The sequence below is a fragment of the Polypterus senegalus genome, chromosome 17 (genome assembly GCF_016835505.1).
Source record: "Polypterus senegalus isolate Bchr_013 chromosome 17, ASM1683550v1, whole genome shotgun sequence".
NCBI classification, from domain to species: domain Eukaryota; kingdom Metazoa; phylum Chordata; class Cladistia; order Polypteriformes; family Polypteridae; genus Polypterus; species Polypterus senegalus.
In genome coordinates, this window is record NC_053170.1 from 25636760 (window position 1) to 25708848 (window position 72089).

General features: G+C 39.5%; 1 long non-coding RNA gene across 1 annotated transcript; it reads right to left on the reverse strand.

Moving 5' to 3' along the window:
- Window positions 1-4370: 4370 nt before the first annotated feature.
- LOC120517669 lies at window positions 4371-59546 on the reverse strand. Its single transcript, XR_005631081.1, has 3 exons — window positions 59434-59546; window positions 17039-17177; window positions 4371-5474 (listed from the first exon to the last, which is right to left on the reverse strand). It is a non-coding gene; the product is annotated as an uncharacterized LOC120517669 (long non-coding RNA).
- Window positions 59547-72089: the final 12543 nt, after the last annotated feature.

Consider the following 72089-nt stretch of genomic DNA (forward strand, 5'->3'; position numbering starts at 1 on the left):
CACTTCTTCAGATTCAATAATATAGTAAAAATTCTAGGGAGTCTTCAGGTTGTTTTTTGTCCCGAACACTAGACACAGGTAGTATAACCATATGTAGTAGACATTTTTGATGTCAGTTTGCAGATTAAAATATAGAAAAACAAGAAACATATACTGTATACTTCCCATGGTATTTGAAATGTTTTTTGAATTATTATTGTAAGCACATTTAAAGGCCCAGCTCTAAAGTGTTAAATGTTATATTTCATACCTGGGGAATGTTCCATGGTTAATGGTTTACTGTAGGTGTATCTTCATTTTTTAGTCATCCATCCTGCTGGTTTGGAAATCTGCATCTGAGTGCCACAGCTATTGTTATTTCATTTGAAGAGTTGATTGAAGCAGAAACATTCCCATACCTATCAGCTATAAGCTTTACATAAAGGACCTCACATTCTAAAAGATCCATGGCAGCCTTGGTTCAATTATCTTAAATTACTCCTCTCAAACTGGGCAAATCAAATTGTTCTTTTTTATGCTTTTCACACAAACATGCCAAACACATTGTTAATATTTTTTCTTTTCTTTTTTACTTTTAATCTTTTTTGAATGCAAAATAGTAATAGTAACACAGGTTGATGCTTACTTTTATTCTTTGTGAAATTTTCCGTTATTCTCCCTCCTCCTTTCCCCACAATACAATACACCATATTAAGAAATGGACAACAGAAGCAATAAGTTGAATATCTAAGATTTTTTTTTTTTTTGCCATATACAATTTTTAGTATGAGGAATTTGTCATTTTTCGTATACCCCAACTTACTCTCCTCTAGAGAGTTTTGCGGTCAGAGTGCAGGTACAGCACCCCTGGAGCAATTGCAGGTTAAGGGCCTTTCTCAAGGACCCAACGGAGTAGTATTCCTACTGTGACTGCCAGGATTCAAAGCGGCAACCTTCGAGTTACCAGCCCAGATCCTTTAGCCAGAAAGCTGGCACTCTGCCCTAAGGGGTAAGAAAAGAAGAGCCAAGCTGTGTCTAAAACATGTGGGCTGTTTGAACTTCTCTGCTGTGTCTTTATAACAAGTAATTGTGTAGTTCAATATTGTAAGGTGTTTGAAAACTGCAGGCTTTTTCTAAGTTAAAGACACAGTAGCGAAGACTGATAGGGGAAAGTTAGAGCTAAGCTGGGTCTAAAACAGGCCGTCTCTTTTTGCTTAACTGTTGGGTTGATCTCAACTCCCAGTTTTCAGCAGTATAGTAAATTTTAGCTCAATCTCTGTTTGTTTGCAATTTCTGCAAGCCTGTGAATTGTAATCAGATACCCTGTATCACATATCTGCATCAGAGGGATACTTTCAGGGCTCATCCAAGGAATTCAGTACCCCTACAGCTAACAGACTCATCTTTTTTCTCTTCCACATCAGCGAAAAGACACCCCTTGAAGGCAATTAACCCTGCTCCTTCCATCCTGAGAGCTACAGAGCCCAATGTCCCCAAATGTCAGTGTGTCATTTAAACCCAGACAACTCTAAGGACAGAGTTACCCTTTCATAAGAGCTACTCTTGATAGTCCCAGAAAGAGCCATTTATGCTCTATTTCACATCTTCGAGTGCCTGTTTTGTTTATAACTTGCCACTAAAATTTAAAGGGGCAACCCAAGTGGCACCCCAACACTTCATACAGGCATCCTGTGTTCATACCACTCGTCCACACCTCATTTTTTCCTCCAACTTCCCAAAGACAAATATGCTCAACTAAATCCCAATTTGTACTCAATGTGCTCAGCTTGTGTGCAGACTGAGATGCAAAGTGTGCATGCTGTCAGTATCCGTGTTTGCATGTACAAGTAATCTTCTGGAGTTCTCCTTCGGCAAAACACTTCAGCGTCATTAAACTGTGCTAAAAAGAGTTAAACATCACCATCGGCCAATGTGAATCTGAACATAAGCACGATGACTGAGATCATTTTCTTGTGATTTATAAATATGTTTAGTCAAATGATACTTTGGTTTCTCTTACCAGATTGCTGCAGCAATCTTGGTTCTGCTTGGCTGCTTGACTGAGCCTTCCAAAGGACTGGCAAACCGGTTTGTGTGCTACTTGCCTTACACCCAGTGCCACTGACATAATAATAATGCAGACATTTTTACTTCATTGAGATATGCGTTAGGTTACTCAATACTTTAAAAAGTAATTGGACTATGCACCTCAATGTGTTACCCTATTGCTGCAGTGATTGTGTTTCTGAACTTAGCACTGTATGTTTAGCGCATCAACATTCTGAATTTATCATGACTTACAAACCTGAGCGCACATTAAGATCTCAAGATGCCGGTCTGCTTATGATTCCAAGGATTAATAAAATAACAGTAGGAGGTTGAGCTTTTAGTTACAGGGCACATAAACTGTGGAATGGTCTGCCTGCTACTATAAGAGATGCCCTTTCAGCCTCAGCTTTCAGATCCCAGCTGTAGACTCACTACTTCAGTTTAGCACACCCTGACTAGAGCTGCTGATTAACTGTACAGATTACATCTCTGTTGTTAGTCATTAGCACTAAAACATAAGTGATATAATGTTTATAATTTGTTACTAACCTTCACCTATTCTGTTTCTCTTCTCAGTACTCAAATGTGGCACTTGGTGCCAAGTTGTTTTGCCTGCCTAAGGTAAAGTCATCTCTGATGGAGGATCGCAGGAATCATCATGTAGAGGGGTCCTTTCATTGAATTGACTGGCCAAGCACTGCCTCAGTTGTGGAATGGCCAATAGGGGGAGGCAGCTTGATGGCTGAGGTCTTCAGGACTCTGAACAAATCCAAATCATATTATGTGATATCATCTACTGTTAAATTCTGCTCTATACTTGTAATATTTTTATTTTACTATTATTGAGGATTACTTGTGTTTTGTTCTGTGTATTGTATTGTATTTTCCCCCTTCTTTTTGACACCCACTGCACGCCCAACCTACCTGGAAAGGGGTCTCTCTTTGAACTGCCTTTCCCGAGGTTTCTTCCATTTTTCCCTACAAGGTTTTTTTGGGAGTTTTTCTTTGTCTTCTTAGAGAGTCAAGGCTGGGGTGCTATCAAAAGGCAGGGCCTATTAAAGCCCATTGCTGCACTTCTTGTGTGATTTTGGGCTATAGAAAAATAAATTGTATTGTATGTATTGTATCAACATAAATTTTGCGATTTCTGAAATATTGATAATTTCAGCCAGGACTGGGAATAATGTGATCATTCAGACATTTGCCTCAAGAAATGCATCTTACGGACCCTTCTACCTGTGGCTGCTGAAAGCGTGTGCGGAGCTAAGAAGGTGAACAGAGTGCAATGGAAATGCACAGACTAGTAAATCCTTAACTGTAACCTGGTTAAGGGTTTTCATGGCTACAGTGAGAAATCTACCAATGTTAACTATATTTTTCAGAAGCCAATAACCTGATTTGTCTGATTGGAATAAGTGTTTACAGTACAGTGCATATAAATGCACTGTGTCCAAAATGCATTTCTGTTTGTGGTCACCTGTTTCTTTAATTTTCTTGTAGTCTTTAAGTGGAAGTGTTTGGTCAATACCTAATAATTTTACAGCCGAGGAAGTTTATTGTTTATATGATTATTCAGTGAAATATGCATAGGCTCAATGAGACGGCTAATGGAAGACAGAGTTGTGCCTGTTGCTACTGGCTTTTAGAGATATTTTCCATGTTTTCTTACATGCTGCTAACTTCAATTTCATTCCATGAATTTGTTGTCAACTGAATATGTTTGTGGTCTTGGAATGAGGAATCATACACATGCTTATATCACCTCACTTCTGTCTCCGGCCTCTAATAAAATTTTAGATACTCAGCACATTCTGTTTGCATTATTTTGTAATCAGAAAAAAAGTTCAGTATGCAGCAAAAACCCGTTATGCCATTTTTGCCATGCAGTCCTCACAACCAGCACAGAGGCATCAACTATAAGTCAGACTTAACTCCGGACTGTCCTGGTGTGAGAGAACAAGGGTGTCTGTATGAGTGGGACCTATGATGGGCTGTTGTTCTACCCGGTGTTGATTCCTCATGTGCTTTCGAATGATCGTCATCTTCTCGGCAGTCTGCATCTGAAATGTCTGCTCTAAATGTAGCACTTGATGACCAAAGATTTACATCCAGTTGATCAACAACTCACCAATCAAAACACAGTATTCTCTAGAACCCACCCTCTCAACTTTGATGGGTGAAAATGACAGTTTTCATTTTAAGGCATTTTTCATTTTCTGTTTTTTGTTACTGAAATGTATTTGTGAAGAAATAATTAAATAACTATGCAGAGAAATAAGTAATAAAAATCATACATTTTGAGATACATTTATTTACTTATGTTCACATACTGTATACTGGCGCACTGTTCCAGGGATTGTTCCTTCCTTGCACCCTGTACTTGCCTGGGTAGGCTTCAACTTCTTCATGACCCTGCTCTAGATAAAAAACTTTAAAAAATGGATGGATGAATAGATGTTCACATGCAATTTTTTTATTATTATTTTTTTTTTTGCTGTCACATTTCACAATGTATTTATTTGCATGTTTATTTATCTGAAATATTCCTCCATACTGGAACACAGCGAGAATGTGAAAAGACCTGGAATTCAGCTACGATCACTGGACCTATGGGGCAGCAGCTTTAAGCTTTATAAATTGCTGCCCTAGTGGACAAAAAAATGAAAAGAAAAAGAAAATGTGCATCTGCAGTCAGTAATTGCTAGAAGATAAAAGTGATACTGGGGACATTTTCCAGAGGATAGTCGGCTTCCTAAGCTCCCAACTAAAGCACATATGCCCTTAGGCTTAATAGTGCTGAAAATGAGTCATCATGATCAAATCGTTTTGTACACCTAAGCCATAATCTTTTAAAATAACCATAAATGTTTGTGATACTGTAAATATGACTAAGGTTATTGAAAAGTGTATACTGAAGTTTTCGTCGACTATTATAAGTTGTGCCTCTAAAAGTGAATGCAATAGCTAATGCTCTGTATTTTATTCCTCCTGTCTTCCTAGACTTCCATGTTTTTTCAGATAATAACAACGTCTATTTGCCTGCCTAAACCAAACATTATCTATGAACTAAAAGTCATCGCTTCTTTCCAATTTTCTCTTTTGCTTGCCTCCATTGCATTATAAATCAAGTTTCATTTACTGCACGGTGTGGTCATCCAAATGAAGAAATGTCGACAACTCAGGAATATTTTGGGATGCCAACACGACCCTCCCCATTTACTAACAACACAACACTCAATGGCATAAGAAAACAACAAAAAAGGTAATTGCCATGTAGTGGGGTTGCCTCGGATTAATTTGGCTCTGGCGATGGTTTGTCAGGCTTGGAGCTCCTTTGGTCAGGTCGTCTCCGCAGTAAGTGAAACCTCCTTCTGGCCAGTCACACTTTAGAAGCTCTGGGACTGAAGGGGTGGAAACATTTGACCTCATTGGGCGGTTTCTCAAGACTGTGGAGGAAAATAAATAGACTGTTAGTGGCAGTGCCCCCTTTTATCCTGAGATGATATCACATAACTGGGAAGAACCTGAATGGTGATCCTCAGACAAGCATGCATGACAAAGAGATAATTATGGTGTTATACATTGTAGCGGTTACATGAATCAAAGTGCTCTGTATGCTGGTCAAAAGAGTAAGCAAACATCTACAGTTATAGCAAATATTAAAAGTGTTTGCTGCAAAGCTAAACTGTCTTTAGAAAACATTATGTAGCTGTTTTATATAGGCAATGTCCACACACTCCATCCATCCATTATCCAACCCACTATATCCTAACTACAGGGTCACGGGGGTCTGCTGGAGCCAACACAGGGTTCAAGGCAGGGAACAAACTCTCTGCAGGCCGCCAGCCCACCGCAGGGTGCGCACACATACCCACACAACAAGCACACACTAGGGACAATTTAGGATCATCAATGCACCTAACCTGCATGTCTTTGTACTGTGGGAGGAAACCGGAGGAAACCCACGCAGACACGGGTAGAACATGCAAACTCCATGAAGGAGACCCGGCAAGCAAACCCGGGTCTCCTTACTGTGAGGCTGCAGCGCTACCACTGCGCCATCGTGCCACTGTCCACACAGTTTTCATTTAAAAATAGTGTTTTAATGGCTCCCTATTAGCAATAAGATGCAAATGACAAAGGAGCCAGCAGTTCTCCATCTAACTTGTTTTCGTTTACACCTGTGTGGATTCATCCTGCACTATCTAGTTTAATAAAACACTTAAGAGAAAAATGTGACAGACTGAAAATGATCCGTTTTAAGCTTCAGATCATTTGGATGATTCCCTTCTAAAGGAAGAAAATCAATGATATAAGAACCTAACATTGCAGACTAACTAGTGCGATGGAAACCCGAGCAACAGCCAGCCCAAACTCCGACACGAACACACAAGCACAGTTCTGGGTGCAAAGAAACAAAGGTTTTTATTATAAATACCTCCAAAATGTTACACAAACACAAAAAGACTGTTTTTTCTCTCTCTACAATAATTCTCTCACCACTGTACTGCCCTACTCCAGTCAAGTGTTGCCTCTCTACCTCCCAGCTCCAACTCACCTGAGTAAGGGAGTGCAGTCCCTTTTATTACAGACCTGGGAGTACTTCCGGTGCCAGGGCGATCACCCGATCAAAGTACTTCCGGGTCACACAGAAGTCCATCAACACAGTAGGGAGCTTGTTTCCCTGCAACGCCCTCTTGTGGCACCCCGTGACCCCAACAGGGCTGCTCTGCCAGACTACATTTTCCAGCATGCCCTCTTTGCTTTCCACTGGATGTGGATAGCCGGGACTGCTGCCATCTAGCGTGCTGGGGGAATAAAAACTCCCCAGCGATATCTCTTCTTTTACAGGGGCTGTCCGTCATCTCTTCCTTCCGGGTCTTCTTCCTGAATGCCCATCCAGCCCATGTGACATCTACACCAGCCATAAAATTAAATAAGGTCTTAGATTGTCAAGGATTGGTTTCATATTAAGCAATTGGGTTGGAGCAAAAGCCTGCAGCCACTGCAGCCCTCCCGAACCGACCTTGCCCACCCTTGATCTGCACTGTTGTATCCTGAAAACCTACAATGTCTTGAAATGTTCTGCAGTATCACTATACACTACTACAAATGAGACTCCAGGAATTTCCAGAGATTCTACAATGTCAGACGACATTATTACATCACATATATAAATACCTTTGAAAGAGAAGAGATCTTCAAACCCTTTGCAACCTTTGTGTCTTTTCCAGCCCTCTACAATATCACTCTCCGTTATTATGTAACATAGCAGAGCTCTTCAAACACATGTAAAATGGTGATCTACATCATTGTTTCTTATAAACCTGTTTTGGGCAGAGTGGTGGCTGCGAGGCAAAGGATCTGTGCCTGGTATCTGGAAGGTTGTCAGTTCAAATCCTGTTACTGCCAGAGGGGATCCTACTCTGCTGGGACCTTGAGCAAAGTCCTTGACCTGAAAATTGCTCCAGAGGTGCTATACAGTGGCTGACCCTGTGCTTTTACCTCCAAAGGTCATGCAAAAAACAATTTTCTCTCAGGAATTAATAAAGTACATCCTATCTTCTATATCATATAGACATTACAGATCTTCAAGGTCTCTAATACATCAGTCTACACTATTACTTCTCATAAACCCATGAGACATTGGAATCCTATAAATAGCCCATAATAACCGACTATAGCATTAAATGCAGACCTTCTTGAGAAACTAAAACTACATGACATAATTCTCCACAAACACTCAACCAGCTCTCGTTTGCCATCGTGTCCCATCATTCCTCCCTTGAAATTCTGGCAGCAGCCTTACTTGACTTAGGTGATATCTGCTTCATTTTTCTTGTATTCCCTTTATCTTATGTACAATACATGCATTTCATTATTTTTATACCAAGGTTTTGAAAATGGATGGAGGTTTTCTGAAGCTCATAATGGAAACATATTTTATCATATAAATCTAAAAAGCAGTCAACATCCTACATCAAAAAATGTTTATTTTGTGTAAATCAGTTTTCTCCAGTGCGGCCTTGTTATTACACCCAGCAAGCACAATAAAATCAAATAGATCTTCCCACACAATGATGCATTACTGTGCTTTACCGTTTATCTGTTTTTGACAGCATTCATTGCGGTCCTTCAGTTTTTGGTGCTTTTTCTTTATCTTTTTTAGTTTCCTGTTCATTTGAGTAAAATGAAGGACGCCGGAGCAGCATCACCTCTGATTAATTTGAAGAAATCTAAATTAGCACACAGTTGATTTCTGCACAAACATCTCAGTGAAAAATATAGCTGGCACAGTTCCTGAAAATTGGGGTTCACTTCTGAACTTGGTGACTACCAGTATGTAGTTTGGGTTTACTCCCTGTAGTAGAATTTCTTCTATCTTGGAGGTTATGTTGTATGAATGTGGAAGTTATGTTGTGATGGACTAGCATCACTTTCAAGGTCTGTGCCTGACTCTTGCTCCATTATTTTAGGATATGCCACATCTGATTTCATTTCATTTATCCATTCAGTTGTTTCTGACAATTGCCGACTCTCTGGACCAGCTTTATCCACGCCTTGCTCTCTTGAACAGCATGCCTTAGCAACTGCAGACACATGCCTGTGTTACTTTTGATGGTATCTATCCAACATGTTTGTGGTCATCATGGTATTCTAATCCCACTGACTTTTCCAAGCAGGGTTCCTCTCTCTAAACTATTGGCATGCATCACATGTCCAAAATAAGTCAGTCTTAGCTTGGCGATCTTCTTTAATGGCATTTTAAGGTTTGTTACTGAGTTGTGTGGTTCCTTGTAGAACTATTGCTTAACATATGAAGTTGGTTCCTTATGCTTTGAAAAACTACCTAACATGTCATAAGAAAATTAAATCTTTAATGTATGGTACCTGCGGTGAGCTGGCGCCCTGCCCGAGGTTTGTTTCCTGCCTTGCGCCCTGTGTTGGCTGGGATTGGCTCCAGCAGACTCCTGTGACCCTGTAGTTAGGATATAGCGGGTTGGATAATGGATGGATGGATGGATGTATGGTAGACTACCTAGCAGGACACTAACAGATTTGATAAGTTATGCTTGATAACAGTCTTGATACGTTTCTGTCAAGTGTCATTGTGCTAAGTTGACTGAGATGCTTATTCTACAATCGCGCAAACATGTCAGGTCATATCGAACATCAAGGCTATAATTGTATTTTTCGCCATTAATTGATTTGTTAATAAAGAGTTTCCCTGTGAACAGAGGGTTCCTTTAGTCAGCAACGTTACACTGAACTGCTGAGGCATCTGCTGGAAAGCATCAGAAAAAAGAAGTGCTCAGTACAACTGCATTTTGCTCCATGGCAGCACACCTGCTCACACCGCATTATCAGTCAAAGAGTCTGTGACCAAACAATAATGTGATTGTTACCCTCACAATTCCTGTATTTGCCATATCTTACTCCCTGTGACCTTTTCTTTTTGTTCCTAGAAAGATAATTGAGGCTGAAGGGATGACAATTAGCTACCGTGTTAAAAATCCAGAAAAAATCTGCAGGAGGCTCTAGACACAGTAACAAAAGATAGACGAATGACAGAAATGATGCTGGAACGAGTGTATCGCATCTCAAGGGGACTGTTTTGACAGTAACCAAATGGAAATTGCTATAAGTTGTATAATAAAGGTTCTTTTAAAACAATTCCTGGAACTTTTCTGTCTCTTCTTGTAGTAAAACAGAAAAAATGGAAACTTTTCTGCTTTAACAAATAAGGAGGGGATTTGATACATTTGAACAGGGAACAGTATAGGAACATTACCCTGTTGTCAAACATTTTTTTAATGTTCTGCTTAATTTATAAGTTTTTCAACTGAATGTGCATTTTTCTATTCTTTTGACACTGACTTTCTCCAGTCCATTTCTGAACTAAATCAATTCTGAGGTTATATTTTGGTAGTGGAAAGTATAAACTGGTGAAAATCACCAAAGCATTTTTTTTCAGCTAATACGCTGTGTTCATTAGTGAAATTGTTCACCAAATATTTACCTGGAAATTAATCACAAATATACACAGAACTTTCATGCATGCATACTGTAAGCATACTCTACCTCACAGATGTGAAAGATACTATATAAATAAAATTTATTATTATTACTATTATTATCTTACATCACTGCCTGGTCTACTTTGTGCATGCATGATATCACTACCCGATCTGTACTCCAGCCACATTTGCACCCCACTGTGACGCCACCTACCCACCATGTGCAATGTGCAACAGATCAGGTTGCCGAACTGAAGATAAAACAGGGTCAGAGAAAGAGACACAGAGAAGGTGTTACTAGATTAAACAGCACATGGTGACATGAAAATAACCGTTCTCATCAAAAACAAGTAAGAATCACATTGGTAAATCCCATTCCAGCCCATTCTTGCATTTTTAAAAACCTCTACAGGCTCCTAAACTCATCCTGTCCCTTCCACGTCAGGCTAACCCTTTGTTGAAAGCAGATTGATGCAAAGCCTTCAACCACCAGCCTGTCAATAGCCTTTCATCTTAGCCCACCTGTATTCCCGAAGGCTAGCTGACCGATCAGTTACAACCAGATCAATGCACAGCCTTCAGACCCCCAGTCCTGCAGTTATCAAAGGTTCTTATCCAATCTTGTAGGGTCATAAGTGTGTCCAAGCAACAACTGGCATATCAGCTTTGCTGTGTTTTAAAATTAGATATCGTTAGATGGCCCAGGTTAAATATTTTAAAATTACAACAAAAACATATTCAGTAAGGATAATTGACCAAAATACTTATCATACTAGATATTATCAATATCTTTCATTCTACTATAGTGGGGTCTACACATTGTCCTGTGTTAGTGTAAGCTTTCCTTTGGGAAAGTGGGGATTTCCTCCCACATCCTGAACATGTAGTCATTGGGCTGTTTAATACCCTTAGGTTGATTAATATTTGTAAACGTATTAATGTAAGTGTGCCCAGTGGTTGACTGGCAGTTTTACTGGTTCGTGTGAGTGTGCCCTGAGGTGGACTGGAAATTACCATTAGGTTGGTTAACATGTATAAACTGGTTAATGTAAGTATACCCTGTGGCTAACTGGCAGTTACCTTTAGGTTAGTTAATATTCGTAAACTGGTTAATTTAAGCGTGCCTTTGAGGTGGACTGGCAGTTACCCTTAGCTTAGCTGACGTCTGTAAACTGATTAATGTGAGTGTGGACTGGCAGTTGGATTAGATTTTGGGTGGGGTTCTTTAACTGTTACTAATTAATGGCAGTTTTTACACTTTTTTTCCACTGCATCATTGGCAGGTGAAGTGAATTGCTTAGGGCCACACAAGCAGTCTGTAGTCAGGACTGCATTTGCAACAAGAACATCCATCCATCAATCCATTTTCCAAACTTTCTTATCCAGAGCAGGGCTGGGAGGAAGAAAACCCAGAACATTGAGGTCCTATCCCTTAGCCACTGCTTCTACAGTCAGAACATATTGCACATAAAAAGCACACTCCATAAATGTGCTGTAATCCAGGGTCAGTGGTGCAATGCATCAATAAACACTGACAATAACATTCTCCAAGTACAAATTAACAGATGTTTTTTGGGTCAATGCCATGGTCATTAGGTTTTCCTCTTGTTAGTCCTTAGCCCATGGACAGTGGAGTGGTAAAGTTCAGTCATCTATCTCAGGTTACGCAGTGCAGCACATCAGGCCATAATATATGACTCTGTCTTTGTTACCCTTAGGTTTCCTTCTGTTTCTAAACCTTAGGATGCAGAACAATTGCAACCTTTTTAGAAAATAAAAATGTCAGGTGATGGGGTGGTGGTAAAAGTAAGAAGTGCCTGAGAGTGTTAACATATTTCTGATTATATAAAAATGAAGAGCCCACTCTTTCATGGATTTCAGCGTATTACACGTACCTCTCCCACTTCACCTAATAGCTGCTGTGTGTGATTCTTCTCCATTAGAGAATGTATAAACTATTAAAGGCATAAATATTTAGGGATATTGAATAAATAAGCTGCATTGAGCAAGGGGCACTCTTTCTCCCCTGGGATGTATTTTTTGATGCAGAACAGACTAGAGCCAATGCCATCCCTTGTTTACTCATGGCGGAAAATAATTACAAGAGAGAAATATGGTACAAATAGAGATACTGTATATGTATTTAACTTGCTTTAAAAGATACTGTAACATTCATTCCCAGAATACAATGTATATTCATATAGACATACATATTCAAGCTGGAGAGAAGCCAAGGGACATCACAGCCAAGTGGGAGAATGCTGACAATGAGATGTCCCAACCAGCGGGGAATGTCGATGGCATAGTGAAACGCTTCTGACGGGGTGCTGGATCTTCATCATTATAAACACTCACATACTTAAATATTCATAAAATTCTTGTCAGACATGGGCAACTAGCAGACAAACAGTCTGGTTATTAATACCTTCACTTGTTCTCATCATGTATCACAGACTCTGGGTTTTTTAACTATATTGGTCAAGCAGACATCATCATTTTTTAAAATAACCTGCTTGTGTGTCCTTCACATATTTTCTGCCAATCTCTCTAACCTGACTGATGTGTACAGCTGTCATTTGTCCATCTCTCTGGCACTCGCTCTCTCAGCTGAATTGCTTGGCTTTTGAATAAAATTCACAGATTGTGACAAAATTACCTTCTTGCTACATAAACTGAACGGAGATCCATTTCTTTCATGCATTCATCCATCCATATTTTTGCAGGGGCTCATCGCCAAATCATGTAATTAAAGTTCAAATTGCAAACATAAGGGGGGAGAAAGGTTACTATGTAGGATAGCTGAATTCTGTAATAATTCAGTTTGCCTTTCCAAGGTGGTTCATGTTAAATACAAGACTTATGGAAAAAATGCCATTAAGCGTGTGAAAAAGAGTTAGTTGCAGAGTCCCGAAAATAGCTGGGGTGCCAGCCGGACCACCCCGTTTAATGGCAATGCAATTCAACAGAAGTAATCGAGCATCATGGAAATAATTGGGAGCCCTAGAACATAAAATATTGCCTATAGTGTTAAGTGAACTCACGGCTCCATCCTGGTACAAGTTTTGGTCACAAGTGAGATGTCTCCTTCCAAGTTAACAGCTATTTTTATTTGCTTTAGACTGGAAGCAGAGGGGGCTTTTGGGAATGATGGGTGCATAGTCAGTCAGTCTCCTAGGGAGTCCTCTCTAAGCTGAGGAGACATGACAGCTAGCGACAGCACCCTCTCCTGAATCAGGGTGGCACTGCATACCTGATGAGAGGCGGCAAGGTGATCCTCAGACGCACATGCATAACAAGTTAGAATGCTTTCAAAAATAAAGCCATCAATAGTTTTTCTTTATCAATATAGTAGAAAGTAAACATGAAAAAAATATATACATAAAAACACTATTTGGTCTGACCACTCTTGGCCTACAGTTAGACATTCAGACTTTGGTTGTCTTACTTGTAATCCCAGACCAGCTTGACTTCCTGCTCCTCTTTTATGTTTATGACTTTAAATGTGTGTTTGGGGTCATAGCCATGCTGCAAAATGAAGCTGGACTGGTTAGACACCTCCCTGATAATATTACATGATGGACAAGAATCTGCCTATACTTCTTTGCAGTAAGGAAGGCATACATTTTTATGAAATCGCCAACCCCATTTGTGGAGATGTGGCCCGAAATCTGCAGAGATCTTCCACCCAGCTTCACTGTTGCCTGCAGACATTCATCCATGTATCATTCTCCAACCCCTCTGCAGACAAACAGCCTTCTGTTAGACCCAAAAATTCAATTTTTGACTCATCAGTCCATAGCATATGCTGCCAATTTTCTTCAAACAAGTCCTTGAGTTTCCATATAATGGTGAATTGTTTGCCTTTTTTCCACAATAGAGGAATGACTTATTGGTTACAACTTTTCCCTGAAGATCACTTCTGATAATACTTCTCCATGCTGTAGGTGAGAGTACTAGTGGTTTCTTCCAGTTCTGACCTGATAATGGTACTAGACATCTTCTGATTTCAAAGGTTAATAAGCAGGATGTATGTTTAGTTAACTGCACTCAGTTTCCATGGCTGACCATTCCACTCCCGGTCCTTATGCTGCTGCTTGGACAGCAGAGCTTGGACAGCATATCTGGAAACACCTGTCTGTAACAAAACTGTCACTAAGTAGTGATCATGATTATCCAAGATAACCATCTAACTATGCTTACTTTTGCCATGGTGTAAGATTTACAGGTTAAACCACCACATCAACTACAACCTCACCTTTATACATGGGAAAATGTAGCTATTAGCTAAACAAATGGGCTTCATGGACTGAATGGTCTCCACTAATTTCTCACTTCCCTGGAGGAAGTGATGCTGCCAATCCAAACTTGTTGGTGTCTACCAGATAGGAAGTCCGGAATTCAGTTACAAAACCTGACACTAACGGCTAAGTCTTGCTAATCAGCCTTATTGGTTGTTGTTAAAGGCTATGCCATTTATAATGATGCTCCTGGTGATGTTGGTGTACATTTGCTTTCTCTGTTATGTAAAGTCTTTATTTACATGTCTCTATGTTGTCATCAGACTGCCTCATAAAGGACAAGTATTTAAAATCAATACCACAAAGGGGGAGTTCTTTCAGCTAGAATCTTAAACCCATGCCTGCTCATTTCTGTTCATAGCCCAGAGCTAGAGTGACAGCACAAGACCAGATTAAATTCCACCTTAGTCTAAAGAACTAGAGTAAGAAGACAAAGGAGGAAATGATGATGTGACCCATTATTTTGCTTATAATTATTTGCACCACAAAATCTGGTGTGGCAAGGTGTCACCTAGGAGATGTGACAGTAGGGGGCGCTGTCGCACCTTCAGACCCACAGACAATATGCCAAAACACCAGGTAAAAGTCCAGTAATATTATTTATTTCAATAATAATGTGCACAAGGCACCTACCTTCCACAATACTCAATAATAATAACAAACACTAATCAATAACAATATATAATCCTCCAGCTCAGTCACCCTTCCTCCCAACTCGGCCCACTCATCTGGGATTTCCCAGAGTCCTTTATAGTTCATGACCCGGAAGTGCTTCTGAGACCTCAGTCCACGTGATTATCCAGCACTTCTGGATCAGGTGAAAACTCTTCTTCTTCATCCTGGAAGTACGTCATTTCCTCTGTCGCTGTGCCTAAGACGTACCTCCGGGTTATAGGGAAAATAGCAGTCCCTGCTCCTCCCTACAGCGTCCCCTGGAGGTCCCCATGGTATCCAGCAGGGCTGTGATGAAAAACTCCACTGTCCATGATGCCCTGCTGGAATTCGGGGCACCTCTATGTTGCAAGAAGGGCTCCACCTGGCAGCCTGGGGGTATTGGCCGGGATGAACGGCCGGCCATATTCCACAGAGAGCATTGCTGACTCACAGCTCCGGAGCCGCATGTTTGAATTCTGAAGACAGAACAGCATGTGTGATATTTGCGTGTTCTTCCTGTGTCCACTTGCCACCTTCATTCCAAAGAAATGCACGTTTGGGACTTTAAATGGTCTTGGTCAGAGCATGGATGGGTGTTTGTTTGTGTGTGCACTGTGGCCCCATTCAGGGATAGTTCCAAATAATCCTACTGAGACAGACTCCTGTCTTCATGACCCTGAACTAGAAAAAGTGGGTTTGATAATGGTGAGATGGAGGAGTCACTGGTTGCAAGTATTAAATTGATTTTCATTGCTTGGCATGCTCTTTTGTATTCATGTGTGTTAATATGAAGACTCATGGTTCTGTCATTAGATTTTTTTTATGTGTGATTCCAATTAATGATACCATTCCTTGTATTGTGTGTTATCCTTTCACCCCACTTTGACTTTTCCCATGTCACCTATTAATGTTGCCAGTGCTGTTATTTTATAGGGCACCTTTCTTATTCTTCTCCTAGTTGTACTTTAGGGTCACCATGCCTATCAGACTGCGGGTTTGTATATACATTATTTTTTTAAATTTCTCTTCAGGGTGCTGGACCATGTTGTTTCAAGTAATATAAGACCCTGAGCTGATGTGCTAGTGTCAAACTGACTGATTGCATTGACTGATTTCAAGTAGACATTAGGGCCCACAACACAGCTCATGCAGTCTCGCAATTTCTTCCCAAAACTTGCAGTTTGCCTCCATTCTTTTTCCATAAGTCACTAAACCAAGGAAGTGTGGGATACGCTGGTTGGCAATGGGGTGTCAGAGATACTTCACCTCTGACTAGGTCACTAAGTACTTGCAAAATGTACTTTCAGAATAGGGCCAATCATGACTGCCAGTTGATTTGACCACAGTGAAGTGCACAAACCAATCATTTTGGGCATTGTGGCCAAATTGTTCATCAGAGCATTGACAATAACATCACAGCTCAATCATTATGAAAAGCCCTGGTCAAAGATGCAATGGCCTTGACAGCATAGCAGCAAATAACAACAAAAAAGGACGGGGCTGTGCGTTTTTGCAAGTCGCCTTTTCTTTCATATTCATTGTGTGAACCTCAGCCCAGTCACTGAAAAAGCCTGTGAAAGTGTCATCTACATGAGCCTGCCAAGCTTATTTGACAGTGGCATTAGGATGGAAAACCGGCCGGTAGCATTGCGGGGGTGAGCACAAAACTACCAAGCAACACTGAACCTCATCTCTTAGAAATTCAAAAACTGACAAATATTCTCATTTAATAGAAATTTAAATGCATACATTCCTTAAGTAATATAATGGACTCATCAGTCTGTTGTTTTACTATTGAAAAATAAATTCAACCAACTTATAAAAGAATTGAAGACTTGTAACGGGGATTAAGAATGCTTAGAAATTAGAATTTATGAGGAGTGAAATGCACTTGTTTTAATGCTCTTTTGCTGTTGTGTATTTATAATATTGCTATAACTATTGTGAAATGAATAGCCTTGACACACCCATATATTGTCCCTGGTTGCAAAAGGTTATTTCTCCAGAACTCATGTGCATTCTTTTGAGTTCTCCACTGACCTGACAGGTGGAGGAAAGATGGCGGCTTTATAAGCCGAAAGGCGGAAGTGATGTCATCTGGCTGGAACCATAAGTGATGTCAGTCTGGGGGCTGGGATCGGAAGTGTCGTTCAATCAGGCAGGTTTTCCCATTTTTGGCCTGTAGAGATAACAGAGGTAGGTTTAGTGCACCCCGCCACCCTCTGGCTTGGTGGGTAATTACCTCCACTTGGTCCACTCAGCTCACTCCTCGTCGCACGTGTGTGACACTATGTATTACGTAGCTTTAAGTTTGTGTTAAGCATATATACAGGAGGCATGATTTACTTTACTGAGAAGAACAGCTCTGCTTTGGTGTTTACCTAGCCTCCCCCTGGGACTTTTAAAGTATTTGTTGCGTGGGGTTAGGGGGTGTGAAGCTATCACTTTTGACATGGCGTGGAAGGGGAGGGCAGGATTAGTTTGCAAGAATGAGTTGTCATACGTGTGTGCATAGGGGACAGTTTAAGGGCTTGGATAATTATAATCCTCCCCTGGAAAGCCAAAGGGCGCTGTTGACTAATGCTTCTTCTCTTCCACTCTCTGCTGACCGACAACCATGACAGCTCTGATGTCACTTCTAGTTCCACCCATTTAGACCCGCCTCTTCCTGCTAAGATCCTTTTTTTACCAGAAACAACGCCATCTCAGCTAGTCTGCTTTGGAGTCTTTCGTCATTAGGACATTTCTTTTCTTTTTAAAATATAGAGTGAGCCTTCTAAGTGTCCCAAAGATCCCTGTTTCCTTTTGTATCCTTTTGTTACAGAGTATATATAGCTTCCCCCTTCAGGCAGAAAGCTTTCGGGAGTGTAATTTATGGCAGGGAGAGCTGTGAGCATGCATCAAACAGATTTGGCAAGTGTGATCTGTTCTAATATTACATGAGCCTATAAGCCCATCTCCCGAAGAAGAAAGCCTAGGCATGAAAAAGCAGTTTGTGCACCCATTGGTTGGAAGTATGGCTCTTTATCATTGGACTTGCATTGGAGGCTTTCCTGTATCACAACGCCCCATTGGTTCCTGATTTGTGATAGACAATATAAAAGCTGGTCACTCCACCTTTCCTTTGCTTTCTGGCCATGAAGAAAAGACCACCTCCCTCTCTTGCCATTCATCCATGAAGAGATGACAACTATGTCTCAGCCGCCATATTGAGACAGGGAGACTCTCTGGACATGTGCAGATGATGAGGTGTCCAGGAAGAATCCAATACAAGTGTAAGTTATTGGGCTACCTAAAACTACACATCTAGCATTATCAGGTTGTATGTTTATGGTTTGCAAAGGGTATATGGCATAAATAATACGTGATATGAAGATTGTATTGTTCAGACTCACAAGAATGTACTAAGCAGTTTATACTTCAAAACTGAATTTGTAGCTTAGATGGAATATCATGAAACTAATATTGATTAACCTGCCAGCAAGTTGGACACCTGAGTAAACAGCCAGCACTTAGAAAACCTGTACCTTCTGACTTTATTTAAACAGAGACTTCTTAAACTTTTACACTCTGGACTCTAAATCCCACTTTAAACACACACTGCGTATATTTTTAAATAACTGCAATAGATTGATTTGAAATGAGGTATCTTTACTGACTTGAACCTTGTATCTTTTACATCATTCTTTTAGAATCCTAAACAGATTGTTACAAATACTTTTTAAAATTTATTAGATCTGGGATAATTAGGATCCCAATAGACAAAAAGCCTGAGAAAGGCAAGCACTTGTTGACTATTCTTAGTGACGTGAACCCTTTAAGTTTGGGATGCGTGCTGAGAAGAGAAAGGCAGAGTGAAGCAGAAAAAAGAAGAGTGAGGAGAGAAGAGAAGGGGACAACAAAAGGAAGAAGAACCCAAAGAACCTGACAAGACGTCTGCGGACTGAACAGCTGTCCTCTCCCCAGACTTCTCATCCGTCAGCTGTATGTTCTACATTTTTAATAAGACCTTTTTTCAAATACATTTCCTAACCTATTAAGTCTCTTTTCAAATACATTTTCTACTTTTGCTACCATCAGCTTGACTGTGCTTTTATTAATTTTGCTTTATAATAATATTGATTTTATGCTATTTGACTGGTCAAGGTCTATTATTAAGAGCACCTGGTGTGGATGATTGCCATATTACTACAGCGGTCGGCAGATGAGAAGAGACGTCTTCAATATAAAGCCAAACAGTGAGCAGGCATCTGCTTTGGTGATTGGCATGGGTGTAACTTAACCATTTGGTCTGCTTATGCTGAGATAGTAAGTCACTTTGCTTGAGGCACCTGTCCATGTGCTGGTAAGGCTGTATATGTGGGGTACTGTAAAGAAGCTATATTAGGGAAAAAATCCACAACAATACACAAAGCCACATTCTGTTTGCTTGTATGGCGCTAGTTATAATAAAATTTATTTCCTACAATACATAGTTAAAAGTGTAGCTCTCTCTCCTGCATGTTCCTTTACTCTATCTAATTGCCTGAGGAAGGGAATGGAGGAGGAAGTGCTAAACGGTTGTACCTGACAAGAGTGGAAAGTGTTTGGGCTTTAAGACATTTTGTTAAGGTGTCTATAATAAAGAGTAAAAATGGTGAAAATAGGGTCACCTAGGACTCTGTACGACAAAACAGGAGTGTAAAGGCCAGACTCAGGAGCCATATAACAAGTGAGGTACCGAGGACCCAGTTCATCACAAAGTTAAATAAACAGCAATTTGGAAAAATGTGCTTTTCTTATTAAAAAAATAATATATATTTCGAAATTGAAAATATAATATCTCTCTCTCTCTCTTTATATATATATATATGCTCACATATATATATATCACAAAAAGTAAAATGAAGAGACAAAATTGTAGTTAAAAATGTGGTCACAAGTCAAAACCAAAAATGATTCTTCTAAGTAAAGATTTGTCATAAAGGCTTTTTAAATCCACAAACTCAGATTAGGAAGTGGCCCAAATGGTGACCTTTCAAGTTGTCACATCATTAGCGGTGGTTCACAGCTCTCAGGATATGCCCCTAACAACATGAGCACAGAGGTTGGTAGAGTAGCCAAAAATTGTACTCAAGTAAGAGTAGCGTTACTTCAAAATAATATGACTCAATTAGGAGTAAAAAGTAGTCATCCGAAAAATTACTCAAGTAAGAGTAAAAAAGTATTTGGTAAAAAGACTACTCAAGTATTGAGTACCTGTTTGATCATAATAAATGAATTACTTTTTAGAAATGTTGTAATAAGATAGACCAAAATATAAAATAATGTGCAGATTCTGCTATTTCCAAATAATAAAATAAAAAAATGGGTAAAAATAAATAACATGTTTACAAAATAAAGATGCACAAATAACACAAAGTTCCAAATCTCAATTTTTCACAACAAAGCTTTTGAAGTCAATACCTACCCTACAGTAATAACTACATGTATGTTTGAACAGTGCAGACTACTTACTGTGACAAGATATCCTATACACTGACAATATAATGCTGCATATTCATTTTGTAGTGTAGTGGTCCGCGGCTTTAAAAAAAAAATCCATAAAGCCGTGTCACTGTCCGTGGGCGCAATTGCACGACCGCGGGGAGTTAATGAGGTAGTTGGAGTGAGTCGCACCATCGTTCTTAATTGCTCCATTGGCTTCCTGCGGCGTGTGATTAAGGCCCACAGAGATGGGAGTGTATATATACGGGTCAACACAAAAAAAGAAGGGGGAATCAAAGAAAAGGAGAAAAGAGCCAAGATGGAGGTCGGCTGAAAGGAGCTTGTGGCTGCTGAGTCTCTGCTGGCTATGCGAGCAATGGGTGAGCCAGGAGGTGGGCTGAGATTAGGAGAAGTTAGTCTGCATTTTAACCTCAGAATTTTAACAGATTTTTTTATTGATTTTTTTTTTATCCTTTTCACAATGATTTTTATGGATTTATGTATATATTGTTTTTTAGAACACTGACTGGTTTTTAATAAAAGCATTTGAGCACTTTTTCCACCATCCTCTGGACTCATCAATGAATTATTCTCATATGTCAGCTCATCACGGTCATAACTATCAACGGTGTGGGTTCATCAGACACCCATATGGGAAGAGGGAGTCTGTAGGGGACCGGCGTCATCACACACTTGCCCTCCAAATAGCACAGCTGATAGAAAATAACATTAGAAGAAGGCAGCTTGTGCACGTAAGTCCCACTTTACCTTGACTGTCTATGTATGTTTGGTTAAAACGTGCTTGTTCTTCACTTAGCGCAGTGATGGTTAAGCTTCTCAAGGTTCTTGTAGTGAAGCTGTGACCGTTTAGCAGTGAACAGGAGCCCCCCATGACTAAAAAGTCTCTCGCAGGCTGCAGACGCAGGAAGTTTGTGTGTGGTCATGTGACTGCATGGCTACATCTGATTAGTGAAACGGAGTCATATGATTATTGTTGCTACATCTGATTGGTTAAACAGTCATGCAGTAGATCCACTGGCGACTTCTCTCTGGCAAAAATATAGTGTAATGTATAAAAAGTAACGAGTCGAGTGTTGCCCAATGTAGCAGAGTAAGAGTAGCGTTTCTTCTTCACAAATGTACTCAAGTAAAAGTAAAAAGTATGGTGCAGTAAAAGTATTCTTAGAAGTAGAATTTTTTAAAAAAAGTTACTCAAGTAAATGTAACTTGTTACTCCCCACCTCTGTATGAGCGTGGGCTGAATGATGCGACGATCAAAATGTGGTGATCGTAAACAAACCAAATTGTGCTGAAAACGGGACAAAATAATTCACAGAGGTAAAAATAGCTTTAATTAAAAAATGTTATGAAATATTCAAATTCTCGGGCTCCAAAAAAAAGAATATAATCTTATGTAAAATGCCATAAATTGACAAAGAAAAATGTTGAGTAAATTTAAATAGTGAACCCATTCATTACAAATAAACAGTTTAACAAGGCAGTCCAGTGGCATTCTTAGCTGCTGCCTCAAGGATCAAGGCTGCTGATGTAAATCCCATGCATGGCTGCTGTCTTTCCATATCTGCATGGGTTATTCAATGGATGCTCTGGCTTCCCTCCCACGTATCCAAAAATAGGTGTGTTAGGCTAACTGGCCCTTTGTGAATGTGGGCTATGTACATGGTTGTGCTCTGTGATGGACTGGCTCACCATCCACTTTTCTGTCTTGTGCATGATGCTGCTTAGGATAGACCCCAAACTCCATGTGGGTTTAAGCATACCTGTAGCCTAAGACAGTCTGTCTCAAGTGTGTCAAATACCCTGTGCTCATTTTTGAGTGGTTCTACATCTGACTAGCATTACATGGCGAAGACACTTCTTGTCACTCATACACAATTAGACAATGTTAGAAAAATCCTGCTGCAGCTCTGCTGACTTCCTAGAAAGTACATGTTGAACAAGGCATCCTTCCATCAGCTCTAGTGAACTCCTGCTGACTGCTGGAAATTAAAGTCATCTGTGCAGCCGCGTCAACCTCCGAGAGCCTAACGAGATAGATGACTTCACTTTCCTGTGTATACAAGCTACAGGAAATACTTCTGAAACACAAAGTTTAAATTGGGAACAAGACGCGTTTAGCCTCCCACTGTTTCCAACCTGATGGTATTATGATATCAGTAATCACCATCACACTCTTCATCATATTAATACCCCACACAATTATTGCTTCAACCAGGACTTCATCATTGACTCCAATTTGTTTCATCTGATATGTTGTAATTCTTTATTTCATTCTTTGTGCATATTTTCTTGAATAATTGTTATTGGCTTCCTGACATTGCAATTCTGTGGACAACCCCAAGGTCTATATACCCCCATTTACTTTTTCTGTGTTTTGCTTTGTGAATTTTTTAGATTTCAACCTTATGTGGATTTAGTCTTTGGGATGCAGGAGGACTATCTGGAGGAAAACCCACAGAGAGAGTGCAAACTCCACTCAGTAAGTACCTAGCCAGGCTGAGATGAGAATTTATGGCACCAGAGCTATTAGATGGCAGTACAAGCCACCGTACTGCTCTCATTTCATGTATAACCTCTATTAATTGCAGTCGTCTTCTGTTTAAATTAATTATACTCAAATCTATTCATTCAGTCAGTTACTTGCTACACCTTTCCCGATCAGGCTGTACTACTATACAATAGGACCCCTGCAGTCCATAAACATTGACATACCTGGGTGATTTAGAGAAGCCACTTAATGTAACAGTTTGCCTTGACAAATGTCAGTAGCCCTCATATTCATTGAAAATATACAGTATTTAATAAGGCATTATACAGGGGTGGCCCACGAAAAAGTGGCCCACCTTCACCGAGAGGACTGCATTATGTGGTGAGGAGAAAAATGATCAAATTTGGTACTCACATTTACAGAAGATACTGAAAGTGATCTTAATGCATCTCTACAAGACAGGTGATATGACTACAGACACTAACCATCTCTTCTCTTTCCCTCACTGCACTTTGGAGAAAAAGACCAACAATGAGACAGGACCCCGCCTACCACGACCCAAGTTGGCCACTCCCCTTTCTCCCTAGATGCCTTAAAAATGGGCGTCTGGAGAAGAAGCACAATGTTTCAGACTCAAGCTCATAGTGATGTAAGAAAGTGAATTACAATGAGAGTAACATCAGAGGTGATATTACGAAAGCTTTGTTGTACCTGTGGCACAAACTTTCTGTTCTATATTATGAATATATAAGAGGTGGTGACCCGGCTGGGGGCCCAACAAACACTTTTTGTCTCCCTTGGTCTGTCATATACTTATCAAGGGTCATTATACTGTAAATTCTTCTTTTAACATTATAGTTTAAGTGCAATTGTTTTGCAAAGCAAAAACAACATAACATTCTTAAAATTATTCTAATTTAGGGTTGCACCCATGGCAGGACATCATTGCATTATAGTGCCCATTCACATGGGACTCAATATAGAATCTATACTAATAAAAGGCAAAGACCTCACTGATTGACTGACTGACTCACTCATCACTAATTCTCCAACTTACTGTGTAGGTAGAAGGCTGAAATTGGCAGGCTCATTCCTTACAGCTTACTTACAAAAGTTAGGCAGGTTTCATTTGGAAATTCTATGTGTAACGGTCAATACTGGAACCTACTTATGTACATATATATACGGCCATAGCCTGCAGCTCGGTCGCCGTGTGAGGCGGAGTTGCATCCCTCATCGTCACGCCTCCCATGTAATTGAGTGCCTGCCCATATAAGGCTGTCCGTCAGCAGGAATACAATAGACACGCTGTCGCTAAATATTCGCGGGTGAAGGACTGTGCTTATGCAAACGAAGATGAGATGGTCAGGGATGGACTAGTGTTTGGCATAAACTCAGAGAAAGTGCAAGAGAAACTTTTAAGTGCCGGGTCTTAGCTAACATTAAATAAAGCCGTGGACATCGCAAGATCGCACAAGATAACACAAGCACAGCTGAGCTGCAGCTTCATTGCATGTACTCCGAGCAGCTCATGTGAACTGACTGTGAACGCAGTACGCAGAGAACAAGCAAGAGCTCCAAAGAGCACTGAACAAAAAACGCATTACACAATTGAGAAGGCAGCAAAACAATATGAAGCGAGTGATGCATACAAGCATATTCATAAGTGCAGCTACTGTGGAAACAAAGCACACGGTGTAAACCTTAAATTTAAATTAAGTTCATAGACACGCTGCCGCTGGCGTTTGTCATGCCTACGATGAATACGATATTCACGAGATACAAGTTTAATGAGAAGACGCAGGGTATAAACAAGACTTTTGATCACTTTGTAACGGAGTTAAAATTACTGTAACAGAGTTAAAATTGCTGGTGAAGGACTGTGCTTATGCAAATGAATAGGAAAGCAAGGTATAAAGCTTAACTTTAAATTAAGTTCATAGACACGCTGCCGCTGGCATTTGTTATGCCTAAGATGAATACGATATTTGCGAGATACAAGTTTATTGAGAGGACACAGGGTATAAATGAGATTTTTGATCACTTTGTAACAGAGTTAAGATTGCTGCTGAAGGACTGTCCTTATGCAAACGAAGATTAGATGGTCAGGGATAGAATAGTGTTTGGCACAAACTCAGCAAAAGTGCGAGAGAAACTTTTTTACGTTCATAGACACGCTGCTGCTAAATATTCGCAGGCAAATCCACAACTTAATATTGGGAATGCCTGTTGAACATCTTAGATTCACGAGTACCAATTTGGGTAGTGATAGCTTTGATGAATGAAACCTGTTATCTTTACAACGGTTAACAACGAAGATGAGATGGTCAGGGATAGACTAGACAAACACGGAATGTAACTTGAACACAACACATCCTCTAAATATGAACCTGATTGAAACAAATAATGATAATCAAATCCTTGATGATAGTAACACTCATAACAGTCACAAAACAATTACATTGACAATCATGTTACGTTATTTTTAAAATGTTTCCTTTTCTTTTTCATAACTTCTTTAACACACTACTTCTCCGCTGCGAAGCGCACGTATTTTGCTAGTCAACAATATAACAGAACATGCATGTTTTTGTGATGTGGGTAGATAGGCAAAATACCAGATGGAAAAGGCCATGGGAGAATGTGTAGACTCCAAGTGCAAATTACTATGCCTCCCTACTGCCCAAACCAGAAATATTCACAAACATTAATAAAAAAATGTACATGACATGACTTTCATCAAAGAGATCCCAACCCAGTGCATACTTGTGTAATGCCCAGTCATTGCTTTGGCTCAGTGGTGTCTTATGTATGCAGACAATAAGCCACATACACAGGATTTACATTTTTAACTGTATTATAATATGCTGTGTTAAAACTGATGACAAATTAATTGGTTGAATACAGCTCTCTATATATTTGAAATACGTTTTCATTTGATGACTTTGATTAAAATGCATGAAGGCATTACCAAACACAATGGCTCATGACTTCAAATTTAGGGACATAAAAGGCTGATCTTGTCTCGGCCAACAGCAGATCATTAGAAACATCACAGCAAACCGGAATAACCATATTTTCCTAGAAATTCCTCCCTTCAATTCAAATCAATTTATTTTTAAATAGCAGCCTTAAATTGGTTAGCTCAGTGTGCAGCACAGCTTGTGAAAATTTCAAATGACTCGGGAATAATAAACACTGAGACAAGAAATAACAAATACTAATTCATTATTTCTAGTGAAATTGTTTTTTTATTTTTTTTGGTAAAATAATTACCTTGTACAGCAGATCTACTGGTTCATTTATTGTGGATCTGAAGCACAACAGATGTCCATATGAATGGGATCCAACATGGTGTTTATTGTATACAGCGAATGGCAGGCACACTGCTGGGCAAAATTATTGTTGTCACGGGGCAAACGTGCTCTGCAAAGACCCTTAGGGTTGGCATCTTCACAGGCCTGTGGCACAGTGAGATGCTCTGTAAAGCAAAGGCCACAAATCGAGGTTGAAGTGGAGATCATCATGAACTGACACAAACAAGAAAATCCATCATCTGAAAGAGTTGTTGAAAACAGTGGAGAGGGTCATACATGAGCAGGTAGGAAATCAAAAAAAGGCCAAGATAATAACAGAAAAAAAACCTGACAGAACTTTATAAACTGGATATGGAAATCAGAACACAAGCACAAAGCTAAAGCTGTAAAGACAAGAAATCAAGGCAAAAGTCAAAAAGCATGTAAAACCAGCCATACTAGATAACAGGAGACCTCAAAATGCTGGTTTACTGCTTGGGACAGATTGGCCATCGGATTTTATTCTGGTGAGCTGTCGGCTGCAGTTGCATTGTATGATATAAAAAGTGAATTACATGTAAGAATTTTAATTAAAAGGTGTTATCTTTACTTAATACAGTTTGCGGTACAAATGGGAGGTAAACCATCTGACTCTTTGGTGTCATAACAACAACTTCTTCCTGAATGTCGATACAACTAAGGAGGTCATTGTTGACTTTAGAAAGAACAAAGGTAGTCACACTCCACTCCATAGCAATGGTTCTTCTGTCCAGACAGTTAGCAGTTTCAGGTTCCTGCATGTCCAGATCACTGACTGCCCTTCATGGTGAGTCAACATCGCTTACATACTGAAAAGGAGGCTAAAGAGCTTTGGGGCAGGATCCAAAACACTACTGAACGTTTACCAAGATACTATTGAAAGTACCTGATGACTGGATGCATCACAGTGTGGTTTAGTAACCTGACTTGCCAGGATCGCCAACTGTTCCAAAGGACTGTCCATACAGCTTCTAAAGTCACTGAGGCAGGCCATTCTCAGCTTCATGAATGCATCATTTCTAATGACAGCCATCCAGCTCATCCCGCCTTCTGAGAACCAGAGCCTCACCACTCACTCCATTCACTTCAGGAGCAGCTTCATCTCTCAGGGCATAAGGCCAGTGAACTCCCAGTTACCTGATCCTAGCTGCCCTGTACTGTGTACTGTACCCTCCTGCTGGTTTATGTTACTTTTTAAGCTGTTATTTATTTATTTTAATTATTTATTAGTTTATTTATCTTCCACCACTCCTATTTATTTATTTATGCATCACTGCAACGCCTGTGTAACACAAGAATTTCACTATGATCATCTTTTGAGGAGTATTTGACAATAAACCTCTGTAATTTATATTACCCTAATCTAATCTACAGTATAACATATAAATATACAGTATATTGTCACAGTGTATGTTCATAGGAGGTAGATTAAAGGCTCTGGTAATGATAATAACTTGTCAAATCAGGGGGTGGTGCTGTGGTTTAATATCTTCTCTCTTCCTACCTATGTAGAACATTAGAACAATCAAGACAGGAAAAGGCCATTCAGCCCAACAAAGCTCGCCAGTCCTATGCACTTATTTCTTCCAAAAAAACATCAAGTCATGTTTTGAAGGTTCCTGAAGTCTTACTTGTCTACCACACTACTTGGTAGCTCATTCCAAGTGTCTATCTGTTCTTTGTGTAAAGAAAAACATACTAATGTTTGTGCGAACTTTACCCTTAACAAGTTTCCAAATGTGTCCCAGTGTTTTCGATAAACTCATTTTAAAATAACAGAATCGATCCATTGGACTTAATTCCTTTAATAATTTAAACACTTCACTCAGGTCTCCCCTTAATCTTCTTTTGCTTAAACTGTAAAGGCTCAGATCTTTTAATCTTTCCTCATAATTCAACCCCTGTAGCCCTGGAATCAGCCTAGTCGCTCTTTTCTGGACCTTTTCTAGTGGGTAGAATGGATGACTGACAGCCATTCCACATGTGATGTCACTTCTGTTGTCTGTCCTCCTGGACCCACCCCTTCCTGCCTGGAGCATTTAAAACCACAGAAGTTGCCATCTTGAATCAGCTCTGTTTTGGACTCATATCTGAAAAGTCGTTCTTTCAATATTTCTGAAAACTGTTTTGTTTTAGTTTTTTTTCCATTTTCAAATATATGGGGACACTGAATGTCCCCAAAATATCAATATATATATATTCTAAATGATAATAAGTACATGGCTTCGTAGGTCTATTACATCTCCATCTTCCTTCACCACAAACCCTCAGAGAAACATGACTGAGAAATAAAGAAATTGTGCTGTAGAAAATTAACACAGTTATAAAATCTGTAATTATATGGGTCCAAATAACTGACCTATTCACCTCAATACTTTCATCTAATGTTCCAATATGAATGACAGAGCCAGTGCAAGTGCAAAGTATGGACTGTTAGGATTCTGAAAGTATTTCAGAGCAAGGAATGAAAGAAGAGTAATTCGGTGGAACTTTCTTACATTTCACAATTTCCACAGCAAACATCTTCAACAGCAGTTATATAAAAGGCTATGTCTTTGAAAAAATGGGATAAACAGTGTAACAAAAAGACTCCAGACAGTCACAAAAGTTTGGGGCAGCCACCCGTATAATATGATCCTGGCTGCAAAAAGGTTTGAAAAGAATTGAGTTGAATACAAGACAGAGTCCAAAACAGAACTGATTAAGTGGCGGTTTTAAAGGCTGGAATAGGAAGTGAGGTCATCCATGTCAGAACCAGAAGAGACGTCTTCGGGCCTGGAAGTGACATCATCAGTGGCGCTGGATCCGGAAGTGACGTCTTTGGATACCAGAAGTGACGTCATCAGTGGTGCCGAAACCAGATGGGATTTCTCAGGAATGGTCTGCAAGAGACTGAGAGAGACAGTCAGCACACTCTGCCACTCCCTGGTCTGGCGTAGTATTACCTTTACTTAAGCCCTTTAGCTGCCTTCTAATCACACGTGTGTGACAACAGGAAAGAATTATCTTACTGTGAAGAAACAAATGTTCATTTTGTGTGTGACAATGTATTTGTTAATGGAATTAAACAGGAACACATTTGGATAGATGAGCATTAAAGAGAAGCAATGTTAATGTACAGGGTGCGCACAAAGTCCGTATACCCCTATCTTTTGGATGATTTTTAGAACCTGTCAGAGAACATAACCTTTTCCTTCTCAGCATTTGTTGGAAATTGGTGCAGCATCAGATCACAAGCTTCCTGACGTCTGTTCAAGTCGGCATCTGATAACTCGTTAACGTGCAATGGACGCCAACATTTTATTTGCAAGTCCTGTTTGATGTGTTTTTGCATTGTCGATTCCGCTATTCCCAACTCAGCAGCACATTTACGAGTGGATTGCATTGGGGATCGTTGGACAGACTCTGCCACATCTGCACACGTTTCATGCCTTGTGGATGGTCTTCCACTTCGCGGCGCATCTCGGACGCTGCCCGTTGCAAAAGCCTTCTTCTCCCACTGCAACAACGTCCTCTTTGTCGGCGATGCCTTCCCAAAACGCACAACAAAGTCATCCATGACATTTTTGATCGATTTCCCAGTAACAGGCTGCTCTTGAATCCACACAGTGGCCACCAAACGCTCCTCGATTGTGAAAACACCCATCGCTTTGTCTTGGAACGACCGCCACGTTGTTGCGATATCTTGAGCGGCAGCAGATGGCAGCACCAGACAGGATGTCGGAAACACACCTCGAAATACCAGGAAAACTTGGGCTGATGTCCAAAGGAACCAAATTGTCATGGTTATTCCTGTAAATGCTCCTAAAGATAGGGGAATACGGACTTTGTGCGCACCCTGTAGTTTGAATAGATGCATAGGAATCAAGTTACAGTGCTGCAATGCTTTATTGGTATTATTAAAGTTACTGAGAATCGAGAGCTTAGTTATGGGCACATGGTTCACAGATCTGATCTTGTAAGACAAGTGTGAATAGCATACAAACACACAGAATCTGAGCTTTCAGATTACATTCACTTTGGCTCGTAGGACTAAGTTTGATACAGGCATCTTGCATGTGACCTGCGCTTGAATGCTCGGATCTGAAGTTTCTGGAAAAGCATTGTACTCTCTCATATTCCTGAGGTGAAAATGAAAACAACACTGATTCAGCATGCCAGCTGAAATAAAGCAAGGTTCATGGCGACTGTTGTCAGCCAAAATTGCTATGCTCTTTTTGATGGAAATGATATTGCAAATAAGTAATCGAACATCCTCCTTGACATGCTGTAATTGTCAATGAGCTGTTTTACATCAAATCCCTCTTCTTTCTCACTGTCACTAGTCTTGTTGCCTTTCTTGTGTCTCCATCTTTCTATGAACAGATACAGCAGTGATATTTGTACTCAAAGAAACACCTATAATCTGTCCTTTTCTGTTTTTCTTCCTTGCCATCATGAGCTGATGGGTCTGTAGACGTGCTGCACTAAAAACAACAAGAAGTAGTGCAGCAGCCAGCATGCTGTTAGTATCCATATGGTCTACTACACAGCATCAGTCTGAACAAATTATTTTTCTTTATTTTACACATGCAATGCACATACAAAATAAATTTCTGTGCACACTTATGTTAATTGCTCTAAAAATTAATTTGAGTAATTAAATAAAAAATCAGAAATGAGTCACTGTTAGCTGCAGTGTGAATGTAGCCAACTACATATACCTATGACAATAACACTAGAGACCATGGAGTTAGCTTTTTTGCATAGTAACTATGACAGGAGTTACTGCATCCTCCTTACACAGACAGCTGACATGTAGAGAACAGTAGTCTGCTACAACGGTTTTTAACAGTTGGTAAGATGGGTTTTTTGTCACACCTGTGTGTGAGTGTGTGGTCCTAATACGCATTGGATTTGTTTGGGTTGGAGTCGCAATTTGCCATTAGGCTCAATGTGCTAAGGCATATCAATTTTGCGATTATGCACACTCTGTCAGCTATTGTATTTTTTAGCTCTGTGTATTGCCTTTGTTATGCCTTCTGTTTGGTATAGTTTGTTTTTATTTTCAGCATTGTTTTGTTGCAATACTTATGGCTGAAACCAGGTTGCCAAGTGTGTGAGCTGAGTTTACACTGCATGCATGAGTCCTTATTACAGCTTTTGGTTTTCTGAGTTTGTTATCCCTTGAACTGTTTGCGCACACCAAGGAGCAAAGATTTATCATATTTGTTAACGCACGGGCATCTTATTATATATGGCCTATCGCCGTAAAATGTTAATTCAGTTCTGGCTTTACCATCAAAGATCTTTCTATTTATATTTATAACTGACTTATATGTGATAGAAGGAGCTGGGGGAAATGCTATGCAAGGAAGGGCTTGAGTGAGGACCTTAGAAAACAAGCGGCGGCAACAAAAAGGTTGGGGAGCAGATCCTTTAGTGGTTCATTGACATTCAGAGAGTGTTTTCATTATGAATACTGTTATCTGCTTCTGGATTTGGTGCTTTAGTTTTTTTGGTTTCTGCTTACTGGATTGCAGATTAAGATTTATAGTTGTTGCCCTTGTTAGGCACTTTTCACTGTACAGTGGAACCTCGGTTTGCGAGCATAATTCGTTCCGGAAACATGCTCGCAATCCAAAACACTCGTAAATCAAAGCAAATTTCCCCATAAGAAATAATGGAAATTCAGATGATTCATTCCACAACCCAAAACTATTCATATAAAAACGATTAATACAACATATAAAGTAAAATACATAATACAAATTAACCTGCAATTTACCTTTAAAAAGAATCATGGCTGGTGTGAGTTTCTAAACTCATGTGGAATTCCACCCAACAGGACGACATGCTGAAGAGTGTCCCAAAGCAATCGCAGTCTCCCAGCGTTGTAGCAGTTCGCCGTATAAGCGCATCCAAAAAGATCAAGGAACATTATAAAGATCCCGCTGCAATAAATAACAGCGCTGTTGCTGTTTCAAACTGAATAAACTGGTGTTTATTCAGCTGGTGTTAAAGTACTGAGACTCAGCTTCGTGTTTTGGGGAGCAAGATGAGGACTCGCACTTCACAGCGCACACACACAGTCACAATGCTGTAGTAAACAGAGAGAGGCGCTGGGCGAGCGAGATAAGAAGAGAGAGAGAAGCGCTGGGCGAGCAAGAATAGGAGAGAGAGAGAAAAAGACGCACTGGGCGAGCGAGCGAGCGAGATAAGGAGAGAGAGAAAAAGACGCGATGAGCAAACGAGCAAGATAAGGAGAGAGAGAGAAAAAGACGCACTGGGCGAGCGAGCGAGATAAGGAGAGAGAGAAAAAGACGCAATGAGCGAGCAAGCGAGCGAGATAAGGAGAGAGAGAGGGAGAGAGAACCACCATCAGCTCAGTTGTGATCACATGACGTTCAGCAGACAAAGTGTATCCATACTACTCGTATTGTAAGACATCGCTTGTTTATCAAGTCAAAATTTATTAAAAATTTTTGTTTGTCTTGCAAAACACTCGTAAACCAAGTTACTCGTAAACCGAGGTTCCACTGTATTTTTCCATTTTTTTGTATTTCTTTTTATCATTTAAATAAATGTATTTTTCATAAAGATAATTTGCAGACTTGTTTCTCAAGCCAAAGGTTTTTTTAAGACCTTCCTTTGCTCTGAGAAGTAATTTTGACATATTTTGGAACATTTAAAGATAAATTCTAAACTTTTGAAGCCAGAGTCCTTCAATGGGTCTGAAAAGGCCAAAAACTGTTGATGGAATTTTGGGGTCAGGTTGCCTTGGGTGTAGCCTATTTCTTGGCTGCTTATAGGGATGGCGCTGGCCCTGGATTTTGAGGTCTCACATCCTTTTGTCATTCTTAGTGTGTTTAATCATAACACCATGATGTCAAAGTCCTGTACGTGTGTGTCTGTGTGTGTGTATACACATGTGCATTTCCACATTGGCCAAGTTCTTAGTAAAAGCTGTTTCTCAATTTCACCTCCCCACAGGAGGTTCACTGAAAGCCATTTCCTTGATTGGCTGCCCTCCAGTGCTGCTTCAATGAATGACGGGCATTAGTGAAGGGCTTTGTTGGATGGTGCAAACTGAACCACCTTCGGCTCAACATCAGTAAGACAAAGGGAATCATTTTAATCTTCAAGAGGGCAGCCCCATTCTGTCCCCCGTTATCATTGACAGTGAAGATGTGGAGGTGGTGAGGACATATAAGTAGCACTGGGTGCATCTGAACAACAGACTTGAGTAGCAACTCAGAGACTGTATATAAGTAGGGACAGAGTCACCCTATTTCCTGAGGTGCTTGAGATCATTTGTAGTGTGCAATCTGTGGTGACCAGTATATTTTTCTATGTGGTAGTGTGCTGGTGAAATGGTAGTAGTGTAGGTAATGACAATAGACTAAACACAGTGATTAAAAAGGCTGGTTCAATCTAATGAGTCAGGCAGAACTCAATGGAGGAAATGGTGGAACAGATGGTCATTCAAGAAGCTGCTTGCTATCTTGGACAATGACTCTCATTAACTATATGAGGTCTTGGCTAAACAGAGGAGCACATTCAGTGACGGACTGTGACAACTGCATTACTCCACAAAGCACCATGTGAAATTGTGACTACCCCTAGTCATCAGGCCCTATAATAAGTCGCCCCCTCAGCTTGGGTGGTCAGATTTCCTGTGTGCTGAATGGTCCTGAGCTGGTCTAGCAGAGATCTTAGCAGACAATGACACAGTGTACCAATATATTATATACTCTATATACTACTTTATTGTGTTTCACTGTACTGTGAATTTGTAACTAATAAGTATTCTAAATTCTAGTCACTTCAAACTTAGTAAATACCTACGCTTTACCTCAGAACCTCAAATGAGTGTCTCCTTAGAATTCCAAGAACAAAACTTAAAAGAAGTGGTGAGGCGGCCTTCTGCTGCTATGCACCTAAAATCTGGAATAGCCTGCCAAGAGGAATTCGCCAGGCTGATACAGTAGAGCAATTTAAAACACTGCTGAAAACACATTGCTTTAACATGGCCTTTTTATAACTTCACTTTAATCTTAATTTAACTTAATCCTGATACTCTATATGTTCAATCTCCTCAAAATAACTATTCATGGTGGCTCTAAAATCGGTACTGACCCCTACTCTCTTTTCTGTTTCTTTTTCCGGTTTCTTTGTGGTGGTGGCCTGCGCCACCTCCACCTACTCAAAGCTTCATGATGCTCCAACAATGATGGACGGATTAAAAGGCAGAAGTCTACGTGACCATCATCATCATCAAGCCCTTCCGTGAGAATCCTAAATCCAAAGAGGACTGTTTCATTTATATTAGGTAGAATGCCCAGAGGGGACTGAGCGGTCTCATGGTCTGGAATCCCTGCAGATTTTATTTTTTCTCCAGCCGTCTGGAGTTTTTTTGTTTTTCTGTCCCCCCTGGCCATTGAACCTTACTCTTATTCGATGTTAATTAATGTTGATTTATTTTGTTTTCTTATTGTGTCTTTTATTTTTCTATTCTTTATTATGTAAAGCACTTTGAGCTACTGTTTGTATGAAAATGTGCTATATAAATAAATGTTGTTGTTGTTGTTGCTTTGTTAATATACATAGAGATTACTTGTTATGTGTATTTGGACCTTATTAGTATACTTAAGATTATTCTAATTCTTATTATATGTGTATGTGCCTTTTTGTCTGCTGTTGTTACCCTGTTAGCCTTTGGGATTAATAAAGTATCTATCTATCATATAGTGCCTTTCATATCTATCTATCTCAGCGTTTCTCAACCTTTAAGTATTTGCGACCCGAGTTTTCATAACAGTTTTAATTGCGCCCCCCCTAACATTTTTTTGAAATGTAGATGCATATTTTATTATACCTACTTAACTTTTATCGACATTTATCTAGCTCTATATATATTGTTCTAGTATCAAAATGTAGTTTAAGTTAATTTGTTTTGGTTTCAACAGATGTTTTTTTATATTTTTGATTCTTGGTTTTTTTTTTCACATCTTCGCGCCCCTCTTTCTGTTACTTCACGCCCCCCTAGGGGGGCCCGCCCCACAGGTTGAGAACCACTGATCTATCTACTATATACTGTATTTCAGTTTTACCTATCTATCAATCTATCTATTTTTCTTTGTCACTCATACTCACTCTCTCTCTCTCTCTCACACACACACATACACACACACACACACGCACACACACACTTTACATGTTTTCTCAGGATGGCGTCACCCTTCTGGCAGTGTTACTCCCCCAGGTTTGTGTGTCCCTACCTGAATTTTTATGCCAAAAATTCGACTCAGTTTGTATTAATGAGATTTCTTATATATAATAATAATTAATAACCGTAACTCTTTGTCTCAAACTTTCCTGTCCTAAACAGAATCACTAAAGGATTCAGAAAAGAATGACATCAGGTTCTTTTCTCTGATAACAATGACCCAGAAGTATACAATCCAGGCTAATTCCTGTTTCTTCAATGTGCATACACTACAGTACAGCAGAAATTTGCATTTGTATTTTAAACATAATAATTCTATGCAGGTGTCGTGAAATAGAAGTCCCAAGCGCTAAAAAGTTCCAAAACACTTTCAGTATTGCCCACTAGTGGGGAAAACGCAGCTAAACCCCAGCTAGTAATAAAGTCAAGCACAGAATCTTTATAAAATTAAAGATATATTTTTCACAAAAAGAATTCCAATCAATATGAAGCACCATGGAGTACAAAGGCAAAATGGAATTTCCTGAAACATGACGGCAATCCAAAGCAAACAAGTCCCAAAACAGATTTCACAGACAAGGTCAAAAAACAAAGTAGAAGATCAAATAATCTGTAAATCACAAAAAGCAAAGCAAAGCACAAATAAACTCACCACTATCAGGCACATTAGAAGTGAACCACCAGGACTTGTGTGTGACCCTCCTGGATTTATAGGATGGAGGGTAGTTCCTGGTGGTGATTGGCAACAAAATCAAAAACAAAGAATAATGAATACAAACATCATAAATCAAAGAAATGAAAATTAACATAAGAGACATAAAATATAAATCTGAATCCCACCCGGGGAGGAACCCTGGCTTAGACATGACTGCAGGACTGCAAAGTGTTCTTACCTTCACTGGTTTATGTTTTTTATTTACTCATTTCTTCTGTTTTCTTTCTTTATTTTACTATTTTATTATTTATGCTTTTGTATTTTAAACCATGTGACAGATTTTGACTTGTAGCTAATAGACTCTATGTGCCCTTGATCTCAAAAGAAACAGGACACTGTGATGAAAAACAGTGTTAAGACCTTCATATCTGTAATAAATTGGTAAGTAAGGCTATAGCCCATTTCATGTTTGAACATATGGCTGGCTGGGCATCTTTTATTTTCGGACACTTTGAATCACAGGCTATAAAGTGTGATGCTTTGTCTTTCATGCACTGTAAATCCTGTCCCAGCCTCTGCAGCCTGACACAAATGCAAACATCGGTAGCTTGAGTGAATGTGTCAGTTTGCTAAGGTGCTCTTTTCCTTTTTTAATAGACGTCTTTCACGGTGCTGTGGCCTTGGGATGTCATCCGACAATAGTGCTATCCCAGAGACAAATGAATGGCTGAAGGGAGCTGAATTTATGACACAATTGGAAATGGTTAATGAACTCCAGTATAGATCAGGCTCTTCCTGTCTTATTTGCACTCTGTTTCATACAGAGTGAGAATGATTTTTAGGAAGAAAAATGGCCTCTCCTAGCCCCTGATAATATTAAGTTTAACTTTACTGTCATGGTGTAGACAATGTAATGAAATTCTTACTTACATGCCTCCCACAGAGTAGTGAACGCAGTAACAATGCCAAACACAGACATAAAATAGCAGAATAAAAAACACATAGAATGCAACATTATGTATATGTATGTATATATACACTATATATATATATAGAGATATATATATATATATATATATATATATCTCTATACTAATAAAAGGCAAAGCCCTCACTCACTCACTCACTCACTCATTGACTCACTGACTCATCACTAATTCTCCAACTTCCCGTGTGGGTGGAAGGCTGAAATTTGGCAGGTTCATTCCTTACAGCTTCCTTACAAAAGTTGGGCAGGTTTTATATCGAAATTCTACGCGTAATGGTCATAACTGGAAGCAGTTTTCTCCATTTACTGTAATGGAGATGAGCTTCAACGCCGTGGGGCGGAGTTTCGTGTGACATCATCACGCCTCCCACGTAATCACGCAGTACATAGAAAACCAGGAAGACCTCAAAAAGCGCTCAAGAAAACATGCATTATATAATTGAGAAGGCAGCGAAACAATAAGAAGCGAGTTCTGCTACTTGAAACAAAGCACGATGTAAACCTACACTTTAAATTAAGTTCATAGACAGGCTGCCGCTGGCGTTTGTAATTTAGTGCCTGCCCATAGAAGGCCGTCCGTCAGCGGCAATCCAATAGCAAACTGCCACGGGTAAATATTCACGGGTGAAGGACTGTGCTTATGGAGAGGAAGATGAGATGGTCAGGGTGGTGTTTGACACAAACTCAGCGAAACTGCGAGAGAAAGTTTTAAGTGCCAGGACTAAGGTAACATTAAATAAAGCTATGGACATAGCACGAGATGGCACCAGCACAGCTGGGAACCTTCGATGCAAGTACACCGAGTGGCTCACGTGAACTGACGCAGTGCACAGATAAAAAGCAACAGTTCCAAAGAGCTGAACAAAACCGAATTACACAGTTGAAAAGGCAGCAAAAATATGAAGCGCCTGATAAGCATATTCATAAATGCAGCTACTGTGGAAACAAAGCACACGGTGGAAAAAGTCAATGTCCCGCTAAAGGAAGACAGTGTAAAAACCCGTGCATGCAGTGTGTCAGGTCTCAGATAAAGAAGAAGACGAGCTGTTTATTGATGCAGTAAGAAACGAATCGATGAATGAAACCTGTCATCTTTACAACGATTGACAAACACGGAATGTAACTTGAACACAACACATCGTACAAATACGACCCTGATTGAAAGAAATAATGATAATCAAATCCTTGATGACAGCAACATTCAATAACACTCACAAAACAATTACTGTATATTGACAATCATGTTACGTTATTTTTAAAATGTTCCCTTTTCTTTTTCATAACTTCTACTTCTCCACTGCGATACGCGGGTATATATTTAAATGTATATATATACCCCTATCTACAGTACATACTCGATAGACAAGCCACATGCTGTGGCTCAATTGTAGAGTCTTCGCCTCTAATGCCGACATTCGAGGTTCGATTCCCGAGAGGGAATGCACTGACTATGTACGCGCGCTACTGATTCATTTTACCTTCGCATCTCCTTGGTTTGGGACGTATGAAAAATATTCGGTTAACGCAGAATCATGTTACGTTATTTTTAAAATGTTTCCCTTTATTAGCACAAGCACAGCTGAGAAGCTTCGATGCATGTACTCCATAACGCGCTAAAAATAACGCATTTAATCACACTTTCAATTCCAAGCAAACGGGAACTTTTGTCAATGCATCATTTCCTGGTACATCCATTACACTGATGCACACATCACAGCTACAAAAATGTTAGAGTCGGAATAAAGCGCGTTCCTACGACTGATCATTTCGACTTCCCCGAAGCCTTGATAAAAGCATGGTTTTGTGCACAATGAAAAGCAAGCAAAATTAGATGCATTACAGAAAGCGGACTTTGTGGCTCTTACTGGGGATCATTGGACTTCCGTGACCGTTAGTAATTCTAATTACATCTAATTACAAAATGTTCAATGATCACACTGTTTTAGCCTAATGTACAAAATAATTTTGGCTAAGGTTACTCAGAGTTTAAAGATTAAGTTGGTCAAATTACCTTTTATGTTTCTGACTTATTTTTTAAGAAGAAAACTGCACTTTATGTTGAAATTTTGGTTATTATTATTTAAAGACAATACTATTCTGAAAATCTACTTAAAGTACTTAAACTACCACTTTATTTTTAAGTCTGCCCAATTTTAACCAGGGATGATATTTTTGTTTCTGTTTTGAATTCAAATGCAGTTTAAAGGCTTTTTTTTCAGAAATTAAAACAGCTTCAGTTTACAATATTCATGTACATGTCTATTATTTGATTCTGTCGCCCACTAAAACACTTTTAAATTAAAAAAAAACATTTGCGATTTGGGGCAAATTTACGTGCGATTACATACGATTAATCAAGATTAATTCTTACACAGCCTCTAATTAATTGGATTAATTTTTTAATCGAGTCCCACCTAATATATATATATATGTGGATATATATATGTAGATTTGTATATATAAATGTGTATATACAGTATATATATATACAGTATGTATATATGTATGTGTGTATATGTATATATATATATATAACTGTGTATATATATGTGTATAGATGTATATATATATATATATATATATATATATTTATATATATATGCCAGCAACACTCATGACAATGACAAAACAATTACATTGTCAATCATGTTACGTTATTATTAAAATGTTTCCTTTTCTTTTACTTCTCCACTGCCAATCGCAGGTATTTTTTATATATATATATATATATATATATATATATATATACAGATATATACAGATATATATATATATACAGATATATACAGATATATATATACAGATATATATAAATATATATATACAGATATATATAATATATATATATATATATATATATATAAATAGATAGATATGACAACAACACTCAATATCAATGACAAAACAATTACATTAACAATCATCTTACGCTATTTTTAAAATGTTTGCTTTTCATTTTCATAACTTCTTTAACACACTACTTCTCCGCTGCGAAGCGCGGGTATTTTGCTAGTATATATATATATAGGATGGGCCATTTATATGGATACACCTTAATAAAATGGGAATGGTTGGTGATATTAACTTCCTGTTTGTGGCACATTGTGAGGGGGTAAACTTTTCAAGATGGGTGGTGACCATGGTGGCCATTTTGAAGTCGGCCATTTTGGATCCAACTTTTGTTTTTTCAATAGGAAGAGGGTCATGTGACACATCAAACTTATTGGGAATTTCACAAGAAAAACAATGGTGTGCTTGGTTTTAACGTACTTTTATTCTTTCATGAGTTATTTACAAGTTTCTGACCACTTATAAAATGTGTTCAATGTGCTGCCCATTGTGTTGGATTGTCAATGCAACCCTCTTCTCCCACTCTGCACACACTGATAGCAACACCGCAGGAGAAATGCTAGCACAGGCTTCAAGTATCCATAGTTTCAGGTGCTGCACATCTCGTATCTTCACAGCATAGACAATTGCCTTCAGATGACCCCAAAGATAAAAGTCTAAGGGGGTCAGATCGGGAGACCTTGGGGGCCATTCAACTAGCCCACGACGACCAATCCACTTTCCAGGAAACTGTTCATCTAGGAATGCTTGGACCTGACACCCATAATGTGGTGGTGCACCATCTTGCTGGAAAAACTCAGGGAACGTGCCAGCTTCAGTGTATAAAGAGGGAAACACATCATCATGTAGCAATTTCGCATATCCAGTGGCCTTGAGGTTTCCATTGATGAAGAATGGCCCCACTATCTTTGTACCCCATGTACCACACCATACCATCAATTTTTTTGTTCCAACAGTCTTGGAGGGATCTATCCAATGTGGGTTAGTGTCAGACCAATAGTGGTGGTTTTGTTTGTTAACTTCACCATTCACATAAAAGTTTGCCTCATTACTGAACAAAATCTTCTGCGTAAACTGAGGGTCCTGTTCCAATTTTTGTTTTGCCTATTCTGCAAATTCAGTGCGCTGATCTGGGTCATCCTCGTTGAGATGCTGCTGTAGCTGGAGTTTGTAAGGGTGCCATTTGTGAGTAGCTAATATCCGCCGAAGGGATGTTCAACTAATGCCACTCTCCAGTGACATGCGGCGAGTGCTACGCTGTGGGCTCTTGCTGAATGAAGCTAGGACAGCCACTGATGTTTCTTCATTAGTGACAGTTTTCATGTGTCCACATTTTGACAAATCCAACACTGAACCAGTTTCACGAAACTTAGCAAGCAGTTTGCTAACTGTAGCATGGGAGATGGGTGGTCTCGTAGGGTGTCTTGCATTGAAATCTGCGGCAATGACCCGGTTACTGTGTTCACCAGACATCAACACAATTTCTATCCGCTCCTCACGTGTTAACCTCTGCGACATGTCATGGCTGTAAACAAAGAGAAACTTGTAAATAACTAATGAAAGAATAAAGTTATGTTAAAACCAAGCACACCATTGTTTTTCTTGTGAAATTCCCAATAAGTTTGATGTGTCACATGACCCTCTTCCTATTGAAAAAACAAAAGTTGGATCCAAAATGGCCACCATGGTCACCACCCATCTTGAAAAGTTTCCCCCCTCACATATACTAATGTGCCACAAACAGGAAGTTAATATCACCAACCATTCCCATTTTATTAAATTGTATCCATATAAATGACCCACCCTATATATATATATAAGAAATAAAAATAAATTAAGCAGAGTGGGCAGCTGTTGAGTAGACTTAGGACCTGAGAATAAGATTTGTGCTTAAATATTGTGGTGTGACTGCTAATGGAGGAATTAGAAAAGTCACCCTGTAGCGTGTCCGAGGTCTGTTGTAACCTTGTCATTGCTTGGTGACATTTATGATGACTCTGGACTGAATGTTCCAGTTACTTAAGTCCAGACTTTCTGTTGCTCCTTCTTCCCTCTTTTTTCTCTCTTCAGATCAGACCTTAAAGCAAATGGGTCCTCATTCCCTTCCCAAACTCTTTAGAATTTGTTCTACTTAGTTTCTTCAACTTTAAGCCAGTTATCCCCATCTGCAAGTCTGCGTAAGGCATCTGCTAGACTTCTACCTTTATTTTTAGTCTAGTAATGTGGCCTCATTTCTTTTCCCCCATCTGGTGGAAAACAATTCTTAACAAAATCTCAGTACAACACATCTGAGTCAAGAGCTCTGCCCAATGAGGAAACAGAGCTCATTTTGTCAGAACACGACATAAGGAGAGACTTCAGGAAACTGAACACCAAGAAGGCAGCATTGTCCCTTACCATCAACACAGATGGCTCCACGGGGCTGTGTTCTTAGTCCTCTGCTATACTCCCTCTATATGTATGACTGCATGGCTGCACATGACTCTAACATCATAACATTAACATCACCGTCACATTTGCTGTGGTAGGGTCTGATCTCTAGAAACAATGTGAAACTGGTGCTAGAACAACAGTTTTCTCTTGAATATCAGCAAAACAAATGAGTTGATTATAGACTTTAGGAGAAATCAGCAGAGGCACTACCACCGCTTCAGAATTCACAGCACTGGTGGAGAGGGTGGATAGTTTTAGATACCATAGTGTTCCCATCACAAAGGACATTGACTCGTGGGTAAAGAAGTCACCTCGGGCGCCTTATAAATTTTAGACTCCCCTCCATGTGATGAAAGAACTTCTACATATCGACCATCAAAGTATCCTGACAGGAAGTATTACTGCCTGGTTTAGAAAGAGCAGACAGCAGGACCATAAGCCTCTGCAGTGAGTGGTGCGGTCAGCTGACAACATCACTGGGTGTGCATTCTCTAACATCCAGGACATCTAGATTAAGGCAAAGAAAATTATCAGAGATACCAGCCATGGTCTGTTTTTGATCTGCTGGTCTTGAACTCTTTGCTCTTTGACTCTTAATCTTTGATTTTCCCCTTTGATTTTGATTGTTTCACTGTATTGGTGGAGCCCTGAGTTATGATCTATTACTGTCTTAATAATGAAGCAATCTAAATGAAATAAAGATCCAAATATTCCTGGATAAATGTTCAACCAAATGAGTGTACAAGAACAAGCCTTGTACAATGGAACATTGACCAGGAAATTGCTGCCATCACCCCTACAATGCTTGCGGATACCTTTGCAAATATGTAGGTGCCATGTCGATCTGTGTTTGCAAGAAGAAGGTGACCATTTCCTACACCGAATGTGATTGGATGGTTTACACGTCTATCAAGGTATGTACTGTATTTATTTTGTTTCTATCGCTCCATTATAATGTGAGCAACATTTCATAACTCGGGGCCCCGCCCTTTAGAATCTCCTATTAGTATCTGTATTTCTGAAATTATGATTTTACCCCTTCCTTCGGAACAACCACCAACTCCTGTCTCCTAATTCCTAATGAGAATTTAGTGTAGTCAGTATAATGGGAGTTCAGGGTGATGTGTGGGAGTTCAGGGTGATGTTTTCAGATGGGTGCAGAATTGGCTCAGACATAGGAAGCAGAGGGTGATGGTGCGAGGAACCTCATCAGAACTGGCCGATGTTAAGAGTGGTGTTCCACTGGGGTCAGTGCTAGGGCCGCTGCTATTTTTAATATATATATAAATGATTTAGATAGGAACATATGTAACAAGCTGGTTAAGTATGCAGACGATACCAAGATAGGTGGATTAGCCGATAATTTGGAATCCGTTATATCGTTACAGAAGGTCTTGGATAGCATACAGAATTGGGCAGATCTGTGGCAGATGAAATTTAATGTCAGTAAATGTAAAGTATTGCACATGGAAGTAAAAATGTTAGGTTTGAATACACAATGGGCGGTCGGAAAATCGAGAGTACGCCTTATGAGAAGGATTTAGGAGTCATTGTGGACTCTAAGCTATCGATTTCCCAACAGTGTTCAGAAGCCATTAAGAAGGCTAACAGAATGTTAGGTTATATAGCACAATGTGTGGAGTACAAGTCCAAGGAGGTTCTGCTCTACCCTTATAATGCACTGGTGAGGCCTCATCTTGAGTACTGTGTGCAGTTTTGGTCTCCAGGCTACAAAAAGGACATAGCAGCACTAGAAAAGGTCCAGAGAAGAGCGACTAGGCTGAGTCCAGGGCTACAGGGGATGAATTATGAGGAAAGATTAAAAGAGATGAACTATACAGTTTAAGCAAAAGATTAAGAGGTGACATGATTGAAGTGTTTAAAATTATGAAGGGAATTAGTACAGTGGATCGAGACTTGTATTTTAAAATTAATTCATCAAGAACACGGGAACACAGTTGGAAACTTAAGGGTAAATTTTGCACAAACATTAGGAAGTTTTTCTTTACATAAAAACGATAGACACTTGGAATAAGCTACCAAGTAGTGTGGTAGACAGTTAGTGTTTAGGGACTTTCAAAACTTGACTTGATGTTTTCTTGGAAGAAATAAGAGGATAGAACTGGCGAGCTTTGTTGGGCTGAATGGCCTGTTCTCATCTAGAGTGCTCTAATGTTCTAATGTTGTAATGGGGTCTTGAAGCTGGTCCATTTGATGGCCCACTTTAGAGTCTGTAATTATCCTAACTGGCATGCCTTTGAGACTACAAGGAAAACCCCACAAAGACACAGTCACAGTGAGAACGAGCAAACACTGCACAGAAACTGATGGAGCTGGGATATGTAGCTAGCATGGTGGATCTATGACGCATCAGTCCTAATGACTACACCGCTCAGCATAAACAGTACAAAGATTTCAAACAAATGAAAATATCACCAGAATAACAATCCATAACAAAGAATAAAGTATGAAACTGTCCATGTTCATGTGTCACCACCTGCAGAGTTCTTGCTGGTAATGGAACTGCACCAATGGCTGGACCATCAGTCAAGTTCTGATTCATAGAGGTTCCTGGTTTTAGTGGAGATGCAGGATTAATAGTGGAGACCTAAGTACAATGACAAGACATGAGGAAGAATTGGGATGCTGGGTAAGAATGGAGGTATTTTGTTCTGTTTATATGTTTTGTGTTTCTAAAGCTCGGTAGTGCAGAAACGTTTCCTTTTTCATTTGTAACCTTTTAGACAATTCTTCAGAGAGAAAATGGTGAGAAGAAATGGGAGGAAGCTGCTGGGCTACAAAAGGAAACAATACAATTTATTAAATAAAATTAAACAAATATCATATGCTGCACAGGGAGATTTGGGGCAAATTGAAAAGGTCAAGCAAATATACAGTACTTTTTAGATATTATTTATTTTATAAAATAAAGCATTCTGCAAAAAGCGCATGTTCATTTTATCCTGAGAGAACAGTACGTGAAATTCTTGATGATGTTAATTCAAAAACTTTTTTGTAATTTATATTGTATTTATATTGAGCCACTCGAATCACTCAATAAACATGACAGAAATAAACTGCTGACTAAGAACTCTTCTTGAGCTTCCACACAATCAGCTGTCCATTTTCATTCCGCGGTGGCATTTATCAGGATATTGTCTGCCTCCTAATAACTTATATCAAGAGTTTTGATAAATTTGAATCCTGCGGTTGGTCGAACTCAAGAGACATTTCCCTCTGCCGCTTTCATTCTGTATGTGCATGCAGTGATTATACAGAAAATTGAAAAAGGTCTTTGAGGACTTCCAGCCAAATGTAACCCTGTCAACTATTGCTTTTTGAAATATATTGGCTGTCGTGTCATGATTTGTGATCTGCACATTTAGTTGCAAACTAGACGTTGAATGATGCCACAAATATAGGAAGCATGCAGCCTTGTACAGTATATTTATAAAGCTTGTGGAATGAAACATATAACTGACTGTCTGTGATTTTAATGTACTTAAGAAGACTGTGCTGGCTCATGTAAAAATGGCCCTGATATGTGTCCAATGCTGGGGTCCAAGTGGCCCTCAAATGGAAAAGGCTGAGTGAATGGACAGCGGTATTGAGCCTGAATGTGCTTGAAGTTAGAGTTGTGATGCTGATTTTTTGAGTATTAGTTTTATTTCTGAAAATGTATATACACACACATACATACAAGGTGAGACACAAAAATAACCACACTGGGCTTGGGACTTTCCTAGAAAACCGCCTGGAGGTTGACCGGACGTGAATCATAGAACTACATCCCCTCCTACACGCGTGCCCTCTCAAACCGCTGACCGGCTAGGTATATCCTGTGAATAGCCTCTTCAGTATTTGCGCAACAATTGCTACATGATGTGCCGCGATAATGTTGGGTGAAAAAAGCAAACAGCGAGACAAGACAAGACAAGACAACGCTCCCACGCACAATACTTTTTCTGCGAAGCAGTTTTTGACTGACAAAAACGTTCCTGTCCTCGATCATCCTCCCTATTCGCCCTGTGATTTTTACTTGTTCCAGAAAATAAAAGGTGGCCTGATGGGAACACATTTTTCTTCAATGGATGAAGTAAAGACAGAAATGTCAAGCCTGTTGAAGAGCCTCAAGCAAGAAGACTTCCAGCCCTGTTTCAATCAATGGAAGATACGTATGGAGCATTGTAGAGATCGGGAGGGGGAGCATATAGAAGGTGACAATGTTTAGAATGCTGTAATTCATCAATAAATATTTTTTCTTTTACCAATCTAGTTATTTTTGTGTCTCACCTCGTATAACGCTAGCCGTCCCCTGCAGCTTCGCCCACGTAATAGTGTAACATGACAGTGAGGAGGACCCTGCCCAGCTCCCCAATCCTAACGTCATGCTTCCCCCTCCCCTTGGCCCACAGCCTCTGTCTCAGATTACCGTGAAGTGAACTATAATTCTTAGCGTGATGAGAGAAGTCGCAAAATCAATCAGAATGTTCAAGCAAATTATAGAAAAAAACCTGATCTAAATCTGTTAGTTCTCTTGTAAAAAGCAGACAGATGTACATATATTCAGAGAGACATTGAATTTTATATAGAGAGAGATATATATTATGACAGATGGCGTCCAGTGCCATTACCCGGTTCGGATGCCTCCAAAATGGAAGGACAGGAGGAGAGGACTTCTAAACTGTTACTTGGCAGCCCCCAGGGTTGCAATGACTCTTCAGATTCCAACAGGACTGTATGGGAATTACTATTTGCCAGCACAGCACTGTTGGGTTCCATGGATGCCGCCAGGAGGAGCTGTGGGAGCTGCAGAGCCTTACTTTGGGCTTTAGCCACACCTGGGAGCAATTCCAGGCCTCCTTAACGTGTGGCTTATGAAGAAGCCAAGCTGCATATAGAGGCAAGCCAGAGTCGAAGACAATGCTTGTGAAGGTTGCCAGTGGAGAAAGAATATGGAGGCTGCAAGGCTCTGGAGGAAAGGGACAGCTTGTGACTGTTGGCATCAGTCCTTGCAGACTGCTCCGGGTTGGGGTGCCTTTCCCTGAATAAAATACTTGAAATGGTGTTGTTTCCTGTTGGTGTTGGATTGGGGGTGGCAGGTGCACCCTGCTCTTCACAATATAAATATATATATACATAGTAATGTATTGCCTTGCAAAAGTAACACCCCTAAAAGTCCTTTTAAAGACACTTTATTCTTGAACTTGAAGAAGCAATTTTAAAGGCACACAGCAAACGTGCTAAACATCCTCACTCATTTGAATCCAATCGTCTCCAGAATATTAAAACAATTAAAAGGCATCTCCATCAACTCAATCGAGCCACAGAGGGGATGCACCCCCCCAAGCTCTATGCACAGTCTATAAGAGAGAAAAGCAGCCAGGGAGAGATGTGAGCATGTTGGCAATTACCCAGCTATGAAGGATTTTGTTACCATGAGACATGAGCAAAGCTGCATGCAAAGATGCATCTGTTCTCCCATTTTTAAAACCAGCATCTGTCTGAAAGTGTGCTTTCTTTGTAATTACAACATTATTACACACCAGGCCATTCAGCCCAACAAAGCTTGTCAGTTCTATAAACTTAATTCTTCTTAAATAACATCAAGTCGAGTTTTGATGGTCCCTAAAGTATTACTGTCTAGCACACTACTTGGTCACTTATTCCAGGTGTCTGTGGTTCTCTGTGTAAAGAACAACTTCCTAATGTTGGTGCAAAATTTACCCTTAGCAAGTTTCCAACTGTGCCCACATGTTTTTGATGAACTCATTATAAAACAACAGTTTTGATCTACTGCTCTAATTCCCTTCATAATCTTCAACACTTCAATCGTATTTCTTCTTCATCTTCTTTTGCTTAAACTGAAAAGGCTCAGCTCTTTTAATCGTTCCTCATAATTCATCCCCTGTAGCCCTGGACTCAGCCTAGTCGCTCTTCTCTGCACCTTTTCTAGCCTGGAGACCAAAACTGCACACAGTACTCCAGATGAGGCCTCACCAGTGTGTTATAAAGTTTCAGCAGAACCTCCTTGGACTTGTATCCTACAGATCAAGGCACTATTTAACCTGACATTCTGTTAGTCTTCTGAACACTGACTGGAAGTTGATAATGTCGAATCCACTATGACTAAATCATATATTCTTCATATATTCTTCTAATAAGGTGTACTTTCAATTTTCAGACCTCCCAATGTGTATTGAAACCTAACATTTTTACTTCCTACGTGAAAAACTTTATATTTACTGACATTAAATTTTATCTGACACAAATCTTAACAAGACTGTATGCTGTCCAAGTTCCTCTGTAATGATTCTTTAGAACAATCTAAAAGACAACAGACCATTCAGCCCAACAAAGCTCGCCAGTCCTATCCACTTTATTGTTCTAAAAAACAGTTGAGTTTTGAAAGTCCCTAAAGTCCTACTGCCTACCAAACTACTTGGTAGTTTATTCCAAGTGTCTATGGTTCTCTGTGTAAAGAAAAATAACCTATGTTTGTGCGAAATTTACCCTTAACAAGTTTCCAACTGTGTCCACACGTTCTTGAAGAACTGGACCAATTTGTCATCCCCTGTAGCCCTGGAATAATCCTACTCACTCTTCTCTGGACCTTTTCTAGCACTGCTGTGTCCTTTTAGTAGCCTGGAGACCAAAACTGCACACTCTACTCCAGATGAGGCCTGATCAGATCAGGTTGGGGAGCATGCACTGGTACAGCGTTTTGCCACACCACACAACAAAATATCTTGGGATCATAGTTGGCAACCCCCAGGGCAGACACACAGTCCAGCCTCACCATCTGAAAATGACCATCTATCTACCACAGCCTGGTGTTATTTGGGCATCCCCTTGGCCTAGTCCAGCCGTTTGGGTCCTCAGGGAATCACGCCACATAGTGCCGTAACTGACACTCCCTTACAATGCAGGTAATGTGCCTCATTAGGAACTTTGTGAGCAACCGCTCATTCAACACAAAGTCAAACCAGCGGTACCCAAGGATTCTCCGGAGAGACACATTACCAAAGAAGTCCAGTGTTCATCTCAGGTCACTGGATAGCATCCATGTCTTGCAACCATATAGCAAAACAGGAAGCACCAGGACTCTAAAGACTTGGACCTTTGTCCTTTTGCAAAGGTATCGGGAGCACCAGACACCCCTTTTCAGCAAACTCATGACACCCCATGCTCTTCCAATCTGTCTACTGACTTCATAGGAAGAGTCAGTAAAGACATGAATGTTGCTGCTGAGGTATGTAAACCTCTTAACAAGGTCTCTCTCTGAAGACAGATAAACTGCTGATGGCTGTGCCCAAGAGGTCATTAAAGGCTTGCATCTTGGTTTTTATCCAGGACACTCACAAGCCCAGACAGTCCTACTCCTCTCAGTCTTTCGAGAGCCCTGATCAAAGCCACCATTGACTCTGTGAACATCACAGCATCATTGGCAAACTCAAGATCAGTTAATGTCTTTTCATCAAAAGATACCCCACAGCTGCTGGAACCCATAACCCTGCAAGCATTGAACAGAGTATGAGCAAAAATACACCCTTGATGAACCACATAGGTTCTGCCTCCATTCTGCACAGCACTCACAGAAGCAGTGTACAGGAGGGCCATGATATCCAGCAACTTTGAGGGGATCCCACAAAGTCTCAGGATGTCCCACAGAACAGCCCAATCAAAGTCGAACACTTTTCAAAAATTGGAGAGCTTTGAAAACGCAGACTCTAATCACGCTCTCATTGGTTTGTGCTTATTATGTAGCCCTTCCCTGATTGGATCTTGCTCATTATATTTTCTCAGCCACTATGCTCAACTTATAATCATGCATTAGTCTCAGTACTCTCAATAACAACTCCACCTAATTGTTAATCCAAAAATAAATAATCTGTTTTTTTCTTTTTGTTTATTGTATTATAGAATTTTATTTTACAATTTAATACACACACATACATATATGAAATTATTTATTAAACACAAATATAAGAATTGAATGTAACTAAAGGGTTAACTAAATGTTGTAGGCACATGAGGCTCGCCTCATTTTACAGGAGCCACCAAGATAGTTGCTGAAGGTAAAATGAAGCAGGTGGGTAACAAACACCCCTCTAGAAAGCAGGAATAAACTAATAGGAAAGCCCAAACATCCCTTCTATGAAGCGGTGCTAAAATCAATAGAAGAGTTTTTAGATCACCCCTATTACAAGGCAACATTCAGATTAATGGGAGAGTCAAAAGGAGCTCTAAAACATTGGTGGCACTTGTTGATTGGATTATGCTATGCATATTATGCATATTAAGGGTCAGATTATGTGATGTATTGGATGAGGTAATGTAACAGAAAAGCATAAAGGCAGATGAATTGTTTTATTGTTTGTTCACTAAATGGACTGAGACATTTGAGCATACCCGTGTACAAGTAAAGAATTGTTCTGCATTTTCATGTGGTCTCAGTGAATGACTTCTTTGAAAACAAAGAAATTTTTTTTCCACTACAGTATTCGCCATTGCTGTTCTCTGTGTGTAAACACGAGTGGCAAATGAATGTCTAGCGTGGAGGACACTTACTATTCCTGTTTCTGTAGATGCACAGAGTATAGGTGAGCAGCTATGTCATATGCATTTTAGTGTGGGGAAGATACTTTTGTAAACAATGTATGAATGGAAATTGTTTTTGTTAAAAACAAAAAGTAACATTTTTAAATGACAATGAAGTAGTATAAGAATTTAAGAAACCTGACAAATGGGAGGAGACCATTCAGTCCATCAAGTTTGTTCCAGTAACTCATCCTGATACTCCACCACAGTTATAGAATTGGGCAAGTGATGAGCAGTGCCTAGTTTTTGTCAGACAAAGTTCTTGAAGTCCTATCCAAAGATTTAAATTTTGACAAGCAAGAGGATACCATTCAGTCCTTATGGCACATTCATCTAGATAATAGCTAAGCTGTCCCAGTGTCTCCTCCAGATAACTTCTTAAAGGTTGTCAAGGTTTCTGCTTCAACTCAATGCCTCAGTAGTTTGTCCCAGATTGGCACAACTATTGCTTCAGTCCTAAATGCATTTCCCCTTGTAAGGTCTGTAAACTCTTTTGGGTTTACAGATGGGACGACACGCCAAAGAGCTTCCCAAAGTGCGATCGCTGCGTCCATGGAAGACAACCTATCGGTTGGAGTGGCTCGACGTGATAACAAATCCGAAAAGATTTCACTTTGAGCACCTACCATCGATGAGTGATGCAAACAACATTGCAAATGCAGAGAACAGTATTACTTGGCCACTAACATGACCACAACCCTACCTATTTCTGAGTTTGTGTATAGGAGAGTGGTAAATCCCGTTACAATAAATAACCAGGCTGTTCCAATTTCAATCGGAATAAAGTTGGTTTTGCTAAAGTACTGAGACTCAGCCTCATGTTTTGGGGTGCAAGACAGGGACTCCCTTAATTTCCACTGGTGTCAACGAATATGTGATTTACTCTTAAGCTGAAAGTATCCTGCTGGATCTACTTAATCAATGCCTTTGAGGATTTTGAAGACCTGGATGAGGTCCCCACACAGTCTCCTCTACTCAAAACTGAACAGGTTTAATTCTCTGAGCCTGTCAGGGTGCAACATATCCTTGAGTCCTAGAATCGTCTGTACAGCTTCAGGTATGCACATATCCTACTCTTTAGCAGCTTATAGCACCATTATTTGTTTTTCCCCAGGTCACACCTCTTTCTTGCCGTCACTGGTGTCCATATCTATTTCTTTTCGGGGCACAGGGTGCATCCTCAAATTTTTCTGGCCTTCTTCCTGCATTGGAGTGTTCTTAAATCCTTGATTGCTGCAATTTCATTTTTCCATACATCCCTGCTGAGTCGTGTCTCATTCTTTCCTCCCATGTTTATTGGGCCATCAGTTGCATCATCTTAACAATACCCAGTGAGTGATCACTTGATGTTTGCCTGCTGTGCAGCACCATGTCTCTCTGCCTCTCATATACACACCCCACCATAAACACCATGACAAACACACACAAAGCTTACAGTTTGAAGACATAATAATTGACAGATTATATTGTGGGCTGCCCACAAATGAAAACATTTTGTAAAGGCTCCTTGAGTGCAAAACCGATTACTTGCTGAGTGCAATCTAATTACTTTTTATTGTTTTCCTGTGCAGTGGGATAAGTTTAGGTCTTGCTTATCTCTTTTTACCGTTCTCTAAATTAACTTTATGTTCTCACAATTTTTTTTTTATAGTGACGTGCTCTTTGGTTTTCTTGTAATGGTGTATACCAGGATTTAATTTTTGTAGCTCTAGTATTTTTTTATTTGTGCTACCTGCTACTAAAGTCAATTTTGCCACGATATCGAACATAAAATACAATAACTAAAAATATCAAGTGTGACTCACATAACAAAGAATCAATTTTGATTGCGTATGGCACCTTTTACAATTTGAAGAATGACTGGGTGCATCGAAACATCTCATCAGTAGTTTTTACACGTGTGCAGGGAATACAAACAAAAGACTTTAAAGTTCAAGGGACCCTGCACTTGATGAGCGACAGACAGCTCAAAGAGTAAAACTACATGGATACAGGGAAATAAAAAGAATGAAATAACATGGGCAGGGGCCAGTGGGTGAAGGTCCATGTTGGTTTTAGGAGTAAGCAGCCTGAATGCAAGGGATTGTGTGGTGGTGGATCTTCTGGTGAATGCCAATCATCATCCACGCATGTTAAGAATTACTGGGCCACACATTTCCGTAATCCAATATATATGGCAGGAGATAATGCAGTAGAACATGGTGTCTTTTATCTACACTGAATTCAAAAGTACTAACTAGAAGTTATTATATTGTGACACTTCAGTCGGTGACTTGCACTCTAAAGACGAGGTTGAATCTCAGTACTTTAGCAAAACCAGCTTTATTCAACTCGAAACAGGAACAGCAAGGTTATTTATTGTAGCAGGATCGACCTTTCTACTCTACACAGACACAGCAAACAGGCAAGGGCCGGGGCCAGGTCAGTGGCCAAGTTATAATGTTCCCACCCATCGGGCGAATGGCACTTTGCACGTGGCAGCTGTCAGCTTGTAGTTTGCAGTTTCTGTGGTGCTGCGAATCTGTGGTTGCCTCGGCGACAGACAGGCAACCCTCAACAGCTGCAGCAGTTGTGCGTGTCATTCCGTTGGAGAGGATCTCAAAAGAGGCAATCACGCTTCTGCAGGTTGTCCCATTGGGGAGGGTCTCAAATTATGTATTTTCTTGATCTTCTATTTCATTTTTGAGAGTGGCTCAGTCATATTCGAGCAAAAACTAGTGCATTAGGGACAGAAAAGCCTAAACAGGCCACCAGTTCATTTTACTTAAGCTATGTCCGCACTACCACATTTTAATTTAACCACAAGGTTTTTAAACAAAAACAATCTCTGTCCACATTAGCCCTTTCACAACATTTACAAAAGCATCTCTGTCCACACTAAAATGACCGAAAACGCATATGATATAGCCATTCGCCTACACTGGACATACGTTTATTGGTGCAAAAATCCTTGAAGGGATGGTGTCACGCTTGGGTCACAAAGTTGCACAGAGAGAAACTTTATTAGAATACAGCCAGAACAAACACTTGCCAGTCTCTTTCAGGTTTCAATCTGGGCTCAGTGTCAAACCGGTTGCCACAGCTCCACCTCTCGATCAAAAGAACACAAAATCTTCCTCTTCAAAGGGGCGTGGCTCAGGAGTGGGAGCCCCAACTGGAGCAGAGAGACAAGGCAGTGAGACAAAAGGACAGGTGTGGTGCAAACTTTTAAATGTTCGAAGTCCAAGATTTAAATCATGTGTCACGGCAGCAGCAGCAGGCTTGCAGCTGATCCAGCAAGGAGGAGATGAAAAACTGTGTTTGTTTCTTATTGAATCCCTGTTTAAGAGGGATAGATAGATAGATAGATAGATAGATACCTTATTAATCCCAAGGGGAAATTCACATAATCCAGCAGCAGCATACTGATACAAAAAACAATATTAAATTAAAGCGTAATAAAAATGCAGGTAAAAACAGACAATAACTTTGTATAATGTTAACATTTACCCCGGTGGAATTGAAGAGTCACATAGTGTGTCAGTCTGTCAGTGTAGAAGGACAGTGACAGCAGTCTGTCTCTGAAGCTGCTCCCCTGTCTGGAGATGATCCTGTTCAGTGGATGCAGTGGATTCTCCATGATTGACAAGAACCTACTCAGCACCCTTGCTCTGCCACGGATGTCAAACTGCCCAGCTTCATTCCTACAATAGAGCCTGCCTTCCTCACAAGTTTGTCCAAGTGTGAGGCGTCCTTCTTCTTTATGCTGCCTCCCCAGCACACCACCGCGTAGAAGAGGGTGCTCGCCACAACCGTCTGGTAGAACATCTGCAGCATCTTATTGCAGATGTTGAAGGACGCCAACCTTCTAAGGAAGTATAGTCGGCTCTGACCTTTCTTACACAGAGCATCAGTATTGGCAGTCCAGTCCAATTTATCATCCAGCTTCACTCCCAGGTATTTATAGATCTGTAACCTCTGCTCTTTCAGAGGAGCGGCCACGTCCCCTTGGGGCTATGTTCAGTGTGTTCACAATGGTAACACCATTGGCCATGGGAAATATAGCAAAACTGTAGCACTGATATGTATGATGTAAACAGCATTCAAACTGTACAAAATTCAATTTAGATACATACAGGTAAGCAATGCAACAAGTGTCATGGAAAGCAACTCCTCTGTGTCCATCATTAAGAACATGGATTTCTTCCATAAAGTGTGACTAGTTAGGGAATGAGACATTTTAAGGAGTGGGATCCGATGAAGCATGGGCTACGTAATAAGCACTTACCAATCCGAGCGCAATTATAATCTATGTTTTAAAAACTCTCCATTTCTACCTGTCCATATTAAAACACAAAGCTGGTGTTTTCAAACATATACAGCTCTGGTGAGTTTTTTTTTTTAAATTCTCCATTTTGGGGTTAAAACATCAGGATAGTATTGACGAAAGCCAAAAATGGAGATTAATGTCTGCATTTTAAAATGGAAACATAGTAATGTAGCCTAATATGATAATACATGGTCATTCAGAGTTGTCACTAGTTATAATTTGGGATGGTGGAAGATAATGGAACACATTGAGGAAAAGTGGTGCTGATGACAAGCAACATATGCAAACTCCAAAAGGGTTTAGACCAAGAAAGAATCTGAACCCATTCTCATGGTGTTCTGCCACCCAAAAGAAAAGGCAGATATACAGTATGTTTTAAACAAAAGAATAAAGAAGGAGATTAAATGTAGTCAAAAAGCCAGGCCAAGTCTGAAACCAAAACATCAATAAATCATGACATCTAACCACAAAACACATGCGTCACATACGAGCTGAGATGCTCATCCTTAAGACAGGTTCTTCCATCTTAGCAGAGGACATATGAAGCCCTGTTAGAGTGACCAGTGGGTTCCTGCTCACCTCCCTGACCAAGGCCGTACTTGCCCGTTTACTCAATTTGGCCAGAGAATTAACTCTTGGAAGAGTCCTGGTGGTTCTATACTATTGAGGCTACTGAGCTCTTGGAAAAACGTAAAGCTTTAGTACAGTCATGGCCGAAATTATCAGCACCCCTGGAATTTTCCCAGAAAATGCACCATTTCTCCCAGAAAATTGTTGCAGTTACAAATGTTTTGGTATACACGTTTATTTCCTTTATGTGCATTGGAACAACACAAGAAAACAGAGAAAAAAAAAGCCAAATCTGACATCATTTCACACAAAACTCAAAAACCTGGCTGGACAAAATTATTGGAAGCCTCAACTTAATATTTGGTTGCACGCCCTTTGGAAAAAATAACTGAAATCAAGCGCTTCCTATAACCATCAAGAATCTTGTTACACCTCTTAACTGGAATTTCCGACCACTCTTCTTTTGCAGACTGCTCAAGGTCTCTCAGATTTGAAGGACGGCTTCTCCCAACAGCAATTTTGATCTCTCCATAAGTGTTCAATCGGATTTAGATCCAGACTCATTGCTGGCCACTTCAGAACTCTCCTGCGCTTTGTCTTCAACCATTTCTGGGTGCTTTTAGAGGTATGTTTGGGGTCATTGTCCTGCTGGAACACCTCTGACACAGACCCAGCTTTCTGACACACATTGCGCCCCAATATCTTTTGGTAGTCTTCATATTTCATGATGCCTTGCAGAAAGTCAAGGCAGCCAGTGCCAGAGGCAGCAAAACATCCCCAAAACATCTTTGAACCTCCACCATGTTTAACTCTAGGTACTGTGTTCTTTTCTTCGTAGGCCTCATTCCGTTTACTGTAAACAGTAGAATGATGAGCTTTACCAAAAAGCTCTACCTTGGTCTCATTTGTCCACAAGACGTTCGCACAGAATGATTTTGGCAAACTCCAGTCTGTTTGGGGTCCTCCTAGCTGTCCTGCCATAGCGTTTCATTTCGTTCAGATGTCGACGGATAGTTCGAGCTGACACTGTTGCACCCTGAGTCTGCAGAACAGCTTGAATATGTTTTAAAGTTGATTGGGGCTGTTTATCCACCATTCGGACTATCCTTCGTTGCTGTCTTTTATCAATTTTTCTCTTCTGTTCATGTCCAGGTAGATTAGCTACAGTGCCATGTGTTGTGAACTTCTTGATTATGTTGCGCACAGTGGACAAAGGAACATGAAGGTCTCTGGAGATGGATTTGTAGCCTTGAGATTGTTGATATTTTTCCACAATTTTTGTTCTAAAGTCCTCAGACAATTCTCTGCTCTTCTTTCTGTTCTCCATGCTTAGTGTGGCACACTCAGACACACAACAGAAAGGTTGAGTCAACTTTTCTCCATTTTAACTGGCTTCAGGTGTGATTGCTATATTGCCAACACCTGTTTCTTGTCACAGGTGAGTTCAAACAAGCATTATACGCTTGAAATAAAACAATTTACCCACAATTTTGAAAAGGTGCCAATAATTTTGGCCGGCCCATTTTTGGAGTTCTGTGTGACATGATGTCAGATTTGGTTTATTTTCTCTGTTTTTTGTGTTGTTCCAATGCACATAAAGGAAATAAACGTGTATACCAAAACATTTGTAATTGCAACAATTTTTTGGGAGAAATGGTGAATTTTCTGGGAAAATTCCGGGGGTGCCGATAATTTCGGCCATGACTGTAATGGTTTTATGTCCTTGCCTTGACCTATGCCTCATCACAATTTAATCCCAGAGGTCTACAGAGACCTCCTTGGACTGCATGGCTTGGTTTTTGTGCTGACATCTAAGTGTGAACTGTAAGACCTTCTATATGGAGGTGTGCACCTTTCTCGATGATGTCCGATCAATTCGGTTGGCAACAGCAGGACTCCAATAAAGTTCTGGACACATTGCTAGGAGAATTCAAGCTAACAGGATGGACCTGAGCACAATCTGGACTGCCACAGCAAAGGGCCTGAATTCTTAAATGAAGGAGAAATTTCAGGATTTGATTTTTAATAAATTTGCAAACCTTCCTGAAAGCATGTTTTCACTTTGTCATTATGGGTTATTGAGTGTAGATTGATAGGTAAAAAAAAAAGGCAAATGTGCCCATTTAAGATTAAATCTGCAACATAATAAAGTAGGCAGAAAGTGAAGGGGTCTGATTGCTTTCCTATTCCACTACTTTAAAGAATTTAGTGAAAATTTTGGGCAACTCTTGCAGAGGTGGGGGTCTTATATAATAGCGCATGGCAAACTGTAATTTAAAATTAAATCTGCAACTAAGTGTGTAGAAAGGGGTCTGAATACTTTCTAAACCCACTGTATATCTTTGCTTACCCACCAAAGGAACAAATAATCCAGATATATCATTGCCATTTATTGATTCTTTGTTATTGCTTTCTGCAATCAGAATTCAACTTTTTTCATATGTTATTGTAATTAAATTATTGTAAATTTCTTCAGATCACATAAATCCCATATGTGAAGCATTTAAACTTTGCTTAAAAATACTGTTAAAAATATTTTAATATAACAGACCAAGAAGTTCCATAAAGCTTGTCTTCTCTTCATTATTTCATTCATCTAATCTGTTAATCTTCCAATGAATGTAATTACTGTTATTGTTAGCTAATCCATGCAATTAGCCTGAGTGTCTGGCCCAGGTATCCTGTGTAATGACTTCTCAATGGCAGGTCTCCATCTGTTCCTTTATATAAAGAATGAGACTTTTAGGTGAGAATGAGTGTTTGATGCTCACACAGGTCCATTTGCAAACAGCAATGGAAGGCTAATAAGCTGTCATTAGCTGCCTAAGCCGATTCTTTTAAGTCTTGGGGAAAAAAAACATAAAAAGAACCGGACGCACATCTCATGCTATCTGAGCGAGTTCTGTCTACCGTGGGTTTTTTGTCTAGCAGGACTTTCCAGTGAGAAATTATTGATTCATTTAGAATTTCACAGCTCTTAGTGAGCCGGGTACTCTCATACTGTGTCTCAAACATGTCAGCACTCGACTACCAGTCAGTTACTTGCTGTTTTCTTATCTGATGTACTGTATAAACAGAAGTCAAGCAAAGTAAAGAGAATGATATTGCAGGGGCATAAAAACACTTCATACCAAATGAGCTACAGTATGTCTGGCACTAAAGGCTGCACATTGTAGCCGCAGGAGTGATCCAAATATGTCAATAAGAGTTTTGGCTACATTTGGCTACTTTTATATTTTTTTACAGTTTTGTTCTAAATGTGTCACATATTTTTGTATTTGAAATTTCAGCTATGGATGTGATTCTTCTTATGAGGCACCCAACATCATAACTGCATTCTTATAATAATAATACATTTTATTTATTTGTAGGTGCCTTTCTAAACACTCAAGGACGCCGAACAATATATAAAACACAGATTATAAAGAAAAGTAAAATACAGAAGTTAAAATCAGACAGAGCAATTGTAATCAAAGAGAAAAAGCAGTCTTAATCCATATTTGCTACTTACCTGCACTTCGTTCAGGGGAGAAGTAGTTGCGTGCAAAAATCAACATTAAAAAAATAACCCTAACCCTAACCTTTTTTTACTTTAAATGCAATCATTCTGTCTACCAGTTTCAAACTTTTGTTCCATTTGTTATCAGACTCTTAGTCATTAAACCTTCACGTTCTCGATCTGCCTCATTAGTACAGAAATGGCACACATTCTTCAACACATGCTGGTAAGAATTTCACTATAAAAGTTCAACATTCTTCTTACTAGTTGAGCAACTTTACAAATATTTTACATATCTGATCCATTTTTTCTGGGAGTCTTCTTTGTTGTTTTGCGATTTTTGTTTTTTTCTGGATGTGTGTTTTCTTTATGGGTTACTTTCAGAATTAAGTAAATTTTTTCTTTTTTTTTTTCCTTTAATCGCCATATACAATTTGTTCTTTTTTTGCATACCTCAACTTACTCTTGAGAGAGACACAGAGTTTTGGGGTCAACTATTAGTACAGCACCCCTGGAGAAATTGCGGGTTAAGGGCCTTGGTCAATGGCCCAGTGGAGTAGCATTCCTTCTGTCACTGCCGAGATTACCACCCAGATCCTTTAGCCACAGAGCCACCACTCAGCCATTATTATTAGATTTTAAAAAGCCATTTTATTTTGGATATGGGCTCTGACAATTTGATGTTCCCGTTGTCAAGACACAACACCCAGTTGTTATGGAGCACGGCCATGGAAGTCATATCAGTGCCTACGATGTTAACAGCACGACGGATATATTTTAGCACCCAAGATGTTCAGAGTAAGTTTTGAGTATTTTGGTGTTTCTGACTAATCCTGATTCCTTGCAACCTCTTACACCTACAAAATGGCTTAGAGTTTTGTTTTTGGTGTCTGATTCTTCAATATCCTGGTACTGACTGTAGCATCATTTTGTTTCTGGCCCTTTCACTGATTCTTTTTGCCAGATGTGTTTTGTGGCAAGGACATGTGAGTTTTAAAAAGCCCTTTCTGTGATCCAGCTGGAATTTAAGACAAAAAGTGTTTTGATTTTTTTCTGCCTTCTTCCTCTGAGATAAAACACTATTTAACTCTAATTTAAAACAATGAAAAGAGACGTGTGACGAATACTTCAGTTCATGACAGCCATCATAGCTGGAGCCGTGACCTCTTTAGTGTTATGTTTACCCCGAGAAAATGAAGTCAATAGCGCTGAACTGTGTTCAACAATAAAAATTGTTATTAATTGTAACAGAAGCATGTAAATACAAAAACATCAGAATAAATGCAGTGGGGAATTTATTTCTGGTGTCCACTGCTGTACTGATGCAGATTTAGCACATGTCCTTTGTGCGATATGTTTTGAGACAGTCACCAACACGTAGCCTGATATCGCAGTCAGGACAGTGAAGTGTGTTTCTTTGAGCACTTTTATTTGATTTTTTTTGATTGCTTGCAAATGAGAGGGTAGAATATCAGAGCCTGAACTGAATGACTGATGTACCCTGCGTGTTATTGTAGGTTGTCCCATTGCAAGGCTTAGTGACTTCCACATTTCCCCCGACATGAAAATTGACAGTTGTTGCATTCTGAATAGTACTTAGAGGGATAATGGCCCTTTTAATTAACTGCAATTGTTTTGCCTTTTTTGCCACACACCTATCTGCATCACAGTGAACCTTCAGTTGAATGAATTCACTAGGCATATCATGGCAGTTCGCTCCTACAGTACCATATGCATCAGTTTCACTATCCATGTTAACATCTCCTGACCATTTTACACTGTCATCACTATCACTTGATTCAACCAATGGTTCCGTTTCAGTTTGTTCTAAAACTGGCTTTACAGCTTCTCGGTTACACACCATTGTGCTTTGGTTGGAGGCTCCATTCCATTCATGAATTTTGATAAGCCACCTTAGAGTGGAAAAATATATAGAAATATTTTTTCTTGTAGCATGATGTTATTTCATCCGCTAGATAGTAGCAGAATACCATCCCAAGCATTATTCTGGCTTAACACTCTAAAGTGGATTGTTACACATCATCTTGAATCTGACTTGGGCTGTATTTACATGGAATTCCAAGCCTGAGACACTCAGGGTTAACTCCAAGTATGTTAACCCAAATGTTAAAAATAAGGGAAAAAAAATCCTCTACTCATAAAATCAAAGATTTGTTGAACTCTGGTTTATTTTCTCAGTCTAAAGAGAAGCTGTTACAATGATTAGGCGTGAGTCAGTGTTAGTGTGCTGCGGCTACTGGGTTTTATAAGGACATTTTTCAGGGATAGATACATTAAGAAAATGCATGAATAAATCAACATTCTTCTCCATTTTCACATTATTTAATTGATCCATTATAAAACTTAATTGATTCAAATGTATGACCAAACTGCCTTCTTCCATATGTATTTCTCCAGGTACTGTTCATGATAACATCACTGTCCCACTATCATCTAGTATGTCAGTATGACCTTTAACACTAGAATTACCAAAGCCTATGAAAAAACTCGTAAATCTGGCCTACCTTAAATCTGTTTGCACCTCCCCGTCAGCGTCTTTTGTGTTGTAAATGTGTCGATAAGTGCAAGCAGCAAGCAGACTACTATCCCATCCTCCCACTGCCACAGAAATGGCTAAAAGCTCTCCCAGCTCAAGCCTTGTTTATCTGGGAGTGAGGTACCGGGAGCTGTTTAGAGTTGATAATATATCGTTATTTGGAACACATGCATTTCATGTGTGTTCCGTGTCTGTGAAGATCTATGTAAGTGTAGCATGACAGAAATGTTGAACACAATACCTAAAAGACAAAATTTTTTCATGTTTTAGTACTAATGACAAAATTTTGACATGAAGTGTATAATGTGTGAAAACTGAAGTCCAAATATGAAACAAAATAATTGATCACATAGGTATTCACTCCTTTCAAGTCAGTCTTTAGTAGATCTACCTTTGACAGCCATGACAGCCTTGAAATTGTGTGCATGGGTCTCACTCTCTCAGCTTTGCACATCTCAACATCTGTTGCAATTTCTCCCCATTCTTCTTTGAAAAACTGCTCAGACTCTGTCAGGTTGCATGGTGATCACGAGTGAACAGGTTTTATCAAGTCCAGCCTGAAATGTTCAATTAGAATGAGATATGGACTCTGACTTGGACACTCCAGATCATTCACATTGTTGTTCTGAAGGTATTCCTGTTTAACGTTGGTTTGGGGCTGTCAGAAGGTTTTGTGGAAAAATCGATTGCAGTTGTTTATGATTCCTTCCACTTTGACTAAAGCCCCAGTTCCGGTTGAAGAAAAGCAGCTCCAAAGCATGAGGCTGCCAACACCCTGCTTTATCATGGGTATGGTGTTCTTCTGGTAATGTGCTGTGTTGTTTTTGCATCAATTATAACCAAAAAGTTCAACAATAGACTCATCAGACCATAACAATTTTTTCCACATGGTTTTCAGAAACTGGATACATCGTTTCACAAAATCTATCCAGGCTTGTATGTTTTTCATTGTGAGAAAAGGCTTCTGTCTTACTACCCTACCCCATAGCCCAGGCATATGGGAAATATGGGAGATTGTTGTCACATGTAGGGAGCAACAAGTACTTGCCTGAAATATTGGAGTTAAGCTTCTTCACAGCCTCCATGTCCAGTTTTCGTCTTGTCTTCTCATCAGTTTCGGATGGATGTCCTGTTCTTGATAGCTCCCTCACCTTTCAAAGAGATGAGACCTTATTTGTTTTTTGAAAGCTCTTTGCAATTCATGGCTTTTGCTGTAGGAGGCAACCAAGAAGATGTCAGGATAATCCTACAAAAACATCTGCAGATTATTTCAGAATTTTCAGTTCTTCACTGTCTCTTCAATTTCCTTCCAAGTGCTTTATTAAACCAAACTTTGCAAAATGAATACACACATGTGTAAATGGAAACATGCTAGACGGAGAACTGCTAATTCCTTTGTCATTTACATGTTGTAACTATTCTTGTTTCTGTTCATCTTTTCTCACTACTATGTGATGTCAATGTGCTTGATCAATCTTCTCCAAACAGCTTGGTCCTGCACCCCCCTTTCTCTTCAGATCTTCATTTACTTTATCCATCCATCTCTGCTTTGGCCTTTCTCGCTTTCTCTTCCTATGTATTTCCATTGCCATCACTCTTATGCCCACATATTCTTTGTGTCTCTTCACTTCACTTCAATCTACTTTCCAGTACTTTCTTAGGTCTCTCTCCCACTTTTGTTGTATTTCTGATTGTCTCATTTCTTATCTTGTCCTTTTGGCAACTCCACACATCCATGTCCACATTCTCCTTTCTGCGACATTTAACTCCTTCTCCTTCACTCTCTTTACTTCTCATGCCTTAGCTCCATAAATCATTGCTGGTCTTGCCCTTGTCTTAAAAACCTCACCTTTAACTTTCACTTTATTACTTCAATCACACAACACTCCTGGAAACTTCTAATTGTTCTATCCACACTGCACTCTTTGAAATATCTCTGCATCCAATTTTCAATCTCAGGCTACCACTGATCCTAGAAATTTACGCGTATCCACGCTTTCAATGGCTCTCTCTGCAGGCTAGCTTATGAATCCTGATCATTATTGAACCTCAGATATTCTATCTTCTTCCTGTTTATCTACAACTCTCTATCTTCCAAAGCCCTTCTTCATTCTTCCAACTGCCTCTCCAATTTCTCTGGTGCTACACAACACAGTGTCATCAGGTGAAAGCCTGCACTGGGGGATTGGACTTTTATCAAATGACCAGGGCTGGGCAAGTTAACATGCTATCATCATATTAATGCATTAATTTATTAATGCCGACAATTATTTTATCGCGCATTAATGCCTTTTTTGTTATTATTATTTTGAAAGCTTCAGTCTCGCTAGCAATCGCTAGAAGGAATGTTAGCTTTGTTGATTTGACCTCAATTCCCTACATGTGCATGAGTAGCAAAGAGCAAACAGCTTCTAAAATGGCATGTGGAGAGATACCAAAGTGAATACTTAAAACAAAATAATTTGTGGATGACTTTTTTCGTATTATTGCTGAATCAGACTCTGATTTGTCGGACTCCGATTATGATGCAAGTAATCTGAAGATGTAGATTAAAAACAAAAGTGAGGTACCGGCATTATCTTATCAGTCTCCAGCTGATCATGGTGCTGAACACGTTCATGTAGCTGATGCACCTATGGCAACATTTGCTTGGGAGGACAGACACTTACGATGACAGGAGGTACAAACCATATTGCGTCTCACTGGAACTGGCAAACACACCTCTCTAACAAAGACAGCCAGCCCACCGTGCATTACTGCTGGCCGTTGAGCCATCACCCGTGCAGCAGCTGCTGCCACAAACTGCCAACAGGTACCAACAGCAGGCACAGCAGGCAGCAACAGACTTTTTATGTGTGAAACCATTGCTTTGTGCTCTTTTCAGAAGAGTTTTTTGGAAAAAATATTAGCCCTCAAAGAGTTGCTACTGAACATAGACTGTTTATGCTGCTCACCGATAAAAGAAAATGTTTCTGTTGGTATCTGTTCTGATAGAAAAGAAAACATATTTAGAAATGTTAACTTGCTGATACTCGGATGATGCCTGTTACAATGTTGTGATTGTGGCTCTGAATTCGGAGGGTAACTTGTTTTTCTATAACAAACTATATAAAATGTTAGTGGCAGTGGCAAATAGCTTTGGTTTTATATTTGATTTGATTACATTAATGTTTGAGATTTACAAGAAATATTTGAACTGCTGCTATGTAAAGGGAATACTGCTGTTAAAAAGCACCTTATTTGTTTGAAGTGTTTTCAAACCAAACACACGCAATACACTACTTTTGAATTCATTATTGAATGTTGCGCATAACAATGTGATTGTTGCAGACAATCATGTGATTAGTAGCGATTAAAAGTTTTAATCATTGCCCAGCACTACAAATGACTCAACACATCCATAACCAGATCAAAAAGGTCAGGACTTAAATGAAGATCCCTGCTGCAGACCGACTCTAACTGGGATTTTGTCTGCCACCCGAACACTGCTTTTAACCTGAGTCCTAACTCCCTTATATTGTACATATCCTGGGCAATCCTCACATACTTCTCTGGTCCTCGTTTCTTTTTCATGCACCTCCAGACCTCTCGATGTGGTACCCTGTAATAAACCTTCTCAAAATTAATAAATACCATATGCAAACCTTTCTATTTTTCTTCATGCTTCTTTATGAGCGGTCTCAAAACAAAGGCTGCATGGAGAAATTAAAAACCGTGAATGCAGCGGTTTAAGACTAAAATAAACAATTAAGGGTTCACTCTTAACAAGCAAGACAATTAAAATAGAGCAGGAAAATGTCAGTTGAGCAATAAGTGCTGATCCATTAATAGTGATTGACTTCTTTAATTGGGTCAAAAAGCTGCTGCCACTTCAGCCCTCCAGGACCAACGTTGCACAGCCCTGATTTAAAGGGTCTGAGGCCTAAATTGCAAAGCAATTAAATGAAGTTAATTAGCAGCAGAAAATAAATCACTAATTAATAAAATGGTTAGAATGAAAACTTGTAGACACTGTGACTATCTAGGATTGGAGTTGGGTACCCCTCGTGCTATACAGTAGAAGCATATACTGTAGAAACCTACAGAAATGTAATTAGGATACTTAAAGCTTAAAAATATCAAAGACAAAAAGTATTTATTTTGTTTGTGTGCATTATTAATTTTTCTGTTTAATTTGAATTTCACTAAATCTTTTAAAATGAAGGCACTCATATTGTGGAATATTTTTAATATATTGTAGGTGGCTTACGGGAAGGATGGGCATCCCGACCAGGAGAGGGGATGGCACCTTACCCAGATGTCAGGATGCCGGAGGACAGACAGACATCCCAGCCAAGGGAGAAAAAGGCACCAGACCTGAAAAGGACTTCTAGGGAGGAGGGATGGACATCCCGACCAGAAATTCCATACCTAGGTGGGAAGCCCCAGGCAATTGGAAAGGCGTCCCAACCGGACATGTTTCGAGGATCTGGCCGAGATAAAAGCAGAGGACAGGAAAGGACTTTCTATGAGTGGTATTCTCCACAGGCACTAGATGGCAGCAGCCCTCCATATCGGCGTCCATTTGGGAACCAGCAGGGAATGCTGGGAGTTGTAGTCCGGCAGCACAGCCCTACTGGTGTCCATGGGTGCCACAACAAGGGAGATATACTCCCTATTATACAGGATTTCTGTGTGACCTGGAAATACTTCCAACAGGCAGTAGCCCTGGCACTGGAAATACTCCAGGGTCCTCAATAAAAGGGAACCGCACTTCCTTATCAGAGTCAGAGCTGAGAGGAAAGAAGGAAGGCAACACTCGACTGGAGAAGGGTGGAGAGGTGAATTCTGGAGAGATTATTTGTGCTTTGTGTTGTACATTGAGGTACTGTGTATAATAAATCATCCATTTATTTGCACCCGGGACTGTGATTGTGTCATGATTTTGGGGCTTAGGGCTTGCAGCCTCACCGGTTCCATCACAATATGCATCAGACGTAATGCTCAAATCGTTCAAGTAGCTGAATTTGGAACTATTTTGTACACCTTCTGCAAACTCTGATTTAATTATATTTATCTGATTTATTTTCTGTGGTTTATTCACTTCTGAATATTTTTGAAGTGCATTGAGCATAGGAGAGATGCTATATAAATAGAATATTGTTATTATTATTATTATTCATTCCACCTGTGTCTAGATGAAAACTTTAGATCTGGCATATCATTATTCTATTTCATTGTCTATCCCACAAGTAACACCATTGTAAAAGTGGTAAATTGGCAGTGCTTCAAAGTGAACATTTTATTTGCTCCACACCAATTACAGCAGCAAGCTGACATACCAAATATGGTGGAGGATTTGGTCAAAACACGACGTGTAGAAAAGTGAAGGGAACACAGCAAGTCAAACTCGGAGCTCTGTGCAGCAGCTGCGAGAATTCAACACAAAAGAAGTGCTCCGAGACAATTCATCTTTTGGGATTTGTCTTTTTATTCTTAGCTTTACTTTTTTTCCAATAAATTCTTGTCTTTACATTTTGCCAGCTGAGCCACTTTGTTATTAGCTTGGTGTTCAGCTTATAGAAAAAAATAAATCTTCAGCAAACAGAGATTTTTAATGCATTTCTTCCAGCCAGTCCTGAATTTTTTATTCTTTTTCTTTTATATTATTGTGCCTTCAAGTTTTATATGTTTTTACCTGATTCTCTATTTCACAGTGCTTAGCAGCCCAGGGTCTGTGCACATTTTCCTGCTAGAAGTTCAATTTTCCTCCCACATCTCAAAGAAATACATCTATTAGGGCAATCAGCTTTTCTAAAGTAAACTGTGTTAGGATACTTGAGAGTTCTGAAGCACAAAGTCCCAAAAACCTCCAAAAATGCCTGACAGAAGGGAATATTACCTTCAAACCCTAGCTAGTATTAAGGACAAACACAGAAGCTTTATAAAATAATAATATTTCACAAAAATGAATGCTCTGAACATTATCTCTGTGGAGCACAAAAGGAGATGCTGGAAATACAAGGCAATCCAAGCAAACAACATCACAACTCAAATCTAAGAGGCAAGATCAAAAAACAGAGCACAGAGGTCAAAATCCAGTAATACACAAAGCACACGGAAATTGCAAATCCCAAGCACATGCAAAATGAATGCAAGGGTCTGTGGGTTAACCCCGCCCTTATAAGGCATAGGGCAGTCCCTAGTGGTGATGGACAGGATTAGGGTAGGGGATACCACCTAAGTGGTATGCTCGGGTTCACTGCTATTAGTCCTATTATCATACTTCCTTCCAATTTAATTTTTGATCTTATAATGGTTTTCTTTCCAACAATCACAAAAACACATATTCCTCAGTTCCTAAACCCCTATTTTTCATTTAATCCATTAGGGAAGACAGTATCTAAGGTATTAATCCATTCATCCTCTTTTTTTAATCTCCTATTTTTATTCCAAAAACTTTCTGACTCTAAAGAAAAGAAGAGAGGTCGATGTTCGGGATCATGAAAATGTAAGTATAATTTTGTGTGTTTCTTTTGATTCTCTATAAGCCTTAGATGTTGTATGAACCTTGCCTTTACCGTGTTTTTTGTCTCTCCTATGTAAATCAAGCTACATTTTTTACATTGGATAGCATAGATACAATTGGTTGACATTAATGTCAGATCCTGGAAAATTGGTCGTTCTTTATTGGTTATTGGATTCGTAATTCGTTTTTTATTTTTATAAGGAATTTGACAGGCTATTTTATTTCTTTTTCTAATTGTACATGATGCTCGTACCAATATGTCTTTTAAATTTTTATTTTTTCTAAAGGCCGCTACCAATTTTATATCTAATAAGTCCTCATCTACCAATTTGGCTGTCATAAAATTATTTTTTAAGATACGAATTACCATCTGGGCCTGTGTAGAAAATGTAAAAATTAAGGGGACTATATTTTCAGATCTACCCTTCTTTCCCCCAATCTCCATCATTCTGTTATCCTCCTTCCCAATTCCAAATTCCATCTGTATCCCTGCCTCTGTGCTCTGATCCATCATCCCTTCCCCTTCACCCCTTATATCCTGAGTTCTACTTTCGTTCTGCATCCTAAAGCTTTCTAGAATAGTTTTGTAGCCAAGGTTCATCTGCAAACCCCGGTTACCCTCCAAATCCCTATCCTGATAGATATTACCTGCACCCAAAGTTACAATTTCCGGCCCCTCCCCCACTATCTTAACATTAGGGCCCATCCCATGGACCTTAAGTTTAGAATTAGGGTTGGGGTAGGTCTGTAAAGTCAGCGTTTTTTCATTACTATCTATTCCGAGCCCCTCTCGTCTCATTAGTGTATTAACCTCAGGTTCCCCATCCTGAATAATATCAAATATTCCTCCCAAGCTCTCATAGTTAGGCCCCTTATTCATGATCCTAACCTCCCGTGTATTGTTGCAAATCTTAATCTCAGGGAGTATTTCATGGTCATTCAGGTTCGGGTTTTGCCTAGGAAGGGTCCGCCCCAATAACTCTAAATCATCCCATCTCCTTACCTCATAGTCTATCCTCCCCATTTCCTCACCCCATTCTTTCCTCATTCTCTTCCAAGAGTCCTTACTCATCCCAGGTAAGTATCCTTCTATATTGGTGTATTGTTGTAAATATATGATTATACCTTCATACCTTAATCGATACCGATTTTTGATTCTTTGTTTGTTTTGCAGGTTCCCGATGTCCCAACATTGCAGGAAAGAGAAAGGAGGTAGAAGAAGAGGATAGACCCATCAGTAAGTATTCCCATCCGGAAACCTAACCACCCCCTCCATTTCAGGTACCAAAAACATACCCCCAATCATGTCCTCCCCCCGAGGTCTAGGCGCCCCCTGAGGATCCTCCTCAATCTCTACAAGGTAAGTATGTTGTTCCTTATAACCAGAATATTCTCCATCTGATTCATGAAAAGTTAGCCAGGAAGTATCTGAAAGATTTGAATCATTTTCCTGTATCTGTTTACATTGGGGGATCCCCGTTTTATTATTTCCAATATAACTATATTTATATATATAACTAACTATATTTCTTATACGTCTCTTCTACCTCCCATCTAATTTCCCTTAGGAATCGTCTCGAATATCCTCTTTTTAAAAGAACTGAAAATAATATACCAATTGCCTCCTGGACATGTTCATAATTCGTATTTATCCTATAAAATCTAATTATTTGTGATTTTACTATCCCCCTAAAAGTATGTTTAGGGTGATAGCTCCATTTTTGTAATAAGGCATGTGTATCCGTGCTCTTGAAATACACCCTAGCACATAGTTCCTTCGTAAATTCCGAACATCCCTGAAAATAGACCATAGTATCCAGAAAAGTTACTCTCTCCCTACTAATTTCAGCTGTTACTCTAATGTTATCATGAGTTCCATTCAATACCTTGACAAATTGTTCGAATTCCTCCTCTGTATGCAACCATATCCCAAAGATGTCATCCAAATACCTAAGATATAGATAAGGTAACCTATGACACTTCGAAAACGCTTCCTCCTCCCATCTGGCCATATAAATGTTTGCATATGAAGGTGCATATCTTTTCCCCATCACCGTTCCATATGTTTGCAAGTATAGGGTACCATTAAATTCAAACTCGTTAGTTATTAAATTTAATTTAAGCAGATCCAAGATATAATCATCTATATCTATGATCTATAATCATATAATCATCAAACTCGTTAGTTATTAAATTTAATTTAAGCAGATCCAAGATATAATCATCTGGTCTATTAGCCTCCGGAAACTGTTGCATCGTCCGTTTAACTGCCTCCATACCCAAATCAATACCAATATTGGTATATAATGATTCAATGTCCATTGCAAACAAAAAAGCATTCCTTGGAACTTGTTTACCCCTAATGATTTGTAAGAAATGATACGCGTCTTGTACATAGCTGTTGTGTTGACAAGACAGGGGATGGAGATAGAACTCAATCAATTCAGAAACTCTATATGATTCCGAGCCACAATCTGAAATGATGGGTCTCCTGGGAGGAATCTGAAAAGGTACTGGCCACGACTCCGGTTTTTTATGCACTTTAGGTAGCAAATAAAATTTTCTAAATGAAGTATCTGATGGACCCGAAAAATATCGTTTTTGCTTAGCGTATATAAACCCATCCTCCTGCATACTTTCTAAGATCTGTAACATTTTCCTATGTGTACTATCCCACCCAGTTTTGGCTTATAATGAAGCTTATTGGCTAGTTGTCTCTTAGCTTCTAAAATGTATTGATCCCTTTCCATAATTACCGTCATAGAGCCCTTATCTGCTGGTTTTATGATAATCTGTTTCCCAGCTCTCCTAAGGTACTCCAATGATCTCCACTCCGCCTTAATCAAATTATCTCGGGACTACTGGCATTTTCCCTATATCTAGTTGATCCTCACGGATCAATTTTAGAATAACCCTGGCTTATTTGTTGATTCTTTGGTTGCCAGTGAGATGGTTCTACAAATTTTCTGACGACCTGTCCCGTCTCATATTCAAAGAAATCTAACAAGTAAATCTCCGATGGTATTTACAGATGTCCCTTTTGTTGTTACAAAAGATAAACCCTTCTGTAACAATGAGATATTTGAAGCTGTTAGTCTAAATTTATTACAAAGGTTATAAATATTACATTCCCCCACCGAGACAAATCTGTAGGATTCCTGTAAGAGGTCCAGGTCATCCAGTCACTGGTCTGCAATAAAAAATGCTTGGTCCATTGTCCAATGTACTCTATCTTCTTTTTCCAATTCTACATCTCCCTGGCCCATAGTATCAATTGTCTTACACCCCGATAGACGTGAAATAATAGCATTTAATTCCTGTATTTGTTCGTATATTTCCTTAGATTGATCCGTTACGGAAAAAGGAACCGTTGCCACAAATAATTCAGCACGTGGAAATTTTTAATTTAAAATCTGGATTAATTCTTGTAAATTACCCTTTGCTGTTCTAACCCGTCTCCTAAGACAATCGTTTAAACCAATACAGATAAGGACCTTTAAAACTAGAAAATTAGGATTTCTAATTTTCTTAATTGTCTCTTTCAAATCATAAATTGTAGCTCCTGGAAGACTAAAAGGTTAGGGTTAGGGTTAGGGAAACCAC